This window comes from Pleurodeles waltl, chromosome 5 (genome assembly GCF_031143425.1).
Source record: "Pleurodeles waltl isolate 20211129_DDA chromosome 5, aPleWal1.hap1.20221129, whole genome shotgun sequence".
Classification (NCBI taxonomy): Eukaryota; Metazoa; Chordata; class Amphibia; order Caudata; family Salamandridae; genus Pleurodeles; species Pleurodeles waltl.
In genome coordinates, this window is record NC_090444.1 from 1301398005 (window position 1) to 1301470093 (window position 72089).

The window sequence follows — 72089 nt, forward strand, 5'->3', positions numbered from 1 at the left end:
GAAATCGTAAGGGAAAGTGACAACTCAGTGACCATACACTGGGTGAAAATGACAGACAGTAGAGAGGTAGTAGATTTAAATTAGATGTAGCAGGCATGTTTGTGTTCTTACCTGTGTCTCACTGGAAGTATTGCAGGATCACTGTATTCCTGTTGTCGATGTCCTCTTCTTCTGCTTCCTCGTCTTCACTGTCCACAGGCTCCACAGATGCCACAACACCTCCATCTGGACCATCCTCCTGCAGAAAAGGCACCTGTCGTCGCAAAGCCAAGTTGTGAAGCATACAGCAGGCCACGATGATCTGGCATACCTTCTTTGGTGAGTAGAATAGGGAACCACCTGTCATATGGAGGCACCGGAACCTGGCCTTCAGGAGGCCGAAGGTCCGCTCTATAATCCTCCTAGTTCACCCATGGGCCTCATTGTAGCGTTCCTCTGCCCTTGCCCTGAGATTCCTCACTGGGGTCAGAAGCCATGATAGGTTGGGGTAACCAGAGTCACCTGCAAATGGCGAGGGACAACTGTTAGACACACACTAGCTCATAGGGACATCCACAGACCCAGACAACTATTCCCACTGATTTGGGTCCATGTGCTCACGTAATAGCCACACCCAGTGCCTCAGGAGTTGCCCCATCTCATAAGGGATACTGCTATTCCACAGGATGTAAGCGTCATGCACTGAGCCAGGAAATTTTGCATTAACATGGGAGATGTACTGGTCTGCCAAACACACCATCTGCACATTCATGGAATGGTAACTCTTCCGGTTTCTCCACACCTGTTCACTCCTGCGGGGTGGACCAAGGCCACATGTGTCCCATCAATGGCACCTATGATGTTGGGGATATGTCCCAGGGGGCATAGAAATCAACTTTCACTTTAGGCAAATCCTCCACCTGAGGTAAAACGATGTAGCTCTGCATGTGTTTCAGCAGGGCAGACAACACTGGACAACACGTTGGAAAACATAGGCTAGGACATCCCTGATGCTATGGCCACTGTAGTTTGAAACCACCCACTTGCTAGGAAATGGAGTACTGACAGCACCTGCACTTGAGGGGGGATTCCTGTGGGATGGCGGATAGCTGACATCAGGTCTGGCTCCATCTGGGCACACAGTTCCTGGATTGTGGCACGATCAAGCCTGTAGGTGATGATCACATATCTTTCCTCCATTGTCGACGGGTCCACCTGCGGTCTGTACACCAGAGGATGCCGCCATCTCCTCACATGCCCCAGCGGACGGTGCCTATGGAGGAGAACAGCGAGCAAAGAGTCAACCAACTCTGAGGTACGTAAACACAGCTTACTCTGAAAATATTCAGAAATCAAATTTTGCCTGTAATAGTGTTGCGGCAAGGCCTAGGTATGTGTGATGCAGTCAAAAATAAAGCCATGTGGGCCCCTGAAATGGCGGCTGCCTGACCTGTAAGGTGGGACAAGGGGATATAAGGTCATTGCATTGACGTTGTACACCATCGCTGTAGGCGGTCGAAGACCGCGGCGCAATTCTGCATTGGTTAACATTGGACCCTATGGGTCCCAGGAGCCAATGACGATGTACGCCGGCGGTGACGGTACGCACCGCCGTGGACGTGACCGCTATTTTCTCTCTGTTCAATCACTCGATACCTGATCTTCGACAGGAGAGGACCTACACTGCAAGTGCTGCTATGACCTCAGTCTGGAAGAGACAATGGCTCGTGTGTCTGGGAAAAGGGCCCCTGCCTTCAGCACAGAGGAGTTGGAGAAACTTGTGGATGGGGTCCTCTCCCAGTACATGCTACTCTACAGTCCTCCAGACAAACAGGTGAGTACACTGTGAGCATGCTGTATGGGCAATGCCTGTGTGGAGTAGGGTGGATGAAAGATAGGGGGGGGGGAGAATGAGGCGTGCATGAAACGACGGTGAGTGCATGTGCGTCATGGCAAGGGTAGGGATGCGGGCCAATGACTGTGACGGTGAAGTTGGTAATTACTACTCTTTTCCCCTGTACAATTCCTGTAGGTCAGCACCCACCAGAAGAAGGACATCTGGCGTGCCATCGCCAAGGAAGTCCGGACCCTAGGGGTCTACCACAGACAGAGCACCCACTGCCGGAAAAGATGGGCGGACATTTGCCGCTGGAGCAGAAGACGGCTGAGGCCCAGCTGGGGATGGCCTCCCAACGTGGGAGGGGTGCCCGTCGCACCATGACCCCCCTGATGTTCAGGATCCTGGCGGTGGCATACCTGGAGTTGGATGGGTGCTTGAGGGCATCACAGCAGCCACAAGGGGGTGAGTACACTCTTATTCTGCTGATTCAGTTCGCATTGTAGGTGTTTGGGTGGGGGAGGTGGGCTGTGGGTTCCCTTAGACCAGGGCCTTCTTCAGGCAGGCCCTGTGGCACCCCACCCCACCCCACCTCTATACAGTGCCAACTACACCTAGTCAGGATCCTGTGACATCCATGTGTGCAGAAATCGGCCATAGCCTTGTAAGCCATGGCCGAGGGATTGAAAAGTGGACCCCAAGTGCATGGCGTAGTGCAGGGGGCTTCTGTGTCTGTTGTGTCCGCCAACGGTAGCGGTATTGCATGCACTCAACATGTCTTTCTTCTGTCTCCACCCCCCTTTTTGTGGTCTTCCTGTTCTTGTGTGCATTAGCATCATCAGATGGAGGAGCAGTGGCACCGGAGCAGGAGGGAGCTGCATCCCACATGGCCCTGGAGGGTGAGACTACGGACTCCGAATTCACCAGTGGGACGGAGGGCGAGGGGAGCTCCACGGCAGGGACAGGAGATGACACCAGCGAGACAGACTCCTCCTCTGATGGGAGCTCCCTTGCGGTGGCGGCACCATCTGTGCCCCCCGCATCTACAGGTGCAGCCGCCACCCCCCCTAACAGCACCGCCCTCCCAGCAGCCCCTCAGCTTTTGCCCCGTGCCCACTCACTAAGGAGGGTGGGCATTACCTTCGCCCCAGGCACCTCAGGCCCTGCCCCAGTCACCCATTCTGCCCTCAGTGAGGAGGGCATTGACCTCCTCAGGTCCCTCACTGTTGGTCAGTCTACCATTTTGAATGCCATCCAGGGTGTAGAAAGGCAGTTGCAACAAACCAATGCATTCCTGGAGGGCATTCACTCTGGTCAGGCAGCCCTTCAGCGAGCTTTTCAGACTCTGGCCTCAGCTCTGATGGCAGCCATTGTCCCTGTCTCTAGCCTCCCCCTCCAACTGCCTCCACCCAGACCCACACCCCTGTACCTCAGCCTATCCCAAGCACACCATCAGACCAGCATGCACACACCTCAACACACAAGGGAAGCAAACATAAGCACCACACATCACACAGGCACTCACGCAAGCATCACACACATGCAGACACACCAACATCCACTGCCTCCACTGTGTCCCCCTCCTCCTCATCTCCCTCCTCCCTCCCTGTCTCATCTCCACTCACACCTGCATACACTGCATCTTCAGCCACTACCCCCATCACCAGCACACCCACCACCACATCCCGCTCACGTGCAGTCACCAACCCCACTACCATTCACACATCCCCTGTGTCCTCTCCCAGTGTGTCTGTGAGTCCACCTCCCAAGGTACACAAACGCAGCCACACCCACCCAACAGCCATCCACCTCACGACAGCCTCCAGCCCAGGCGCCTTCACCCAAAGTCACCAAACGTACACATCCTACAACCACTACTTCTTCCTCCACTCCCAAACCCCCTCCACCTACCGGTCCCAGTGTGTCCCAAAAACTTTTCCTGTCCAACCTTGACCTCTTTCCCTCACCTCCCCCACGCCTTCAGTCTCGTAGGGCCTGACTCTCCAGGTCCCAAACTAGCACCTCAGCCACAACATCGGCGGGACAAGTGGTGCCAGTAGGCACCGGATTATGGAGTGCCCCAGGCAACAGGGCAGCCAGTGTGGCAAGGAGCCACAGCACGGACAGTCCCCCACCTATCAAGCATCAAAAGTTGGCCAGTGCCCTGCGGGAGAGTGGAAAGAAATAAGCCACCAAAGCCGCTCCCAGGGGTCCTGTTGGGAGTGTGGAGACAGCTGTGACACCATCCAAGGTGGGGAAGGGGCACAGAAAAACCTGGTCTGGGAAGATCAGCACGGTGGACAAGACTGCAGGCAGCCCCGCTGCCACAGACAGGACCTCCAGCAGCTGCCCCGCTGCCCCAGACAGGACCGCCAGCAGCAGCCCCGCTGCCCAGGAGGCGACCACCAGCAGCCACACTGCCACAGACAGGACCGCCAGCAGCAGCCCCGCTGCCCAGGAGGCGACTGCCAGCAGCCCCGCTGCCACAGACAGGACCGCCAGCAGCAGCCCCGCTGCCCAGAAGGCGACCGCCAGCAGCCACGCTGCCACAGACAGGACCACTAGCAGCAGCCCTGCAGCCCAGGAGGCGACCGCCAGCAGCCACCCTGCCCAGGAGGTGACCGCCAGCAGCCCCGCTGCCACAGATAGGACCACCAGCAGCAGCCCTGCTGCCCAGGAGGCGACCGCCAGCAGCCACACTGCCCAGGAGGCGACCATCAGAAGCCACACTGCCACAGACAGGACCGCTAGCAGCAGCCCCGCTGCCCAGGAGGCTACCACCAGCAGCCTCGCAGGCCAGGACAAGACCACCACAAGCTGAGCCGCTGCCAAGGACACCGCCGCCACAAGCACCGCTGCCAAGGACACCGCCGCCACCAGCACTGCTGAACAGGACAAGAGCGCCACAAGGTGAACCGCTGCCAAGGACACCGCCACCACCAGCACCGCTGAACAGGACAAGACCGCCACAAGCACAGCTGAACAGGACACCACCGCCACCAGCACCGCAGGCCAATGAGCGCCAAAAGCTCTGACGCTACTGAGACCGCCACGAGCAGGATGAAGCACTCTGGGCACAAAGCCCCCTCCAGAACCAGTGGAGATTTACATCCACTACCTCTGTCCTTGGCAGGATGAAGTACTCTGGGCACAAAGCCCCCTCCAGAACCAGTGGAGAATGTTATCCACTTGAGAGAGTGTGGCTTTGCACTCCCCAGGATTGAACAGTGGGCAACCCACCCACTGTAGAGACTTGTGAGACTGTGGCTTTGCACTCCCCAGGATTGAACAGTGGGCATCCCACCTACTGTAGAGACTTGTGAGACTGTGGCTTTGCACTCCCCAGGATTGAACAGTGGGCAAACCACCCACTGTAGAGACTTGTGAGACTGTGGCTTTGCACTCCCCAGGATTGAACTGTGGGCATGGAGCCCCCTCGTGGATCTGGCATCCTGCACTCAACCGGCTGAGGTGCCCCCCCTTCCCTCCCACTGAGGTGCCTGTTTTATTTCCAACTGATGCCCCTGCAGTGTTCTCTCCTATTGAGTGTGGGCCTCGCCCATGCCTTTTGGGCCCAGTGATCAACGGACTATGATGGTGGAATCCCTTGGACTTGTGTTCTTGGTGTATATAATTGTATATATGATAAATGTATATATTTGTAAATATTTTTGATGTAGGTGTTTGAATACATCACAATTATTCGACTCATTTCCTTTTGTCCTTGCATTCTTCCGGGGGGGGTTAGGGGCTGTAACTGTTATGTGTCAATATGTATTAGCGTGTGTGCTGTAGTGGGTGAGGGTGGGGGTGGGGGTGTTGCGTGCTGCGTGTGTGTGTCACTGTTTTTTCCCTCCCCCCTCCCCTGTATCGTAGGTGCAGTACTCACCGTTGTCTTCGCCGCCAGCGTTCGTGCTCCTGGTAGAGGAGCAGGAAGATAAAGGCTGGCAGAATCTGGAGCTCCGGTTCCATGGCATCCTGGTTCCTCGTGGGGTGTGTAGAGGTGAGCGTTTTCCCTTCGAAGTCTGTTTCCGCCGTGTTTTTGTTCACGGTGAATCCGCCCCGGAAAAGGTGGCGGATTGGTGGGTTGTAATGGTGAGGGTGGTACATTGTCCTCCACCTGTCTGTTGGCGGTTACCGCCGCGGTGTTTGTTTGTACCGCCGTGGCGGTTGTAGTATTAAAGTGGCTGTCTATGCTGGCGGTTTCCGCCACGGTCGTAATTCCATATTTTTTACCACCGGCCTGTTGGCGGTTTTAGCGCCGCTTTAACACCGACCGCCAGGGTTGTAATGACCCCCATAATGATTAAACATCAGAAATAAATATTAAGTATTTTCCCAATAATATATATTATGCTTAAATATAAATGTGAAATTTCTTACTACCAAGAAAAGTTAATTTGTATTTGTAAAATATAATATAAATATATAAATATATATATATATAATATTCATAAATATGTGTCTTTACAAATGCATCATAATTAATACACACTAACTAATATTTTTATTCAGAATTTAGATATTAAGCATGATTTATGCATCCATAAATTTGCTTACATTTAAAATAAAACATTTTAACACTCATTTTAATGAAAATGAGAATACAAAAAATCAGATTTCAAAACAAAAAAGCAAAATAAACATCATACATCTAGTTTTACAAAAATATAATTACTAATTTTATGTGTGCAAATAAGTCAATAATGTATACATAAATGAATTTATAATCTGAATATTTTAATTTTCCATTTCTTAAATTAAGTTAAAATTGCTAACAAATTTACACTAGTTTCTATACTTTGTAAATACATTTAAATTGATAACAAAAATATTTTTAAAAAATCACCCTATTTTAAAAATAAAAAATAAAATGTTAAAAATGTTAAATAATTAATTTGGATAATAATATCCATAAAGCTCAATTAAAATATATACATTATAAAAGCCTCCCAACCCTTATCCTCTAAAACCCCCAAATCCTGCTACTGTAACACAATAACATAAAAATTAATTATACACATGTTTAATCTTTAGAAAAATCACAATTTACATAATGTCATTATTTTGCTAAGCACACTAATTACCAAAATTATCAAACAACTAAAACCAAACAAGATATAATAAAATACATATAAAAGTATATAAATGATATTCTATACTACAATATTTAATCTAACCATATTTTTTACAATGTTAGAAATACCACTTTTATGACATTCTTGCCTTCGATTGTACTGTCCATGACATTTTTTACATCCTGATATTCTTGACATGATATTTTGGTATCACAATATTTTTTATCCAATATTTTGTGAAAACACCTCATCCTTTATCGGGCATTCCATCAACAGGACAAGTGATATTAGATTTCTACATTTCAGTATTATGTACCACTGAAAAACTTGCAATCCGCCTTTCTGGTTACCATCCCCAGAATTCACTGTATAAGATGTGCACGCTTGAGTATTTTCAGCAATTGTGTGATAGATTGGACTATGCCAAGTTGAATTCATTTCGAATGTGGCTGGATTCAATGTTCTTACCCTTTGGTGTATTATTTTCTCTAACTAATTTTGAAAAAGTGTGCCTTCTAGCTATCTGGTCTACTGGTGCAACAAGTGTCAAATGTTATCCATATACTCTCAAGGAATATGACAATACAAAAGTCTGAACATATTACATCTCAGAAAATGTAATTTCTGCAATGACATAAATATTCTTTCTTAATGGGTAAAAGTTTGGAGAAAAAGAACACATTTTCAGTTCTTCCGTCTACTACTAAACTCACTAACCGTCCTAAAATTCAACAAAGGGACCTAGTCCCTAAAAGTCTCCCTGCCATTATGGAGCATCCCAGCGATCTTGGATTAGGATGTTCTATCTCTCCATCTAGAGCAATTTATACAAAATCTTCTACTTCAGTCAAGAGACCAAAGAAGGATTCTTCCACCTCCTTTCACCCTAGAGGACATCATGGAGGAAATCAGAGCTTTGAAACCCTTCACTGTGGAAACCAACGCCTCTCTGATACGCATTGAGGAGAAATGGTCAACTCATGAACAACGCATCACTGATATTAAACAAAGGATTAGTGTTAGGAAGGATTCGATCCCAGAGGTTAGCTGCAATAAGACATTGAGATGCGACTGAAGACATGGAAAATAGAAATCAGAGAAACAACTTACAATTTTATGGAATGCTGGAAAACTCAAAAGGACCCAATATGATTCCCTTTCTGCAAAGGTTTATCCCCTCTATTGTTTGTTTAACAGATCAAAGAGCACTTAATCCCATTGGTGCGGGTGTCGCAAACTGGCCGACGCCCGCACTCCTTCCTTAGTGCGGGTCACGACCAGCGCCGACACCAGGGAGGAGTTTGAAAAATCCTCCGGTGCACTACACCAGAGGATATTTTTGTTACGTAATCCCCATCGGGAGACATGAAAGAGCTTACGTGTCTCCCCCCACAACACCCTCCCACCCCTCTGTGACATCAGCACGCCACAAGTCATCTTGACATCACAGTTTCTTTTCCCAACCAGAGCAGGAAGTGGAGGTAAGGCCGCTTTCTGCTCCAGTGGGGAACACGTTCCCGAAAGGGCCTCCCAGCCGCCAGGAATATTCTCCCCTTTCAAACGAGGTCTTCCTGAAAGTGTTTCCTGGGCATGGATCACAGCCATGCTGCGATCCATGCCCAGGAAACCCCACTAGACAACAAGAATGTCCCCCCCGGGGGCATTTAAAAATAAAAGAAAATCTGTGTTTGCCCCATGAGGGGCGGGGGAAGCATCGCCCCCCCAGGGGCTAAATTATGTATATATATATATATTTTTTTTTTAAGAAGGTTATTGACTCAGGCCTTTAGAAAATGAGAAACCCCCCCCCCCCCATCCATGAGCAGAGCTGACCCCCCTGGGTGGAATTTATTTTTTTAGAGATGTGTGGTTTCTCTGGGGGGGGCACGATCGGCCCTCAAGGCAAAATGTGTATATGTATAAATATATATATATATATATATATATATATATATATACACGTACATACATACAGAGAGAGAGAGAGACTAAAGAGGGCGAGAGATCTCTCATATATATATATTTATATATTAATATATATGTGTGTATATATATATATATATATATATATATATATATATATATATACACACACATATATAGAGATCACTTTTGTCATTGCATGTGTGGTTTCCACAGACACATATAAAAGTGATCTCTTTATATATATATATAGATGGAGAGAGATATACTCTCTCCCTATATATGTGCATGGGTTTTATATATATATATACCTGAGGAAGGCGGAAGCTGAAACGTTGTAGTAGAAATATATTTTTGTTCTTTAATGAGATCATCTGTTTGAGTCACTTCTTTCTTGGATATATATATGTATATAAATATATATGTATATATATATGTGTGTGTGTGTATCTTTTAGGTAGATAACTTCTGTGATTACGTTCCTGCTAGAGAAAAAGATCTGACTTTTGTCTAGTGGCAGTTTTGATGCCATAAAGAAGGTTTATATGCCTGCTGCAAAGAACAGTTCTGCATTTTATTTATGTGAATTGCTGAGTGGATTAGTAAAGCCAGTTGTTACCTGAGCTTTAAAACAAATGAAATGTGTGTGCGAGGGGGGCTATGGAGAGATGAAGGGCAATTTTGCTGGTTGGCAGTGAGGAAATGCAAGGAGGAGGTCATGGGTGGGGGAGTGGAAAAAAAGCTTGTTGCACTGGGCACCACCAGCGTTAAAGGCTGTGATAATGAGTATGTGGCAAGGTGAAGTAATAGTGTGTCTTTTTTGTTTTTTTTCTGTGTCCTCAGAGAACGTGCTGATGGAGGTAAGAAGCGAAGGTAAGGTGACTGACATTTACTGTCGCACATATCACACACAAACCCACTAGCAGTTTTATCACCATATCTGCTACTTACGTAGGCTAGTGTTTTAGAGGGATACACAAACTTTCTACCACCCGCCATTTCCCCACTTGTCCTGATAAAAATGCTACCCCACTAGTGTGCCTGTGCGCAGTGCCTGCGTCAGGAGTGGATCACCCCAGGGTCAACAGTAACCCTCATGAAGGACTACCATTGACTGTTGTGTGATCCATTTCTGTCACAGGCAGTAAGCCCAGGCACACCAGTGTGGTAGCGTTTTTATCGGGACAAGTTGGGGAACGCTGGGTGGTAGAAATGTTGTGGATTCCTGCATATTCCTGGAGTTTGCGTGACAGAAATTCGAGGAAAAACTGAGTTTTTATTCAATGTTTCACTTTTGCAAGGTTGTCTGTGTAAGTAATCCTTGGTGAATCCACACAAGCCACACAATGGACTGCCCCAGGTGTCTAGATTTCAGAAAGGTTTGGGTTTGATAGGTTTCCCTAGAGGGCTGGCAAGCCCAGGACCAAAAACGGAGCTGCCCCCCTTGCAAAAACAAGTAGGTTTATAATAGATAGTTTTGATGTTTCCATGTTGTGTTTTAGACCCTTCCCTGTTGCAGGCACTAGGTCTTCCCATACAAGTGAGGTACCATTTTTAGAAGGAGATGTGGGGGAATGCTGGGTGGAAGGAAGTTTGTTGCTCCTCTCAGATTCCAGAACCTTGCAGCACCGAAATATAAGGAATAGGTGTTTTTTAGCCACATTTTGAGGTTTGCAAAGGATCCTGGGTAACAGAACCCAGTGAGAGCCCCAGAAGTCACCCAATCCTGGATTCCCCTAGGTGTCTACCTTTCAAAAATGGACAGGCTTTGTAGGTTACCCTAGGTTCCGGATGAGCTAGAGGCCAAAATCCATAGCTGGGCACTTTGGAAAAAACAGGTCAGTTTTCATTAGGAAAATGTGATGTATCCACGTTTTGTTTTGGGACATTTCCTGTTGCGGGCACTAGGCCTACCCACACAAGTGAGGTACCATTTTTATTGGGAGACTCGGGGAATTCTGTGTAGAGGGAAATTTGTGGCTTCTCTCAGATTCCAGAACTTTCAATCACCGAAATGTGAGGAAAAAGTGTTTTTTTTTTCTAAATTTTGAGGTTTGCGAAGGATTCTGGGTAGCAGAACCTAGTCAGAGCACCACAAGTTACCCAATCCTGGGTTCCCCTAGGTGTCTAGTTTTAAAAAATGCACAGGTTTGGTAGGTTTTCCTAGGTGCAGGCTGAGCCAGAGGCCAAAATCCACAGGTAGGCACTTTCCAAAAAACACATCACTTTTCAATGTAAAAATGTGATGTGTCGTGTTGCGTTTTGGGGTGTTTCCTGTCGCAGGCACTAGGCCTACCAACACAAGTGAGGTACCATTTTTATCGGGAGATGTGGGGGAATGCTGAGTGGAAGGAAGTTCGTGGCTCCTCTCAGATTCCAGAGCTTTTCAGTACCGATATGTAAGGGAACAGTGTTTTTTTAGACACATTTTGAGATTTGCAAAGGATTCGGGGTAACAGAACCTGGTGAGAGTGCCACAAGTCACCCCATTCTGAATTTCCCTAGATGTCTAGTGTTAAAAAATGCATAGGTTTGCTAGGTTTCCCTGGGTGCCAGCTGAGCTAGAGGCCAAAATCCACAGCTAGGCACTTTGCAAAAAACAGGTCAGTTTTCATTAGAAAAATCTGATGTTTCCACGTTGTGTTTTGGGGAATTTCCTGTTGCGGGCACTAGGCCTACCCACACAAGTGAGGTACCATTTTTATCGGGAGACTTGGGGGGATGCTGGGTAGAAGGAAGTTTGTGTCTCCCCTCAGATTTCAAAACTTTCCATCACCAAAGTTTGAGGAAAAAGTGTTTTTTGCCAAATTGTGAGCTTTGCAAAGGATTCTGGGTAACAGAACCTGGTGAGAGCCCCAGAAGTCACCCCATCCTGGATTCCCCTAGGTGTATAGTTTTCAAAACTGCACAGGTTTGCTAGGCACAACTAGGCACTTTCCAAAAAACACGTCAGATTTCAATGTAAAACTGTGATGTGTCCATGTTGCATTTTGGAGCCTTTCCTGTCGAGAGCACTGGGCCTACCCACACATGTGAGGTAGCATTCTTATTGGGAGACTTGGGGGAACATATAATAGAAGAACAAGTGTTATTGCCCCTTGTTTTTCTCTATATGTCTTCCTTCCAAATGTAAGACAGTGTGGGAAATCTATTTGAGAAATGCCCTGTAATTCACATGCTAGCATGGGGACCCACTAATTCAGAGATGTGCAAATAACCACAGCTCCTCAAAACCTTATCTTGTGCCCATTTTGGAAATACAAGGGTTTCCTTGATACCTATTTTTCACTTTTTATATTTTACCAAACAAATTGCTGTATACCCAGTATAAGACATAACCAGAAATAACGGTATTTGCTTTAAATAATCTGCCATAGTTGGATAAAGTTACAGAAGAAAACTTGTACAAAAATGGCTGCTTTTTTCGACTCAATTTTTTTTATTTCAGCTGTTACTTTCTGGAGTAAAACCTTGAAGGGTCTACATAAATGAACACTTGCTGAATTTAGAATTTTGTCTACCTTTTAGAAATGTTTAGCTGTCCGGGATCCACCGTTGGCTTCACACCCATTTCTGTCACTAACTGTAGGGAGGCTGAAAGCACAAAGAATAGTAAAAAAGGGGTATGTCACAGCAAAATGCCAAAATTGTGTTGAAAAACGTTTTTTTCTGATTCAAGTCTGCCTGATCCTGAAAGCTGAGACAATGGTGATGTTAGCACAGTAAACCTGTTGTTGATGCCATTTTCAGGGGAAACACCACATGCATTCTTCTACAGCCCTTTTTCCCATTTTTTTATTAACAACATTTTAGCTGTATTTTTGCTAATGTCTTAGTCTCCTCCAGAGGAAACCACAAACTCTGGGTACCTCTAGAATTCCAAGGATGTTGGGAAAAAAGGACGCAAATTTGGCATGTGTAGCTTATGTGGAGAAAAAGTTATGAAGGCCGAAGCGCGAACTGCCCCAAATAGCCAAAGGAGGACTCAGCACTGAGGGGGGGAGGCCCAGCAGCTAAGGGGTTAATATCCACTGACCTCATCGTCTTTGTCCCACAACTCCAGCTTCTTCTTCATACCAGAGACCTAGCGGATTCATTATCCTCTTATTGCAGCACACTGACTTATTGCACATCCTCATTGCAGCCACAAAGCAGGTCCTCTCCAATTGCCTGGTAACAAGGTATACTTTACACAGGATAGTTCCGGCACTATGGCTGTGAGAAGAATATCAGATAGGATCTAGATCATCCATGTTTTTTTCAAGTTTACATATAAAGTGAAGTCTTATACCTTTGAAGGCCCCGCTAAATTACAAGACTATCTTTGAAAACACCATCTTGAAGACATGGAAACTGGTGCCGTAATAAAGACATGATTATTAGATTGGCCTTGTTTGTTTTATTTGTTTACTGTTCAGACTGTTCTTTTTCATTTAAGGAATGAACACTCATGTTGGTTATTATGCATAGCCTATATTTGTCTCATTGTACCTCAGCCCCAGTATATTTCTTGGCGTGTCTGTACTGCCCTTCATTGTGCCTGGTGTTCCCTCAACATCTCACCTCTTGTGGGTTATGGTAAGTCTACTTTTACACTTTTTATCCTCTCGTACTTACATATAACATTTTTTTATTGAATAGTCCCTGTATGCTTTCGTTCCTATCTCTAATAGTATTGTTGTCTTTTCTAGCATTTGAAATTTGAGTTGTCCCTCGTTATGTTTACCAGAGCCAAACTCGGTTCCAACTTATTTAGGTGTTCTGTACTCTCCTCATCCCTGGGGATGTTCATTTATTCATGTAAGATTATTTCTGCAAAGAGGTTTTTCCTTCCTGTGTTACTTTTATGTTTTCTAATTTTGAGGGTTCCCCATACCCAATTCATCTTTCCTTCCTATCTTCTTTTTATTCTATTATTTGCCTTTCCTTGTTTTTAATGTTGAAACTTCCTGCGTGTAGTACAATAGTAAAGATATTTGCTATTAATATTTAAATATGAATTCTCCATGCACATCACTTAGAATATCAAACTGTAATGTAAAAGGTTTAAAAAACCTCATCAAATGCCAATGAATGCTGTTTAATCTCTCTAGATGGCATAGTCAGCTTGAATTACTTCAAGAAATGCATATTACTGAAGCACACTTACAAAAAAGTAAAAAAAACAAGGATGAGAAAGGTTTTCTTTTCCCCCTCTACACAACATATAAATGAGGTAGCCATTTTATTACATAAGATTTTAAACATTTCTCTTGTTTTTCAAGAGAATGACAAGGACGGTTAGCGGGTACTGGTTTGACTCAATATTGATGGTATCTTTTTTACAATTCTAACGGGCATATTTACGAGAAAGTGTTGTATCGGTCCTGATGCGTCACTTTTCTTGCATCCCATTCCCCCTCCAACAACACTATGGTTGCACTGTATTTACAATACGGTGCACCATGTCGATCGTTACCACAACAGCATCAACATTTTTTACACTGTTGTGGTGCTTTGCTGCACTAGAGCCAAAACTATAGGCTCTAGTGCAGCAAAGTAAAGGGAGGCCCATAGATAATTACAGCTATGTCACTTTAACACTTGCCCTGAGCAGGCATTAAAAATGACGGAAAAAATGGTGCAGTGAAATCTTGCAAATTTCACTGCATAATTGTTTTGGTCCTCCCTGTGTGGGAATGCTCCCCTTGCATACATGGCATAATGTTGCACAAGTAGTTGCAAAGTGGCACTATATATGCATTGCGCCACTTTGTAAATACGGTGTGGGGGAATGGCCTCCTCAATGCCGCCTTAGCATCATAAAGATGGTGCTAAAGTGGCTTTAAGATGGCGCAAGTGGCTTGTAAATCTGCCCTCAAATGTTTACAGCCCTACCAAACCTGATCCCACATTTTGGAGGCACATTTCATAACTGGTCACGCAAAATTACACTCAAAACTTTATCCCGGGGGGTGATTGTAAGCAAATTATTGATCCCTTTCTAGGTTGTCAATCTTCTACAAGATTTCTCCCTCATAAATCTCACAAAGCATTCAAGTAAGGTATTAAACATAACACTCTCTTGGATTCATTAAGATCGGTTCACCCCTCTCTCATTCCTTCCATTCTGCCCCAAATAAATCTCAGACCAGAATAGATTATATTTTCCTTAGCAAAAACCATACCCAACACATAGTAAATACTGAAATAGGCTCAATTTTAATTTTAGACCACGCACCTGTCTCTACTGATCTAGATGTTCTTCGCTACCCCTCGCCCAGATCTTGTTGGATTTCAACAATCACTTACTTTCAGATGAGGACTTTGGGCATCATTAGGAGTCCAGCAGACAAGATGAGCTGTCTTCCAAACTTCTGACAGGGAGGTTGCCATCACAATGGCTACCTACCCGCCGGACCCATTAAGACTTTCCCGCTAATCTGACTGTCGGAAACTGAGGTTCATATTAAATTCCCAGTATATGCAGATGATGCCCTTCTTTGTATCTCCAAACCAGAAGGCATGTGGTACTCTACTTAGGATCAAACCAGAAACATCACTTCCCTATTTTGTCGAACAGCTAAGTGCTTATTCCAAAGTGTCAGGTTGTAAACTCAATATAGAAAAGTCCAAAATGATGACTTTGAGTAAGTTTTGTTGGATTGGGTCTTTCCTGGAACCCTGACAAGATCAAATAACTAGCAATCCTTTACCACAACAATCCAAGTGAAACTCTGAGAACTAACATGGATGTTGTTATTGCAAAAATAACTAAACTGATGCAGGGTTGGTCCCTTCTTTTTTTACATGGTGGTGTTGTGTTGACACAAATGATGCCTCTTCCAAATATTGATTTCCATCTCACGATGTTACCTATTAAAATCCTGGTTAAATACTTTAGAACTATTGATAAACTCTTGACAAATTTGTTTTGGAATGGGAAATCTCTCATCTCATTACAATCCCTTTAATTACCTAAATCATCTGGAGGGATTACTTTTCCTGACACTTCTTACGATCATAAAGCCTTTGTTATTAAACAATGTCAATGCTGCTTTATTTACCATTCAGATCCTCCTCCCAAACTATAGTTTCATCTGGAATCAGCCCTTCTACCCCATGTTCTCACACTAATATCATACATATGTCACATCTCTCCAAATATTGGTCTCCAGCATTATGTCCTAAATTGTTTCTGTTATGGGAGCAGTTATGGATCAGAATAGGAGACATAACCATAGAACATACTCCATTTTCTACTGAGTTTTTATTCTTAGGTGGATTAGGTAACATATTGCCTCATAATATATGAATGCATACATTTGTAGATCTATTGATTGCCCTCCAGGTATTTACCTCCAATTGTAAATCACAAGACAATGTCACTTTGCCACACTGGTGGAACGTAGGATGCAAAACTGCACCAAAACGTTTAGCACCTATGGCACATTAAAAAAATAACAAAAATACTTACCTATACTTACCCTACTTACCTGGGATGGGGCCCACCATCCTCTGGTGTCCCTCTGGTGTGGGTGGAGTTTTTCCTGGGGCTTGGGGTGGGCACCTGTGGACCCATTCCATGGGGTTTGACCATGGAAATGGATCCACAGGTCCCCTAACACCTGGTCTGACTCAGGCGTTAAATAATGGTGCTAAGCAAGCTTAATGCCATTATTTGGGACCGCCTCCCACCCACGCATCTTTTTAGCAATGGAGGATAAACATGGTGCTATGGGCATAGCGTCATTTTTTGGATGGGAACGCCTGCCTTGCATCTCACTAATGGAGGTGGATTCACACATCCCAAAATATTGTGCAAACTCCAATATTTTGATGCTAGACGGGTATAGCATCAAAATATAAATATAGAGATAAGTTTGTGCCAAATTTGCGCAAAAAAAGATGCAAATTCAGCACAGAGTATAACTATGCCCTTAGTTTGTCATAACCACTGTTTGGAATGACATAATTTGCATTCAAGCTCCTTGTTGGCAAAATGAGGCAAACTCTGGGAGCCCCTTACTAATTATTTGACCCAGCACGCTTTTATTTCTACTTAAATATTCAACGTATTTCAATTTTTAGACATTGGACATTGGTTTTGTTCTTCTTCTAACACTGCAATTTTGCTTGTTTATCATACAATATATTAAACATGTTTATTTGGACATTTCTTAAAAATTGTACAGTAGCCACCATTTTTTTTTCCTCTTCACTATCTCTTTCCTTTTCTATCTCTCTTTTCTCATTTCACTATTATTTAACTATCCTTCTCTCCTTTTTTCATACTTTCTTTTATCAATATTCCGACAGGCTGATGTGGGTGCATGTTGTAATCAGTCAGGGCGGTGCTGAATGATGCATCACCCTGCTGATTACAACCTTGTTCTCCACCAGCCTTTTCATGGCGCTACAACTGCCATGAAAAGGCTAGCAGAGAACATGTACAAGGGGCCAAAGGAGGGCCCCTGCACTGCCCACGCCCATGCCACTCCTTATGTGCTGGTGTAGCTCAGTTGCTCTGTTCAATGCTATTTTAAATATTTTTTATCGTTGTATTTTTTTTGTAAACGTTACAACTTCTAATAAATAATACGTTGAAGAGCTGGGTTTTAGACCAGTATATCAAAGGGGTTCTGTACACCAAATTCAATTAATTGGTAATGCTAAAAGTTATATTATTCATTATAAAGTGTTTGTAAACAGGCTGTAATGCGGCTTTTACAATTCAGGGAGCAGCCCAACGAAGATTAATATGTACTTTTAACGAATCGAAATGTCACTGGTTTTTGGTCTAAGTAATAAAATCAGACATTACATAGCATCAATAAATGCTACTAAAGCTTTATGCATTACCATAAACCACTATGAATCACTTAGTACATCATCCTCAGATGTGTAAGATGGCCGAGCCCATTTCACCAGTATTCATTTATCACACTGCATAGCCGCACAAATGGGTTGTACAACAACCAGTGATGAAAATGTACCCAAATTAACATAGCACATCAACCCATGAAGGCAAAGCAAGATTGTTCTTGGATCTTTGATTCATTACTTTACATTTAACTCGTTGCAATTATAAGTAGTTCTTGGATTGGACCTAAAGCTATTAGTAAAATAAAGCCTATAAATGTTACTGGGGAGCAACAGATTTTGAAAGGTATGCCCTACCCTGTAAAGATCTCTAAAATTGCATAAAGCAGTTAACCATAGAAAGTGATGCTCTATATTTTAGCATATAAAAGCTAACTCGAGGAAAATGTATTTTCCTGAAACGTTATGAAATGCCCAAAAATGACCCACAAATTATGTATTAGTATGTGAAATGCCTGTCCAGGACTTCACGTCCTTTATGGGCATGAAGAACCAAATGCATAACATAATGCGCTCGAGTGGCCTTTTTGAAGTATGTGGCATTCCAGGATCAACCCCGCTTATGCTCCTACACATCCTATTCCAGTTTGGTTCTCTTTCTACTCACCTGTCCTTTTTTCATTAACGGTTCACTTTTTGTCTTGTTTGTATGCATTTTCCATTTTTTTCTTGCCTGTGAGTTTCCTTTGTTTTTCTTTCCCCTTCCCATCCTCTAGTCAAGGTAAGACAGGAAGTTGGTCCCACTCCTAAAAGTGCCATGTGGGGAGACCTTTCAAAGTATTTTAGGTGTGGAGGTGGTGAAAAAACTTGTATTTACATCAGCACCACGTCTCCTTCAGATTGGCAGCAGGCCTGGAGAGGAGTAAAGCCTTGCCGAGACTATACTCTGCCGCGGGAGAGTGGGGTAAAGCATGAGACACTGCACCAAAATCAGGTACATGCAGCAGCAAGTCCTGCAACCATCAGCAACAGCTCAATAAAATGTTATGGCCATTACATGATTCGGGAACTCAGTCTCTGTGCCCAGAAAATGTTAAAAAAAAAAAAAAAGGGGGTAGGATAGGAATACCATGATACCCAGGCACTTGTGAGGAGGACCAAAAGGGAACAGACCCCAGTGTTTCTTTTTTGCACACCACGGTTATTGTGTTACTCTAATGGGACTCTGTGGAGGCCTCTCATGAGGTACTGCTGTGCTCCTGTGGGAGCTGCTGTACAAGCTTCCACTTCATTGTTCCACAGTAATGAGCAAGCCTCACTGAGGAAGGTTCCACAGCACCACTGTGCCATGGGTGGATGTTTGCAGGATAGATATTGCAAGAATACCACAGTACCTGAATAAAAAGGGAGAAGACAATGCAGGTTGTGTGTGCACTGCCAAGGGTCATGCACAGAGGAGGTTGTCAAATTGACTGAAAAAAGTAAGGGGCATATTTATGACTTCTGACGGAATACTGCATGTTGGCAGTATTGTGTCAGAAAAATCTTTGCTATGTTGTGAAATTTCTTTGCCTCATGGATGCGCCATATTTACAGTATGGTGCACCATGGCACAGGGACCAATGATTTGTTACAAATCTGGATGCGACAATGTCAGTAATGGCGCAAGTTACCGCAATGGAAGTACTCCCTACATCAAGCAAATCTGATTTGCTTATTATTAAGAACCTCTTTGTGCCGCAAATCAGTAATGCATCATGCAGGAGTCCTTTGTGTGTCTGTATCTTTGGAAAAAAGCAACACGATCAACCCAGCAATACTCCAATCCTTAGAAGCACGGAAGGAGTTTCAGAGGGCAAAAGTGTAACAGCCGTAACACAAAAGACTTGCCATCATCCCAGGGGAAGAGAAAGAGAAAGTCAAACTTCAGTGAGGAGGAGAACCAGATTTTAATAAGTGAGATGACAAAAAATGAGCATCTCCTATTCGTCACCTCAAAATTATCATTAGGGATGAAGGAGGCCATTTAGCAATCCACAGAAGACAAAATGAACTGCATAGCACAAACAAAGAGAACCATCCTGGAGTGCAAGAAGAGGTGGAACAATTAGAAATACAGGATACAAAAAAAAAAAAAAACTGTCCAGGAAATATAAGGCCAGAGGAGTACCTGATGTCCAGAAAGAGTTGGATCCATTGGTGGAGAAGGTGGCATCCCTCATTCCAACAGATTTGGTGGCTGGAGTTGAAGAGCATGACATTGCTGAAGTAGAGGACCAGGACAAACTACAGGGTGAGATAAAACAGGGGACCACATATTAGCAAACTGTCATGCAGGGCAACACTGCAACACTTTTTCCTGTGCTGTGTGTAAGGGAAGGGCATGAATGCCCCAAATGTCAACTCATCCTTTACATAACTGTCCTTTCCTTGGGCAGTACAAATTTTACCAGCCCAATTCAGCCCTGGCAAGTTTCCCAGGTCCATGCTTGAAGTGCTGCCCCAGTCAAGGTATTATTTCTCAATACTAGGACTTGTAGTGTCATTTATCCCTTCAAAAAACAGACTATAAGTCACAGAACACAAAGTGAAAACAACCTGGATTGAAACAGCATTTCAATCAGGGGCCTGTGAAATGTGGCTGGTATGCCAGTGCCAATGCAGGCCCTCTTGAACCATCATATAGTTATGCTTGTGTTGAGGCCGGCTTAGCAAAAGTGTACTGCAAGGCAAAACTAGTCAATATGTCTTTGTAGAGGGTCAATGTTTCACCAGAGATAATCTTCAGGTGCTGAGGAGATGTATGCACTGCATGTGGTATCAGTCAAGGACCCAGGTGCACAGTGCCTAGTACGAATCCATATTTGACTTAGTTGACCTGATGTGCTTGGGGAGGTTGCTGCAGGTGTGGGTTGCCATGTATGAGAACACCCTACTTCCTGGCATGATCATATGGATATTTGGGGTGTGGGCGAGTGCGAGTGCAAGTGATGCAGAGCATAGGCTCATGATTGGCTGGTGGAAGCGTAGATGGTATGTGAGGTAGGTGGGTTCCCGGTAGTATACTTTGTAGGTTTGGCTGAGCATGTTGAACTGCCAGTGTGTCTGAATGGTGGGGCAATGAGATTATCTGAGGTTCGAGTGGCGCAGGGTAGGCTGAGTAATAGTCTGGTAGTGGTGTATTGAATAGTTTGCTTCTTGTGCAGAAGGTGTGCAGAGATGCTGTAGTAGAGGTCATGTGTGTACTACAGTCAACATATGATGATGGCCTGGATGATGGTCATACAGTTGTCAGGAGGAAGCCACATGAAGAAATATCTGATGAGGAAAATAAAGTGAAAGCAGATGGAAGTGATTATGGCAATTCGAAGAGCCATGGTGAGGCAAGTGTCCAGAATGATGGACAGGTACCAGTGGTGGTTGGAGGGTGAGGGTTTAGGGCCTAGTCATGTGGGCAACCCGGATGTTTACAAGTTGCAGAATGTTATGACTTCTATCTTATCAGGTTGAGTACAAGCAACTGATGTCACATACAGGTAGCATAGCCATGTCGGTCAATGGCATAATGTAACTACTATTGGTGGTGTTGGTGTCTCCTGAGAGTTAGTGTATGATCTGGGTGTCATCAGTATATGAGATGATGTACAGTCCTGGGTCTGAATGACGATTACCAAAGGAGTCATGTATATGTCCAAAAGAGTGGGGCAAAGTGAAGTGACTTGCTGGACTATGGAGATGAAGTCCTTGGGTTCTGAGGGAATGGGGTGAGCCTGAGGTGTTGCATGCTACCAATTATGAAGGAGGGTACCTACTTCAGAGATGCTCCTTAGTTCTTAGTGTTGTGAAGTCTGGAGTTGACTGTGTGTGTGTGTGCAAGAAAACAACAGGATTCTCCAGAAAATGTTGGCACGTGCCCTTTCCCTTACATGCAGTGCAGGAAGGTGGCTTGCCATGTAGTGTTGTGTGGATGTTTGTGAAAGATGAACACTAAGGCCCACCAATGCACACATTGCATGCACGACAGTACAGCAAGGCTGCCTGTGTGTAGTGCTGTGTTAAAGGCGAAGTGCAGGATAGTGTGAGGTAGACTAATATATGACATGTCTTGGCCAGTGTTTTCTGCAAACAGAAGGCTAGAGCAAATGCAGACACCCTTGCTATATAGTGCAATGCTCTTTGCATTGGTGTTAAGAAGCCAAATTTGCAACAGTGCAGGTAGACAGCAGAAACTGAGAAAATGAGGCTTATTCTTGTACTTACTCATTTAGGCAGGGCAGCAAGCTGCTGAGCTGTGTTGCATTGTCTGAAATGTTCACAAATAGACCCCTTAGTAAATACTGAAGTTGTGTGAACAACATACATGTATTGCCATGTGAAAAGCAACAACATGGCCATATGCACTTGTAGAAACATATGTTCCACATATCTCTACTTACTTGAAAGTGAAGAAAAATACTGTACAAAAGTTGCAGAAATCATTTATGCCAGTATCAATCATAGAATCCACTTAACAAATTTCTATTTCTTTCCAGAGGGACAAACAATACACCCTAGAGATCAGCCTGTCGTGATGCCCAAACTTTAGAGGACATCATCCTGCCACCCATGGATGAAGATACTGTCCAACAGCCTCAGATACGTTTGACAATTCTGCTCTGGAACTGGCAAGGGAAGACAAGGTTGTCAACCATTGACATTGCAGCTGATGACTCTGAGGAACCCCAAGTTGCATTTCATTGGCAAGAAGTAGGAGTCTAGCAGGGGATGGCTGATGAGGTTCTTTCGGGATGGAGACAATAGAGGGTACTCTTGAAGGAGTCTTTAGGTGTCTTTACCCCATTAAGGGGTTGACAAAGCGTATCAAAGACACCTACTCTTGGTTCTATGGGATTGATGAGTCCCTAGCTGACATTGCTGGTGTCATGCTGCAGAAGAAAGACCAACACCATCCTTTACCTCTGACATCAGTGAAGTTGTCAAGCAGCTGGCGGGCATTAATAAATCCATCCAGTCCCTGGAGGCCAAGATTGACTCCTTCATAGCAATGAGTGGTCTTATTAGCAACTTTGTTGCTTTGTTGACTAACCAACAAACCCTTGCCAGGAACTACCATGCTGGCCTACTGCCACTCACAAATGGGAGTTACATCTTCTGCCTCTGATGTGTATGTGCCTGAGGCTAGTGACATCTCTCAGCTGCCTACCATTCAAACTCAACAACTTCCAGGAAAGGCACAACATGCATCAGTGGAGGAAGATGTCCAGTTCCCCAGTTTCTGATGAAACGTTGCCCAATAAAAATGTGCGAATGCCCTTCTCCAAGTTTCCTTGTTGTATCACTACTAACCTTGCTCATAGTCCTCATGGATTAGCAATGTACTTGTTCCACAGAAGGATGCTCAAGGGCAATCCAATACTGCAAATGACAGTGACCACGCCATGAAAGTGCACCTTGCCTCCCCTGTGTATACTTATAAGTGTTGAGTAGTTCAGGACAGGCCAAAATAGACACAGTATGTTACTCTGCTCCAGAGAGGCCTCACATGTATTGAGTGTGAGTGCATTCAGATATCAAATTATTTGCACAGGTATAAGGCCAGTGAACCTGTGCTAATGCTGCACCTCCCTAGGGGAGGGGTAAATGGGAGACATATGGTAAAAAAGTATTATTGTCAACTTTTTCTAAGTAAGATGCATTATGTGGCACACTAAGCAAGAAGAAAATTATGCTGGATGTTGTTGAGGCTGGTGTTACTTCTTACACAATTAAAATCCACACAACAATGCTGTCTTCCTTGCACAATTGTGCAAGGGTGTTAGCATTAGTGCTATGCAGCAGTTTAGGTCACAGTGGAGACAGGGAGAAGCATTCTGTAATAAAAAGTCAAATTAAACACTTGACATGAGGAACATTTTTAGTTCCCGGGTTGGGTACCCCTGTTTTACCTTAGTTCTACAGCTTGTGCTTTTATTCACATTTTTAATACATTTTATTCATGTTAACAATATTGCTTTTAGGTAAGGCGTTTACACATTTTATCAGTCTTCTTTATACTATGAAAGCAAGGAACACACTGCTTTTCCTCAGCCTTTGTACTACATATAAACAGTACTCTTTGCTTGCAACATGAAATGCTAACTTATGCTACCAGTCACTGAGCCAGCTTCTATCTCCAAAACACAGCATTACATCACAAATGTGGTCCCAATGTGGTGTGGGTTATTATATAAACTGTACATTGACCCAAGGAGGGTAGAGGGCATTCCGGTCATGACCATCCTGGAAGCATATTGCACAACAGGCAGTTTTGCTGGTGCTGATCTTTCAGCTCCTTGAGAGCATTGCCTTGTAGACGACAGGCTGATTCCTGATATTCTATCCTTGTATGGCACTAGGGCCAATTACTTAAATTGGGCTAGGCAGAGTGTTACAACCACTGTGCACTCAGACATAGACCAAAGATTAGATAGGAATGTCTAGAACCTGTAGAACATCTAGAATCAAATACATTATGGTGAGTGTTAGACCTGACAGCCTTAGGGTAGTCACCCCTAACTTTTTGCCAGCCTCCCTCCACTTTTTGGACACTGTTTTTGCTGGTTTATAGATTCTGCGCACTTTACCCCTGCTAACCAGGGCTAAAGTGCATATGCTCTCTCCCCTAAAACATGGTAACCTGGAATCATACCTGATTGGACTATTAATTTACTTATAAGTCCCTAGTAAGGTGCACTTTATGTGCATAGGGCTGGTGAATTAAATGCTACTAGTGGGCCCGCAGCACTGGTTGTGCCACCCACTTAAGTAGCCCCTTTTCCTTGTCTCAGGCCAGCCATTGCAAGGCCTGTGTGTGCAGTTTCCCTGCCACCTCGACTTGGCATTTAAAAGTACTTGCCAAGCCTAGAACTCCCCTTTTTCTACATATAAGTCACCCTTAATGTGTGCCCTAGGTAACCCCTAGAGCAGGGTGCTGTGTGGGTAAAAGGCAGGACATGTACCTGTGTAGTTATATGTCCTGGTAGTGTAAAACTCCTAAATTCGTTTTTACACTACTGTGAGGCCTGCTCCCTTCATAGGCTAACATTGGGGCTGCCCTCATACACTGTTGAAGTGGCAGCTGCTGATCTGACAGGAGCAGGAAGGTCATATTTAGTATGGCCAGAATGGTAATACAAAATCCTGCTGACTGGTGAAGTCGGATTTAATATTACTATTCTAGAAATGCCACTTTTAGAAAGTGAGCATTTCTTTGCACTTAAATCCTTCTGTGCCTTACAATCCACGTCTGGCTGGGCTTGGTTGACAGCTCCTTGTGCATTCACTCAGACACACCCCAAACACAGGGTACTCAGCCTCACTTGCATACATCTGCATTTTGAATGGGTCTTCCTGGGCTGGGAGGGTGGAGGGCCTGCTCTCACACAAAGGACTGCCACACCCCCTACTGTGACCCTGGCAGACAGGATTGAACTGAAAGGGGACCTGGTGCACTTCTTAGCCACTCTTTGAAGTCTCCCCCACTTCAAAGGCACATTTGGGTATAAAACAGGGCCTCTGCCCTACCTCATCAGACACTTGCTGGAGAAGAAACCTGAACCAGAAACTACATCCTGCCAAGAAGAACTGCCTGGCAGCTCAAAGGACTCACCTGCCTGCTTTCTACAAAGGACTGCTGCCTTGCTGTTGCCCTGCTGCCTTGCTGAACTCTTGTCTGGCTGTGAAAGTGCTCTCCAAGGGCTTGGATAGAGCTTGCCTCCTGTTCCTTGAAGTCTCAGGACCAAAAAGACTTCTCTCTTTTACTTGGACGCTCCGTGCGCCGAAAATTTCGACGCACAGCTTGTTTCGCAGCGAGAAAAACGCCGCACTCCGACGCTGATCGATGCGACGCTCTTGGGACGATCGAAGATCCGACGCACGGCCTCGCAAGGACAACGCCGCCCGACCTCTAGAGGAGAAATCGACGTGACGCCTGCCGTGAGATCGTAATTTCAACGCGCTGCCCCGCAGATCGAAGTCTAGAGGAGAAATCGACGCGCCGCCTGCCGTGAGATCGTAATTTCGACGCGCAGACCCGCAGACCGACGCGCAGCCGGAGAACAAGCAGGAAAATCCACGCACAGACCCGGGACATCTGGTAATCCCCGCGATCCACAGAAAGAGACTGTCCGCGCGCCGGAAAACGACACCCGACTTCCCCGCGTGGAAAATAATGACGCAAGTCCGTGTGTGCTGGGAGAAATCGACGCACACACCCTTTTTCCACGCACCTCTTCTCTTGTGGCCCTCTGAGGAGATTTTTCCACGCTAAACCAGGTACTTGTGCTTGAAAGAGACTTTGTTTATATTCTAAAGACTTAAGACACTTTGGCCCTAATTCTGAGTCTGACGGGCGGCGGAGGCCGCCCGCCAGACTTCCCCCCTCCGAAATACCGCTCCGCGGTCGAAAGACCGCGGAGGGTATTCCGAGTTTTCCCCTGGGCTGGCGGGCGGTCTTCGCAAGACCGCCCGCCAGCCCAGGGGAAAACTCCCTTCCCACGATGACGCCGGCTCGTAATAGAGCCGGCGGAGTGGGAAGGTGCGACGGGTGCAGTTGCACCCGTCGCGTATTTCAGTGTCTGCTTTGCAGACACTGAAATACTTTTAGGGGCCCTCTTACGGGGGCCCCTGCCGTGCCCATGCCATAGGCATGGGCACGGCAGGGGCCCCCAGGGGCCCCGCGACTCCCCCTCCCGCCATCCGGTTCCCGGCGGGAGAACCGCCAGGAACTGGATGGCGGGAGGGGGAGTCGGAATCCTCCATGGCTGCGGAGCGCGCTCCGCAGCCATGGAGGATTCCTACGAGCGGCGGAAAGTCAGCGGGAGACCGCTGGCTTTCCGTGTCTGACCGCGGCTAAACCGCCGCGGTCAGAATGCTCGTAGGAGCACCGCCAGCCTGTTGGCGGTGCTCCCGTGGTCGGTGGCCCTGGCGGCCACCGACCGCCAGGGTCGGAATGACCCGCTTTGTATCACTTTTCAGTGATATCTCTACAATTTCCCATTGCAACTTTATTCTTTTTGACCTACAATTATCCTGATAAATATTATATATTTTTCTAAACACTGTGTGGTGTATTTTTGTGGTGCTATATGGTGGTATTGTATGATTTATTGCACAAATACTTTACACATTGCCTTCTAAGTTAAGCCTGACTGCTCGTGCCAAGCTACCAGAGGGTGGGCACAGGATAATCTTGGATTGTGTGTGACTTACCCTGACTAGAGTGAGGGCTTTTGCTTGGACAGGGGGTAACCTGACTGCCAACCAAAAACCCCATTTCTAACAGTGAGGTTGTTTATTCCCTTTACCTTGATCGTAACGCTGGTTACCTTGTTTTGTTTCATATGCCTAATTATCGAAGCACGTATTTTATACTAGACTGTAATTGTTTTAATAAATGTATTGAAAACCTATCTTGCATCTTGTGTCTCACCTTGGTGTGTGTGAATAACTGAGAGAAAGGGGTACAATCTCTTTCCGTAGCTACCAAGGGGACTCAGAGTAGGATGCAGACGTTACTGTAATCAATACTTACCCCCTATGAATTCAGATGTTTGGGTGAGGCACTGTGAGCTATGCAAGATTTAGGCCGACAGCTACTATTGGTGTGAGTTGCACTCAGTCTCCCACACTTTGCAGTGCTGCCGTCCTAAACATGCAGTCCTATTAACAAAGTAGGAACCGCATAACACACTTACCTACCCACTCACTTTCACACAAGGTGCTACAGTAGGAGACCACCTTTGTTTTGCTGTGTGTAATATCAAGTATTGAACCCTACTTATAGTGTCTAAAGGTTGGAAATGGTTCCATACATAAATGAAATGTGGGGAAGACTTACAGTCGTCCAGAGGCCTCTGACAATGCAACATATGCCTACAATGATCTCAGGACAATTTGTACATCATGTACTCACCTAACACAATAGTACCAACGCATGACAAATAAATAATATCTAACTAGAGAACAATACATTTATAAATTCAGAAAAAGTATTATCTACAAAAGCTAACTAACCCTACCTATCCTAGACTAAATATCCTTAACAGTAGGCTATACTAACTTAGCAAAAACTTAAATTATCGTAACCACTGTTGACCCATGAAAACTTAAATATCACCCCACCCCCTTACTACACCCATTACAAAGATAAACTGCATCCTACACATATACTAACTACAAATAGAAGCCTAAACAAATATCTATTCTTTTTTTAAAAAATTTTTACCTACGCACTTAACATTACCCCTCCCACCTATAAGCCTACAATAATAACTCAATACAAAACTACCACATAAAAACCTCTTAATTATCCAACATTTCTCTAAACTAAACCTATACCTATGCTAAACCCTAGCTCTCACTACACCTACTAAAAAAACATTATCAACTAAAACAGTGAAGAGAATGTTCTGAGGAAGATATGGGTGGCAATCCACTCCACTGCCTCCTGGCATGCCAATAAAATTTCTCCTATTTTAGCCTGCTCTTTCTCTTTGTGAGCGATCCTCCTATTCATTCGCTGTTGGACCAGAAAAATGTTAAAAGTTGAGGTTGCAGCGTGTCTGGCCCTCTTTTTCCCTCTGCCTGCCAGCTTCATTCCACTTGAGGGTCCAGGAATGGGCTGTCTGCTGTCCTGCTGCTGTTTGCTACCCTGAGATTCTGATGCCTCAGGGGTCTTTTGTGACCCGTACCTGGTTCCTGATCCCCATATGTCACTAGACTTCACCTTCTCGCAGACATGGCCCATTTTTCTCTAGCGATGGGCAATCCTTCAAATGTGACCATAGGGCCTGTCGTAGCTCTCTACTGTCCTGTTACCTAGGGAGTAAATGTAAACACATATTATTTCAAGTTGCAAATGTACAGGACATATACCAAATTTTGTCTGACATTTTGTGGGTGGAACCAGCACATTTTCGACATTTGTGTTGATTTTTGTGGCTCATTGCTACACAAATGTACATTGCGTGATGTACTGCGCAGTTGAACTTATGCAGCTATGCTAAGGTCCACACACTGGCGACGATGTACCGGTTGCGACCGGCACAGCAGAGGCCTGACTCCAGATCTACAGAAGAAGAGTGGCCTCTGCTGCAGCAAACACCTTAGACCCTCTTCCATGAGACTGAGGACTGGGGTGGTATCACTTGGCAGGGCAGAATGAGAAATGGCAGAATTCAGGTGCTGAAGCAGGGTGGTTTTAAGTTGTTATTGTCCCTGAGACATCATAACAGGAGGCCAGGCAGATTGCCCTTGGAGTCACTCTGGGTTCAAGGGATGCATGTGCTGTCCTTATCACCCCGCCAGGGGAACATCAGGCAGCAGGACAGCACAGCAAGACTGGGCTCCAATGCTGGTTGTTCCCACATCAATATTCATTTGAGTTACCAGGGTACACACCAGTATTGAAGCCGCAGTCATATGTGCATTAAAGGTTGATCCCGAGCCCTCTGCCCCACTCTTGTTGATTTGCTATTCAACCCAATCTCTCTCTTTCTGAGATGTGTCCAGTCCTCTTCATTGTGATGTATCACTGGTTCAACACATACATAGAGAAGCACAGAGACAGTCTGGATCTCCCATACTCTTCTGTATGTCCCAACCAGCTTGCATCTTTGCTGTACTATCAAACTCCGCCTGGTGGGATTCCCCTACTCCTCATCTTTTCCCGATGCAGCCAAGACCTTAACTACAAGGGAACCCAAGGTCCTTCATGTTATGTAGAGGTGCAGGTACTTTTGCACTTTGTGTACAGTCAGCACATTCAGTGACTAACACTGTACTCCACATGTATCATACTACCACCAGCATACTGACATGCAGCACACCCACTCAGTTTGCGCACAATGTTCAGTACTACAGTCCCTTTGAACTGTATGAGAGTGTGTCACTTTGAACACACACACTACCAGCATAGAGATATTAACCATGTGCACACTGTTCCACATTTCAACATATGTGTTGTGTGTGTCTTGCACAGGCAGATGAATCCACACATAATTTGTTCATGCACATGCTTCCAGATCAACCTGATGTTGGGGAGGGGTGAGTGAAACACACATCAGCAGAACTTTAGAAGAGGTGAGTGAGCCAGTAGGACTCATTCCAGTGACCGAGAGTGGAATGGTCATGTTCCCTTCTATTGACCATTTCACAGTATGCTGCCATCTCCACATTTGCTCTTTTTTACTCCTGGAGAAGGCAGTAGTGTACAACAACTATGAGGATAGTTATTTTGGTTCTTTTGGTCCAACAAGACCGCAATCCATGACACAGACCTATGTCACAGAAGACACTCATATTCCATGTTCCCCTATAGGAATATACCAGTATTAGTGATCCAAACAACAATACGGTTGGGCACTCAAGTCAGGTGTACACAACTGTTACCATGTAGGGGAAATTTCCTACCCAACACCATCACTGGACCATATTAATTAAAATTGTGTACATCCACAACCATTTAAGCTTGCATTATACCATACATGCTTAACACATTGCCCATTTCTGTCTTCCTGAAGGGATGCAATGGTTGGCCAATGTCTCCCTTGTCTTACTTGTCTGTCAAATGCAACACATTGCTACTTCAGCAGTTTATTACGTTTTGATACAGGCCTTTGAGCCTCCTTGCATCGCTCTGCAAAACATGGTAAATGTATATTTATATCATATATGGCCAAACGTATACCTCACATCAAGCAGTCCTGGAAAGGTGTTAGATGTGTGCTGTTGTGTGGATCCCCACACATGCATGAATGCAATCTTGCAAACTCCATTTAGACAGCTACACCTGAGACTAGCCTTTGCCCATGCCAGATGTCTCCCATTATCTGTGTTGATATCTGCTAAAACATAAGTACTAGCAGTGTGTTACCACTCTGCATGCTAGTCCATATGTGAAACACATGTCAATTTGAAGATTGCCTCAGGGACTGACTTATTGGGAGATGTGTGATCCATTATACATTGAGTGCCACACGTAACATAATTTGATGCAGCAGGACACAGTAAGACAGCTTGATGTGCTGCACTGCACTGATTAAGATCGGGAGAACAGGAATGCCCCCTATCAGGATATGGGGCAACTCTGCCCTCTCCTTTTTTTACAGTGCTCTAGATCATATTGGCTTGCAATGTTGATTTGTTCTGAGTTAAGGATATGGTATACTGTTATTTAGGCATAAGTAAATATGTGTGTTATGTATGAAAGCAAACTCACACACATTTCTTTAACTTTTAACAGATATGTCTTAGGTATTGTTGACCATTGCTTTACACATGTATGTTCAACTTATATGCGTCATTGCACATGTTGTCCATGGTGTGAAACATACAACACATAGGCAAAAGATTAATATATGATGGATGCACACACACACACCTACATTACTCATTGGGTGATAGTGTCTAGCATCTGTCACCTTTGTGATAACAACTACAGTACACAGCTGATTGTTGGATATCCCAGTCTGAGTGACACTACATTTGGTATAGGTGTCAAAAGTTTGAAAGTGTACATGGGAACGTATTTTTGCACACTTGTCACCCTATTCTGAAGTTTCAGACATTACACAGTCACTTACCATTGTGAAGTTCAATGAGGCAAATGGTACTTGTATGTTGCAGCATTGTAAGCTGAAACAACATGGTGATGTGATGGAATTATATTGGATGTGAGCCATACATTGAGAGTGATGTTTTATATTTTTTGCTTATATATGGACGTTCTCACAAATATTTGAGTACTGTGTATCTGTTGTCTCACATACCAACTTCAGCACTTACAGATGTTGGTTGTACAAGATAATCTAGCATAGCACAAGTCTATCAGATATGTTGCCACTTATTATGGACAAGTGTCACAGTGATTGGCTAAACACTTGTAAAGTGGAATCAAATGAAACAAACAAGACAACTATTTGTGGTGTCAATGATGATTTATTTGTGAAAGTAACAACGTATATTAGTGTACATTATTTCTCTCTATTTTAAGTAAAAACATGTTGTAAAATTCCATCATGTCTCGGACGAATGGTCATAGTGTGGAAAATAGCTCCCTCAGAGTCTTCATCCTCTTTCTGGTCATGTGGGATTGCCACTTCATGGTACTATGGGACATTTGTCCTTACACAGATGCTATGCAATATTGCACTGACTAATGTGATTTTTGCAGACCATTCCAGGTGAATACAATAGCCTGCCACCTGACTTGTCCAGCCACCTGAAGCAGGACTTTAGTTCCCAAAACATAAGTTCCACCTCATTGTGGGTTTTGGACAGCGCTGCATTGTATTTCTTCTGTCCATCAGTCAGGAGATATATGAATGGGGTAACCAGCTATGGCTGCAAATCATATACCTGGTCACATGAAAATAAACAGCATCACAAGTCAAAGGCTCTATTCTTTGTGACTTCAACATAACTACCTATGTATTATTTGTATGCAGGAATTATTAAACACATTTCATTTAAATTGACACTGCTATGTCTTCGTTATTGTTAAACATTAATTAGGACATGTGTGTTACTAAATTTTGGATTATTTGTACATATTGTACAGCATAAAAGGGATACAACACATCAACAGGAGGGTAAACATGTTTAACAAGAAGATTGGCAAGATAAGCAAGTTTATCTATTTGTATGAGCTAAATGCAAATTGGGGACTATGACGGGGTCCTGGCCACACAGACGGCCTGATGGCAGTACGAGTTTGGCGAGCGGCATCCGCCGCCCGCCAAACTCGTGATGAGGGCCTATGTGTCTATGATATCTCCAACTTAGATGAGATTCCCTTCCAAGCATATTGGGATTTATGGGTTGGAATAGTGTCAGAGTTTGACAATCACCAATACATTTGACTTATTTTCAGCTATAATGTGCTTGGTTGCCTACATGGTGTCAGGACAAAGGCAGGGCAGAGTGATTCCAGAGATAATGCTTAGCAAAGAGACTAGCCAAGGTAATACCAGGCTACTCAAGGTATAACTGATGCCACTAAACAGCATAGGACAGGAAATAGACAAGAATAAAGTATGATCAAAGTAAGGGGTGTACTGGTACATGAAGAAGTGCTCTCTTGGTAGCTTAGAGAAAGCCATTTGGACTGACCCCATGTACTGCCATTTGTTAAATTTTGTTTTGACCAATGACTTTGTGTTTCACCACTGCGCATATTAGTTGCTCAATGTTCACCAGTAGCACATGGTGGCCCATATTTATACTTTTTGACGCTAAACTGCGCTAACGCAGTTTAGCGTCAAAAAGTTTTGCGCCGGCTAACGCCATTCTGAAGCGCCATGCGGGCGCCGTATTTATTGAATGGCGTTAGCCGGCGCAAGCAGACCGGCGCTGCCTGGTGTGCGCGAGAAAAACCACGTACACCAGGCAGCGCCGGCGTAGGGGGAAAATGGCGCATGGGCGTCTTAAAATGGGGCAAGTCAGGTTACGTCGAAAAAATCGTCGTAACCCGACTTGCGCCATTTTTTTTCGACGCCCATCCCCCATCAACATGACTCCTATCATTGTAAAGATAGGAGTCATGCCCCCTTGCCCAATGGCCATGCCCAGGGGACTTCTGTCCCCTGGGCATGGTCATTGGGCATAGTGGCATGTAGGGGGGCACAAATCAGGCCCCCCTATGCCACAAAAAAACAAAAAAAAAATACTTACCTGAACTTACCTTAATGTCCATGGGGTGGGTCCCTCCAGCCTTGGGTGTCCTCCTGGGGTGGGCAAGGGTGGCAGGGGGGGTCCCTGGGGGCAGGGGAGGGCACTCTGGGCTCATTTTGAGCCCACTTGTCCCTTAACGCCATGCCTGACCCAGGCGTTAAAAAGCGGCGCAAATGCGCCGTTTTTAGCCACGCCCACTCCCGGGCGTCTCTTTTGCCCGGGAGTATAAATACCACGTAAAGGCCTGGGAGTCATTTTTTAGACGGGAACGCCTCCCTTGCATATCATTAACGCAAGGAAGGGGTTCACGCTAAAAAATGACGCACATTCCGGGAACTTTGGCGCTATACGCCTCTAACGCCATAGTATAAATATGGCGTTAGTTGGCGTTAGTTTAGCGTCGAATTTGCGTCGAAAAAAACGACGCAAATTCGGCGCAAACGGAGTATAAATACGGCCCGGTATGTTTTGTTCAGTTGAGCCGCCTATGGGCTTTGACATGGCATTAGCCATTACTTTCTGTATTCAGTTTAGCCGCCTATGGGCTTTGACATTGCATTAGCCATTACATTCTGTATTCTGCCTATTGGCTTTGACATGCTGTATCCAGTCTAGCCGCCTATTGGCTTTGACATTGCATTCCTATTGGCTTTGACATGATGTATTCAATTTAGCTGCCTATTGACTTTGACATGCTATTAGATATTCTGCCTATGGGCTTTGACATGATATTATATATTGCATTTTGTATTCAGCTTAACTGCCTATTGGCTTTGACATGATATTATACATTGTATTTTATATTCAGCTTAACTGCCTATTGGCTTTGACATGATATTATACATTGCATTTTGTATTCAGCTCAGCTGCCTATTGGCTTTGACATGATATTATACATTGCATTTTGTATTCAGCTCAGCTGCCTATGGGCTTTGACATGATATAAGACATTACATTTTGTATTCAGCTTAGATGCTTATTGGCTTTGACATGACACTAGACATTGCATTTGATATTTAGGTTAGCTGCCTAATGCCTTTAACATGACATTGCATTTGATATTTAGGTTAACTGCCTATTGCCTTTAACGTGGAGTTAGACATTGCAGTTGAGAATCCAAGCTGTATTTTTCCAAGCTGTGTTTTTGCACAAGAGAACCAAGATGTTTTTCTCACAGTAGACTAGACATGATAAGAGAGAGTACATGGGTGTTGTTTTTCTTCGCTAGAGCTTGGGAACAGGAGTAGTCTTGGAGACCTGGCCAGTCTCCAAAAGGCTTGCTCAGTTTCCCAGGTCTGAGAGGAGGGGGCACACCTTTGTAACGAATGTAACAGGCTGCAGAGAGTCAGATTCGAATCTGCCGGACCTCGTGCTGGAGCTTGGCGCCAGCTGCCAGCAATCCCGTGTGGGTAGATGAATCTCTTTCTCGCGGCTGACAGGGGTCATCAGCTTGCAGAACTTAGAAAGATGAAGCTGTAAATAGTTTCCCACACGGTGAAGTATTTGTTTTGCTTTGCATTCAATATCTTATAAATATAACCTGCTGTGTATATTGCAAACTGATATATTTTGTTTGATTAACGCAGGCTTGAAAGCTACTAATTCGTCATACATAAAAATTGGGGTTGGGGAAGAATTAACAACAATAAAAGTCTTCTTTGACCTCAGAAGTGCATTTCTGGTGTGTTATGTTAGTGCTTAGAAACCAGCTAAGAGAAAAGCACTACAATTGGTACCAGAAGTGGGGTCGGTCATTAAGAGGTGATTAAGAGGGTGTTGACGAGTTGGTAGATTTCTAAGTGCACACTTTAAAAGTGTAATTGTTTTTGTTGTTTGGAGAATTACAGAAATTGGTTTTTTTTTGGAGAATCACAGTAGCACGGCAGACCATGTCTGAGAATGCATGTGTTGGTAAACTGCCCGATGGTGCTAAGAAAAACTGTGAATTGTTTTCTGTTTGGAGAATTACAGAAGCACAGCAGACCATTTTTGAAAATGCATGTGTAGCTAAAATGCCTGATAGTGTTTTGAGAAATAATTTCTGTTGTACATATGTAGAAAAAGTGTCTTTTGGAAGTAATGATGACAGAAAGGTCTGGATACCTTTATCTGCTTACAGAGAAATGCAGGAGAAATGTAGGCAGTTGGAACATGAAAATAGGAATTTACGTGAGCAAATTAGCCAGGATACAATAATTCAAAATAATGCTGAAAGTTATAAAAATGTTGGTTCTTTCTTTTCCCATTCCAGTAATGAGGGGGTTAAGACAGCTCCGAGCTGCACTGAGTTTTCGTGTGAGCCAGGGTTTTTGGCAGACAAAATGCATTCCTTAACTGATAACACGGACGAGAGAGACCAGAATGTGATTTACGAGTTACCGTTGCAAAATGCACAAGTAAAACGAAGGATTTTAGAGCAAGACACCCCGAGTTTCATTAGCTTGTTTGATTTTTGGAAAAAGAATATCCCTCATTTGAGTGAAATCCTAACACTTTTGTATATGGTCACTGTGAAAAATTATATGCAGTTGCGCGCTTGTGATTTGGCAAATGAAATAATGCAGACTTTAGGTTTCTGCGCAGTGCAAGAAGGAAATACTTATGTACATGTAATTCAAGAACAAGGAAAGAAAACAGTGCCCCTAGCTAGAATCATACAATGGATCTGGTACTTGCAAGACAGGGCTAGAGTACCACAGGTAAAAGAGTTATCAATGAAGTTGTGTGCACCATTTGAATTCGTGTCTACTGAAGATAAAAAGCATGTTTGTTTTACTAATGATTCATTGACTGAAATGTTGTTTTCTGGCACAGGAGAAGGAATGGAGTTGTATAATGTGTGTCAGATTTCAAAGCAAGAGCTACGTGAGATGTGTCATTTTTACGCTGATTTTTGGTTCATTGCTAATGTTTTAGCACCTAACTGGTTCAATTACCTTGCAGATGTTAATGAGAAAAATTCAGAGAGAGAAGTGTTCACCCAGAATTCTGCCTTAGTGGGGATGGCTAAGTGGGTGCCCCAGAAATGTGAACAGCTGAGAGAAAAAGCCACTTACAGGTGGGCAGAGATGAGAGAGATGCCCATTCCCCTAGATTTGATAAAAACTGTGCAGCACGCACAAAAGCAATCTGTCATGCAAGCAGTCACAGAGCAGTTGGGGAGAGGAAAGTTACCAGAACAGAAATGGCAAATTGATCAGGTTTTAGGGAGAGTGATTGCTGCAAATTACCAAGGAAAAATCGAAATTATGCTGATACCTAGAAAAGAATCTGATTCATTCATACAAATTGGAGACAGAATGGCCCAACTTGACAAAAATGCAGTGAATGGAGGTTTGGTAAAGAAGGAGTCTGCCCCAGCCCTTCTGACAGTGCAAGAAAAGGGAAGCTGTGGCGCAGCAGATAAAAACCTCAGTGCTGATGTGTGGGCTGAAGCCCCAAGTGATCCTCCAGAACCTGCAGTGAATGTAACAAAGGGCCCCAAAAACGTCCTGCTGATTATAAAACAGGGAAAGAAAGAGGAAGGGTGCAGTTTAAATGAAAAATGTTATTTGCAAGAAAAGTCATACTTGTTTCTTTTGCAGATCCTACCACGTTTCGCTACTGTCCCTGAGTGTGCTGTGTGGTCCCCCTTCCGGTGTGTGCATGTGGGGTCGGGGAAGGGACCGAATCCCCAACCTGAACCTGGCTGAGTAAAGTGCCAGCACCATGGATCCATTTTGCGCAAACTGCGCCTTCAGTTCAAGTTCAACTTGTTTGATTGCATTCTTCCACTGGAACTAAGCTGTGTTTTTTTTTTTTTTTCTCTCTCGTATGGAACTCTGACTTTTGCTTATCTTCCAGCAAACCTTTCAGGTGGACCGTGCACCTTTACATGAGCAGAACTCATGCCACATCAAATTGCTAACACTGTTGAATTAGAGACTCACTCAGAGTATAAAAATTGCCCAGTCTTTTCTATGTAGATGTATCTGATGTGAAAGGTTATGAAATCAATGTGTTAATTCACTTCTATTGCTTTACAGGGATTGCTTTGATCATTCAAATCTGACTTGCTGATAATGTTTTTTTTTTGTTTGTGCTGATGTTTTTTTGTTTTTGTTTGAAACAAGAGATATGTGAAACAAAAATTAATTGGTCAAAGGGCGGAATGTACTGCCATTTGTTAAATTTTGTTTTGACCAATGACTTTGTGTTTCACCACTGCGCATATTAGTTGCTCAGTGTTCACCAGTAGCACATGGTATGTTTTGTTCAGTTGAGCCGCCTATGGGCTTTGACATGGCATTAGCCATTACGTTCTGTATTCAGTTTAGGCGCCTATGGGCTTTGACATTGCATTAGCCATTACATTCTGTATTCTGCCTATTGGCTTTGACATGCTGTATCCAGTCTAGCCGCCTATTGGCTTTGACATTGCATTCCTATTGGCTTTGACATGATGTATTCAATTTAGCTGCCTATTGACTTTGACATGCTATTAGATATTCTGCCTATGGGCTTTGACATGATATTATATATTGCATTTTGTATTCAGCTTAACTGCCTATTGGCTTTGACATGATATTATACATTGTATTTTATATTCAGCTTAACTGCCTATTGGCTTTGACATGATATTATACATTGCATTTTGTATTCAGCTCAGCTGCCTATTGGCTTTGACATGATATTATACATTGCATTTTGTATTCAGCTCAGCTGCCTATGGGCTTTGACATGATATAAGACATTGCATTTTGTATTCAGCTTAGATGCTTATTGGCTTTGACATGACACTAGACATTGCATTTGATATTTAGGTTAGCTGCCTATTGCCTTTAACATGACATTGCATTTGATATTTAGGTTAACTGCCTATTGCCTTTAACGTGGAGTTAGACATTGCAGTTGAGAATCCAAGCTGTATTTTTCCAAGCTGTGTTTTTGCACAAGAGAACCAAGATGTTTTTCTCACAGTAGACTAGACATGATAAGAGAGAGTACATGGGTGTTGTTTTTCTTCGCTAGAGCTTGGGAACAGGAGTAGTCTTGGAGACCTGGCCAGTCTCCAAAAGGCTTGCTCAGTTTCCCAGGTCTGAGAGGAGGGGGCACACCTTTGTAACGAATGTAACAGGCTGCAGAGAGTCAGATTCGAATCTGCCGGACCTCGTGCTGGAGCTTGGCGCCAGCTGCCAGCAATCCCGTGTGGGTAGATGAATCTCTATCTCGCGGCTGACAGGGGTCATCAGCTTGCAGACCTTAGAAAGATGAAGCTGTAAATAGTTTCCCACACGGTGAAGTATTTGTTTTGCTTTGCATTCAATATCTTATAAATATAACCTGCTGTGTATATTGCAAACTGATATATTTTGTTTGATTAACGCGGGCTTGAAAGCTACTAATTTGTCATACATAAAAATTGGGGTTGGAGAAGAATTAACAACAATAAAAGTCTTCTTTGACCTCAGAAGTGCATTTCTGGTGTGTTATGTTAGTGCTTAGAAACCAGCTAAGAGAAAAGCACTACACCCCATCAAATTACTCACTGCAAGGTGCACAGAGAGTGACAACAGCACTGATACGGGTAAGACTCCAAAGGACCTGGGCTCAAAAACTGAAGCCTTTCCCTTATCTTAACACAGACCAAGCCAGAGGTCAAACTATAAATGGATAGGGTCTGCAAGAGACAGTCTACCGATTTAGGAATAGATCAGAAAACCAGAGTGGAAGAATAACCAGAAATACAGGACAGACAAGACAAAAATCAGACAAGCAGAACAACATGAAAAGGAGTTCTGAACAGGGATTCAGAAATAAAGACCCAGAATACAGGAATCAAGGGCAGACTATACCCAACAGGCACTGAAACAAGAAATGCCTTGTTAGTACAGGGACACTGTAACTGGTATTTAGAGCAAGGAACTTAAGGATGCACTCAACAGGCACTGGACAAGTTCTGCCCTGCTGGTTCGAGAGAAGAACACAGGAATTGAGAATAAGAACAGAACAGACATTCAGAACATGGAAATAAAGGGAACTGCTGCCAAATCAACGAATGTGTGGTAAACACCCAACAGGTAAACAGTGGAATGAGGATATCAGGATAGAAAGTAAGGTAAGACTGAGAAACAAAGAAAACACATAAACACAATACTGCTCAGGGAAGCCACAGGGTAACAGGATACTACAAAAAGCAGCAGCAAAAATCTGAAACTCTTCAATGTTTCAAGGATTCAGGAGTGCAGACAACTGGATGGAAAATCAGGGGTATCCAGCAATAGAAGTTGAAGCACAAGTTCTGAAAGCACAAACAGGCTTAAATCCCTCCTCCCAGCTCACAGCTACACAGTGAGCAGAGTGCAGCATAGTGCAGGTGACAGCAGTCAAAGTCCCTCCTCCAGCTCCTTACCTAAAGGAGTGCACAGAGGCTCTAGGAAGCAACCAGTGGGCAGAACAAAAATCCAGAGTGGAACATGGACCAGATCTAAATTCGTAATATGACAGGGATTCATGCAAGGGAGCACATGGGAATTCTGAAAGTGGCAAGCTAATATTCCAAGTATAATAAGATTTACCCAAGACTCCTCTGTAACTTGGAATGGATCTGATTTCTGAGAGATTTTGAATATTGAACTTCAGCAAAGGTTCCAAACTAGTATTTATGATAGCGGCAGATGCGCAGGAGGTCCCCACACAGTGCTACCCAATAGCAGGGTCACAGGATCTTCACAACATGGTATGCCACGGCCTTACATAGTTAGATGTGAATTTGCATGTCTAGTTGTTTTTCAAAGTTTCCATTGCTTGACATCTAACAGGGATATTTCACTTTGATTAATCATCCTTCAGGTATTGTTTTGCCATAGCAAGATGTCTGAATTAATTTAAACTGACAGACAGGAATATAAATGGGTCCCTTTTCTGTATGAGACCTAATTATGTTTGAAAGACTGACTTGGTCCAACAGACCTGAACAGTCAAGTTTCCATCAGAAAATGCATCTATGTGAAATTCCAATGTTAGTGAATCAGAACTTACAGGCCTTGATTCTTACAACATTTCCTGATGATAAGTATGTAGGTTTATTTGAGGTAATTATCCTGTGATACCTTTCCTTTATCACTATGTGACCTAGGTTTGTTCCTCGTGTATGACTTCTGTACTCTTTAAACATTGTGTGACAATTACTTTGATTAAGTAAGATGCAGCAAATATAGGCAACTTGCAGCATGTATGTTATAATCCATTACATTGAATGTCAATGTGCTTTACTATGAATGTATATTATTTGACCTTGAATATTGTAATGGCTGGTGTATACCTGCTATTCACTCTTTTAGTGTGACTTATGTACCTAAAATACATATTTGATACATTATTTGATCCAACATGGAAAAATGTGATGTCTCCATGTTGCATTTTGGTCCCTTTCCTGTTGCGGGCACTAGGCCTGCCCATACAAGTGAAGTACCATTTTTATCGGAAGACTTAGGGGAATGCTGGGTTAAAGGACATTTGTGGTTCCCTACAGATTCCAGAACTTTCCATCACTGAAATGTGAGGAAAATGTGTTTTTAGTCAAAGTTTGAGGCTTGCAAGGGATTCTTGGAAACGCATCCTGGTGAAAGCCACGCAAACCACCCCATATTGGATTCACCTAGGTATCTAAGTTTCAAAAGTGTACAGGTTTTCTTGTTTTCCTTAGGTGCCGGCTGAGCTAGGGTCCAAAATCCACAGCTAGGCACATTGCAAAAAAGGGTCAGTTTTCAGTGGAAAAATCGGATATCTCCATGTTGTGTTTTGGGCTATTTTCTGTCAGAGATACTAAGACTACCCACACAAGTGAGGTAGCATTTTTATCAGAAGGCTCGAGGGGATGCTGGGTAGAAAGTAGTTTGTGGCTCCCTGCATATTCCAGAAGTTTCCATCACGGAAATATGTGGAAAATATGATTTTTAGTCAGAGTTTGAGGATTTGCAAGGGACTCTGGGTAACACAAGCTTGTCAGAGCCACACAAAGTCACCCATCCCTGGATTCATCTAGGTATCTCATTTTCAAAAATTTACAGGTTTGCTAGATTTCCTTAGGGGCCAGCTTAGCTAGGGCCCAAAATCCATTGCTACTCACATTGCAAAAAAAGGGTCAGTTTTAGTGGAAATATGTGGTATGTCCATGATGAGTTTGGGCCATTTCCTGTCATGGGCACTAGGCCTACCCACACAAGTGAGGGGCCATTTTTATCAGGGGACTTAGGGGAACACGGAATAGTAGAAAATGTGTTATCACCAACTGTATTTGTTTGCATTTGCACCTTCTCTATGTAAGATAGTGTTTAATAAAGAAGTAATTTAGAGAAATGCCATCATATTCAGATGCTAGTACTGGTACCCACAAATTCAGAGATGTGCACATAACCACTGCTTCTAAACTCCATATCTTGCACCCATTTCGGAAACACATAAGTTTCCTTGAGACCTAGTTTTCACTATTTATATTTTACCGTATGAATTGCTCTATACCTGGAAGACATTTCAAATCCATTGCAAGGTGCAGCTCATCTATTGGCTCTGGCTACCTCAAGTTCTTGGAAACCCAAAAGTCCCATATATCTCTACAAAAAGAGGTGTTTAGAAATGTAATGGTATATTACCATCGTGATGAGAAGTTACAGCTGTCACAAATGCCTGGTTTTCCTACTGTTTTTCAATATATTTTATTTGAACACTTAGGGCTTGATTTATATATTGGCAAATGGGTTACTCTGTCACAACGGTGGTGGACATCACGTCAGCAGAAATCTAAGTCCCATTATATCCGAAGGGATTTAGATGTCGGCTGACGGGATATCTGTCACCATAGTGACGGAGTAACCCCTCCGCCAATATCTAAATTAGGCCCTTGGTTTCTTTGGGAAAACCTTGAAGGAGCTACACAAATTACCCCTTCCTGAATTCAGAATGTGTCTAGTTTTCCGAAATGTATAGCTTTATGGGATCCACAATGGGTTTGACATCCCCTTCCACCACAAACTGGAAGGAGGTGGAAAGCATAAAAAATAGGAAAAATTGGCTATCTCCCAGTGAAAATCCAAAACTGTAGTAAAAAATGTGTTTTACTGAATAAAGTCTGCCTGTTACTGATAGCTGGGAAGATGGTGATTTTAGCACTGCAAAACTTTCATTGATGTCATTTTCAGGGAAAAAAGACACTTTCTTCTGCAGAACGTTTTTTCCATGTTTCCCAAAAAAACTAAAAGTAGCTATATTTTGGCCAATTTCTCAGTTCTACCCAGGGGAACCCATAAACCCTTGATACTTTTTGTTAAACCTTACACCTTAAGGGTGGTCATCTCCCAACTTTTTGCCTGCCTCTCTCCATTTTTATGACTTTTTTTTTGCTAGTTTTAGGACTCTGCACACTTTATCACTGCTTTCCAGTGCTAAAGTACATATGTTTTTTCCCCTAAACATGGCATTATTGGTTCTTGCTCAATTGGCATATTTAATTTACCTGCAAGTCCCTAGTAAAGTACACTTTATGTGCCTTGGGCCTGGAAATTAAATGCTACTAATGGGCCTGTAGCACTGATTGTGCCACCCACTTAAGTATCCCCTTAACTATGTCCCAGGCCTGCCATTGCAACGCCTGTGTGTGCAGTGTCACTGCCACTGCCACTTCGGCTTGGCATTTAAAACTACTTGCCAAGACTTAAACTCCCCTTTTTCTACATATAGGTAATCTCTAAGGTTGGCCCTAGGTAACCCACAGGGCAGGGTGCTATGTAGGTAAAATGCAGGACATGTACGTATGTGTTTGACTTGTCCTGGTAGTGAAAACCTAATACATTCGTTTTCCACAACTGCGAGGCCTGCTCCTCTCATAGACAAGCTTTAGAACTGCCCTCATATACTTTCAAGTAGTAGATTCTGATCGGGAAGAAGTAGCCCTGTCATATTTAGTATTGCCAGAATGGTAATAGAAAATCCTGCTTACAGGTGAAGGTTGATTTTATATTACTAATTTAGAAATGCCACTTTTAGAAAGTTGGCATTTCTCTGAGCTTACTGCCATCTGTGCCTTACCACCCTGTCTCCAATCCACGTCTGGTCTGTGCTGGTTGACAGCTCCCCTTGTGCATTCTACCCAGACAGCCATAAACACAGGACATTCAGTCACATCTGCATTCATCTGCATACTGAATGGGTCTCTCTGGGCAGGAATGGTGAAGGAGCTCTCTCTTACATTTCAAAGGCCAGTGGCCTGCCTTCACACAAAGGACTGATGGCCCCTCCACAGGGATACTGGCAGACAGGACTGGGCTGTAAGGGGAACTTAGGCACTTCAAAACCACTCTTTCAAGTTTACCCCACTTCAAAGGCATTTTTGGGTAGATAAACTGAGTCTCTGACCCCACCAAATCAGACACTTCTGGATCTAACGTGAACTCTGTCAGAGGAACTGCCTTGCTGCCCAAAGGACTCATCTGGACTGCTTTGTTGAGAAGGACTGCTGCCCTGCGTGTTGCCGTCCTGCCCTGCTGGCCTCTGACTTTGCTGGAAGGACTCTGCCTTCCCCAAAAGTGCTCTCCAAGGGCTTGGATTGAGCTTGCCTCCTGTTCTGAAGTCTCAGGGCCAACAAACACTTCACCTACTAGCCTCTAGCTAGCTTTCCGACTTCAGCACCGACTTCAGTGACACCAGCAACGCTGCTGCTGCACGGCACAGCACTGCGACATTGCACCGCTGCCTGCTCTGGCTCCATGGTCCTCGCTGCATGCAATGTTTGCGACCCGCAATGGAAGTCTGACGTTGCCCTGACACCACCGACACAACTCAATGTGATCGCGACACTGCCAAGTCCACTCATCACGTCTTGACCGACTGGATTCATCGACCCTGCCAGGCCACCCAAAACTGGCAACTTGCCACTGACAACACACCAGCTCCCTCTGCAACCATACAGAGGTGTAGATGGCTCTTACCACTGGTGGGGTTGGGGTGCCACATAGCCTGCCTCACAAAGCGACTTTGCCTACAAAGCTCGCCCTGGCCTGGGGGAACCGACTGCCACCTCCCTACCCAGACACCTCGTAATGCGTGCAGAGTCAGATGGATGTGACAGTACTCACCCCCTTGTGGCTGCTGTGATGCCCTCAAGCACCCATCCAACTCCGGATACGCCACCGCCAGGATCCGGAACATCAGGGGGGTCATGGTGCGACGGGCACCCCTCCCACGTTGGAAGGCCATCCCCAGCTAGGCCTCCGCTGTCTTCTTGCTCCAGCGGCGAATGTCCTCCCATCTTTTCCAGCAGTGGGTGCTCTGTCTGTGGTGGACCCCCAGGGTCCGGACGACCTTGGCGATGGAACGCCAAATATCCTTCTTCTGGTGGGCGCTGACCTAAGAGGAATAGTACAGGGGAAAAGGTAAAACTTTAACCGTCCGGACCGTCACAGTCATTGGCCCACGTTCCCACCCTTGCCCTGACGCACATACACTCACCGTCCGCTCATGCAGGGCTCAGTCCACCCCATGTATCTTCCATCCACAACACTCCAAACAGGCATTGCCCATGCAGCATGCTAACATTGTACTCACCTGTTTGTCTGGAGGCAGCTGTGGAGCCTGTGGACAGTGAAGAAGAGGAGCCAGAAGAAGAGGATATCGACAACAGAAACAACGTAATCCAACAATACTTCCAGTGTGACACAGGCAAGAAGATGTCAGTGCCTCACCCATCTCATACTATTGTTTGACCTAGCATAAGTCTGTCACTTTCACCCACTGTACAGACCCTGACATGTCACTTTGTCTTTCCATTTCACAGATGTGGGTCCCACTGTTTGACTTCTGCTATATTACCTCATGGACTAGAGCTGTGTTACATCGGTATGTTGACAATACAATTGACATTGCTATATTCCATAGTTATTGCAAATACACATTTGTGAAAGCACAGACTGACTCCAGAATGTTTTGTGATTCAAGGGTGTTTATTTCAGTGCTAATTAGCGGAGGGGGTTGTAAAATGGGCAGGGGTGATGGTGGAGGAATGTCCGTGGCAGAGTCCAGTCTATTTGTTTCACAGGTGCATTGTCCAAAGGGGCCTAGGAAGTGGAGCTAGGGCAGTTAATGGATGGACAGGGTGACAAAGTGGGACACAAGCATGACATTCAGGGGATCTCATTTCCTGGTGGGGTCTTGGCATTGTTCTCTGTCTTCGTCCTGGATCTCAAGTACTGTTTGCGGGGTGGTTCTCCATCTGCAGGGGGTGGGGTGCTGGTGTCATGGTCCTGTGGCGGTGTCTCCTGTCCACTAGCGCCGGCAGAGGTGGTGGGCTGTTCATCATCCAGGCTAGTGTCAGGGGCCCCTTGTTGTGCCACAGTGTCCCTCCTGGTGTTCACAAGGTCCTTCAGCACCCCTACAATGGTGACCAGGGTGGTGTTGATGGACTTAAGTTCCTCCCTGATCCCCAGATAGTGTTCCTCCTGCAGCCTTTAAGTCTCCTGAAAGTTGGCCAGTACCGTTGCCATTGTCTCCTGGGAATGATGGTACGCTCCCATGATGTTGGAGAGGGCCTTGTGGAGAGTGGGTTCCCTGGGCCTGTCCTCCCCCTGTCGCACAGCAGTCCTCCCAGTTCCCATGTTTTCCTGTGCCTCCGTCCCCTGAACTGTATGCCCACTGCCACTGCACCCAGGTCCCTGATTTTCTTGGGGTGGTGGGTTTCCTGGGTTCCCTATGGTGGTGGACACACTGCTGCTTGATGTGTCCTGGGGACAGAGGGATGGGCCCGCTGGGTGGGTGCTGTGCTGGTATTTCATGAGGGCGGAGGCTCTGTGGTGGCATGAGCCAGTGTCAGGGGACCCCAGATGGGCCTGGCTGGTCATCTTGATCCAGTTGGACAGAGCTGCTGTCATCACTGTGGGCCTCTTCTGTGGGGGGAGTGGACATGTCTGGAACCTCCTGTACGGTGACGTTGGGTAGGAGTCCTGCAGGGGTGTAAAGGCATGATTATTGCATCTGTGTGTGCCATCATGTGCAATGGGTGAGTGACCCTGTACTCCAGTGCTTGCATTCTTGTCTAGGTCCTTGTGTGATATTTGGTTTGAGATCTGTGTGAGTATCTGTTGTGGACATGCTTTGGTGATGGGTGTCCATACTTTGGTGTTGCATGCAGGGCTTGGTGTTGGTATGTGTGGGTTGTGATAGTGGGACATATGTGAGGAGTTGAAGTGATTGGGGTGAGGGTGAGGGTGAGGGTATGTGATGGCATGCAGGTAGGGTGGGGGATATTATAGTTAAGAGTTTCCTTACCAGAGTCCATTCCTCCTGCTACTCCTACAAGACCTTCAGGATGCAGTCTTGCCAAGACTTGCTCCTCCCATGTTGTTAGTTGTGGGGGAGGAGGTAGGGGTCCACCGCCAGTCCTCTGTACTGCAATCTGGTGTCTTGAGACCACAGAACGCACCTTCCCCCGTAGGTCATTCCACCTCTTCCTGATATCATCCTGTGTTCTTGGATGCTGTCCACTGCATTGAACCTGTCGAAGATTCTGCGCCATTGCTCCATCTTCCTAGCAATAGAGGTGTGCTGCGCCTGTGATCCGAATAGCTGTGGCTCTACCCGGACGATTTCCTCCACCATGACCCTGATCTCCTCCTCAGAGAACCTGGGGTGTCGTTGAGGTGCCATGATGTGGTGTGGGTGATGTGTGAGGTGGTGTCGGTTGTGATGTGTGAGGGGATGTGTTTGTGTGTGTTGTCTGAAGTGCGTGGATGTTGTGTGAGTGATGATGTTGTGTGCCTGTGGATGCTAGTGTTGTTTCAGGTGGTGTCTCTCTCTGGCCTTCAAATCGTCAACGCACAGCTCACCCGGTACCTTGAAGACAACAACATCCTCGCCCCCTCCCAGTCCGGCTTCAGACAAAACCACAGCACCGAGACCGCCCTCCTCACCGCCACAGATGACATCGGAAGTCATCCGGACAATGGAGAAACATCAGCCCTCATCCTCCTAGACCTGTCGGCCGCCTTCGACACTGTCTGCCACCACACTCTGAAAATCCGCCTCCGCGAAGCAGTGATCCAAGACCAGGCCCTCGACTGGACCACATCCTTCCTCTCCCGCAGGACCCAGAGAGTCCGCCTCCCCGTTCCAATCCAAAGCTACCAACATCATCTGCGGCGTACCCCAGGGCTCATCCCTCAGCCCGACACTGTTCAACATCTACAAGGCCCCCCTCGCACAAGTGGCCCGTCAATACAACCTCAACATCATCTCCTACGCCGACGACATCCAACTCATCCTCTCCCTCACCAAGGACCCACACAACGCCAAAACCAACCTCCACGAGGGCTTGAAAGCCGTCGCCGACTGGATGAGAAACAACCGGCTGAAACTAAACTCAGACAAAACAGAGGTTCTCATCCTTGGGCCCACCCCATCCGCTTGGGACGACTCATGGTGGCCAGCCTCGCTGGGCACCCCACCGACACCAACCGACCATGCACGAAACCTCGGCTTCATCCTCGACTCATCCATCTCCATGTCAAAACAAGTCAACGCCGTCTCCTCTTCCTGCTAAAACACCCTCTGCATGCTTCGTAGAATCTACAAATGGATCCCAACCGAAACAAGAAAAACAGTAACTCAGGCCCTCGTCAGCAGCAGACTCTACTACAGCAACGTACTCTACGCAGGCATCCCGTCCAAACACCTGCAACGCCTCCAACGCATCCAAAACGCCTCCGCCCGACTCATCTTCAACATCCCTCGCCACAGCCACATCACGCCCCACCTAAGAGACCTCCACTGGCTCCCCGTCGACAAGAGGATCACCTTCAAGCTCCTCACCCACGCACACAAAGCACTTCACAACACCGGACCAACCTACCTGAACAGCAGACTCAGCTTCTACACCCCCACCCAGCAACTCCGCTCCGCCGCCCTCGCCTCCATCCCCAGCATCCGGCGCAGATCCTCCAGCGGCAGATCTTTCTCTTACCTCACCGCCAAGACGTGGAACTCCCTCCCATCTGACCTTAGACAGACCCAGGACCTGCTCACCTTCAGAAGACACCTCAAGACCTGGCTCTTCGAGTAGTAGCAGGATCCCCTCCCCCACCACCCAGCGCCTTGAAACCCTCACGGGTAAGTAGTGCTCTTTAGAAATAGACTGATTGATTGATTGATTGATTGGCCTTCTATCGCAATTCTGGTCGTAAGGGTTTGTGGGTGATGTGGGTGTGTGTTTTATATTGGATGGGGTGTGTGGGAGTGGTGTGTGTATGTGTATCAGGTGTGTGTATTTGGAATTGTACAATGTGGTTGTGTTTTGTAAATGTGTGTGTATTTTTTAGCGCAGTGGTGTGTACCACCAATGGTTTACTGCGGTTGGAAGACCGCCACGTGGATTCGTGGGTCATGATAGTGTGGGCGTATTCCTGTTGGCGTAGCGCTGTCGGTTTTATTATCGCCAGTTTATCACTGACCTTTGGTGTGGCAGACTTGTGTGGGTGTCTGGATTTTGGCGGATTCCAGGCTGTGGGTTGTAATAGCTGTAGCTGAATTCCGCTGCCGCAGCGGTGTGTTGGCGGTCTTCTGCACGGCGGAAAGTGGGATTTACCACCAATGTTGTAATGAGGGCCTATATCTTTGAAAATTTGAGACCCAATTTCTAACATTGATGATCAGTGTTGAGGATAGGACTTGTGTTTGTGCAGTGCTATAAAATAGCTACTTTACACTGCCTACCCACAGTCAATTTAATTGGTTTTCTTTTTCTGCAAACTTTCCCTGACATTTTTCAATCAATCCTATGCATCATGTCTCTGGCTGGGTTCACAAGTGGAGCTGGAGAGTTTGACCTGGCTAAGATGGAGGATTTCACAGTCCCCCAGCTGAAGGGTTTTTGCAAAGCTATAGGGGTGCCTGCTAGTGGAGCTTCCAAGAAGGGAGAATTTCAAAAGGACTTAGGGCCTGGGCAGTGTCCCGCACACAAAAGAATGATGATTTGGGGGAGCAAGAGAAAGGCTCTCCCGAGGACCTGCCAACAGCGGTGGGGGATGACACCCCTGGACTTGTGCTCCCTGTGAGACCAGGGAACAGTGTCTCAAGGCACTGCCTGACCGCAGAGGAAAGGAGAGAGAAGAGAGAATTCAGGCCACAGTTGACAAGATTAAAAATGGAGACAGAGGAGAGGAGGGTGGAGAGAGAGGCTGAGAGAGCCTTGGCAGAAAAGAAAATACTTCTGGGTCTTGAACTGAGTCGGAAAGAGCTGGAGCTCAAGGCTAGGCAGTCTGAGTTCAGCAGTGATGGTGGCAGCATGTAATGGAGAGAAGAAGGTTGTAAACCCAAGGATTTGGTGCCCAGTTACATGGTGGGTGATGACACTTACAAGTGGTTTTCTGGTTGCGAAGTTGCACTCACGGCCTATGGGGTTCCTGAAGAGCACTTGGGGTGGGTCTGTGGAAACACATGCCTACACTTGGGAGGGACACATTTCTGACAGTAGAGGTTGGGGACCAAAACAAGTACACTCCTATGAAAACCATTTTAATTGCCAAATTTGGACTGACCTCTGTTACGTATGGCCAAAAAATCTGGGACCGTAACAAGCTTCCGAATCAGTCCTGGGTAGACTTCATTGATTTTTCCAGTCAGGCAGTGAATGGATGGGAGCGGGGCAGCAAAGTCATTGATTATGTTGGGTTGTACAATTTAATCCAGAGAGAGCACATGCTCAGTATTTGTTTTGTGGAGTTGCGCCAGCACCTAGTTGACAGTAAGTTGACTGATCACAGGGAGCTTGCTGAGGAGGCGGACCTCTAGGCTAGCACCAGAGTGGCCAAAAAGGCATCTGGGGGGGACACCCACAAAGGTGGTCAGGTTTCCCAACAGAAGAAAGAGGGGAGATAAAAACTTAAAAATAAGGAATTCTCTAAAGGCCACCAAATAATTCCCAAGGGAATAGTGGTAACTAGTCCCAGACTGATCCTAAGAAGAAAGGATTCTTTGATCATAAGACAGTGAGGTTTGTACCCCAATGTGCAGACAGCCCCAAGTATGGTAACTCTAAGGGCGAATCCAAATGTCCAAAGAGGGCACAACCCCCCACTGGTGGGCAGACACCTGGATTGGCTAGTGTAGCACTCGGGAGGAGGTAGTCCCAGATAGCTCTGGGGAACAGACAGAGTTAACCCTAGAGTCCGTGGGGGATGCAGATATGAAGCCAAAAGCCAACATGACTGCCAATACTTCTAAGTATAGGCAGTGGGTCACCATTAATGGGCAACAGGAGAAGGCTCTGCGTGACACAGGAGCCAGCATGACTACTGTCAAGGGTCAGCTGGTATCAGCAGAGCAGGTACTACCGCACACATTCATAGTCACTGACAATCGCAAAAGCCATCTACCAGTGGCCCTGGTTCTCTTTGCGTGGGGGGGGTCTCTGGTACTCTGAAAGTAGCTGTGAGTCCTGACATGTTGGACAAAGTAAGATCAGAGCACAACATTGGCAGCATGAATTAAAAAGGTAGAGTTTGCGTGCCCTTCATGATAATATATTAATGCGGTCTTGTATCTTCGGGCTTGCTAGGTTCCCTTGCAAAAGCAGATGCGGCCAGTTTCAAGTAGGTTTCCGTCCAACAGACTAAAGGTAACTAATGTTGCTTTATTCGGAGTGGTTGCTCCTTATGTGAGCAATGCATGCCCTCTAACAACATAGAGCATGTTAGCTCTTGTAGACTCTTGGCACAGACTTTCGTAATCCAACACTTGTAATCCTAGAAATTGGTATCACCCTCTCCACACAGTGGTGTAAGTGGGGTGTGATGGATGACGGGACACGCATGCTACTGGTGACACTGGCTCACACTCTGATGGTAGACTTAGGGCCATATTTATACTTTTTTATGCACAACTGCGCCAACGCAGTTGTGCGTCAAAAATTTTAACGCCATTCCAAAGCGCCATGCGGGCGCCTTATTTATTGAATGACGTTAGCCGGCGCAGCTGACTGGTGTGCGTCAAAAAAAATGACTCACACCAGGCAGCACCGGCGTAGGGGAAAATGGAGCTTGGGCATCAAAAAATGGGTCAAGTCAGGTCTGAGGCAAAATTTTGGCCTCAACCCGATTAGCGCCATTTTTTTTTACGCCCAACCCCCATTGAAATGACTCCTGTCTTAGCACAGACAGGAGTCATGCCCCCTTGCCCAATGGCCATGCCCAGGGGACTTATGTCCCCTGGGCATGGTCATTGGGCATAGTGGAATGTAGGGGGGCACAAATCAGGCCCCCCTATGCCACAAAAAAAAAAAATAAATACTTACCTGAACTTACCTTAAGTTCCCTGGGATGGGTCCCTCCATCCTTGGGCGTCCTCCTGGGGTGGGCAAGGGTGGCAGGGGGTGTCCCTGGGGGCATGGGAGGGCACCTCTGGGCTCCTTCCGAGCCCACAGGTCCCTTAACGCCTGCCCTGACCAGGCGTTAAAAAATGACGCAAAAGCGGCTGGACGTCATTTTTTAAGGCCCGTCCACTCCCATGCGTCATTTTTGCACGGGAGTTTAAATAAGGCGCACATGCCTTAGAGTCATTTTTTAGAAGGGAACGCCTACCTTGCATATCATTAACGCAAGGTAGGTGTCCACGCAAAAAAATGACGCAAACTCCAAGATCTTTGGCGCTAGACGGGTCTAACGCCAAAGTATAAATATGGAGTTAGCTTTGCGTTGGATTTGCGTAAAAAAAAACGACGCAAATCCGGCGCAAACAGAGTATAAATATGCCCCTTACTGTTTTGAGACCGTATGGAATGGTGCAAATTCATGTTTCTTGTTGATTTTTATAGAGACAGTATTGCCCTTCTCCAGTCCTGATGAGGCCCTGACTGTAGAGGCCGAAACGCGTCAACACATTTTCTGCAAGATTGCGGGCTTGTAAATTAATGTACTATAATTAAGAAACTTGATATGCACGACATAATACCTTTGTAAATAAATATATAGGTATTAGACAGCTGGGTGCAGCAAAGGCCCACAACCATTGCATTTTCCACAATGTAAAGAAAATATGTGGGGCATAACCCTCCTTTGTTTACACCGCCAATATTCAGGGATTTGATTATTTGTCATAATTGTTGTGATGTCATGTTTATATTTATGTTATGTATATATATATTTTTGTTATAGAATGTTCACCGAATAACCACTGCTGACCTTTTTGTAGAGTAATTGAAATAAACAAGGGAAAGAAATTGACCCAAGAGACCAGAATTGAGCACTGTTCTCTTAAAGTAATAAGTGTATTTGTCCCTACCTGCCGATATTTTGTGTTTATGATTATTGGTTAACCCAGGGCAGGATAGGGCGATATGGCTACAGGGTTCCCTCTTTTCAAGTATATGCCAATGACCTACAGCACACAACCTGAAGGTAAGTAGAGCTCAGGTCTCACTTGGAGTTGATGGAATTGCCTGAGTGGGTCTGTATGACCACAAGGTCCATGGCTACCCAGAAAGGGAGTCAAGGGTGTCTGGGGCCTGGATAAATGGCACAGACAGCTGCCAAGGGGAGGGGTAAAGGGCATGGGAAACCAGCCCCAGAAGTTCCCACAGTGGAGGTTGATGGGTCTCTGAGGAGGAGGCCCCTAAGTCAACCGGGAAGGACGTTGCCACCCTGGGTGACCTACCGGAGCTTGCTGGCTGGCAAGTGGAGAGAGGGGCAAAGCACAGAAAGAATGTCCCACTGTTAGAAATGGGGTCTTTAGTTGGCAGTCAAGCAAGGACTCTCACTCTAGTCAGGATGAAAGAGAATCACCCTCAGTTAACCCCTGCTTGCCCCCTTGTTAGGTTTAGGCCTGGCAAGTGGGTACACTTGCCAAGTCGAATTTACAGTTAAAACTGCACACACAGACACTGCAGTGGCATGTCTGTGACTTGATTACAGAACTACTTATGTGGGTGGCACAACCAGTGCTGCAGGCCCACTATTAGCATTTGATTTACAGGCCCTGGGCACCTCTAGTGCACTGTACTAGGGACTTACTAATAAATCAAATATGCCAATCATGGATAAGCCAATTACATACACATTTTGGAAAGGAGCACTTGTACTTTAACACTGGTTAGTAGTGGTAAAGTGCCCAGAGTAACAAAAACAGCAAAATCAGAGTCCAGCATACATCAACAACCTGGGAAACAGAGGCAAAAAGTTAGGGGAGACCATGCCTAGGATGAAAAGTCTAACACCCACTCTAGAGGGCTGAGGCAATAGGCCTCAGATCATGCAACAGGTGAAACCCCATGGGGATCACCTGATTAACTTGGAGAATGATCTCCTATATAGTGAGCCTAAGGCTCAGGGTACTTGGGCAGCACAGTGTTACCGGGCCTTCCTACTGGGTTTGGCTCATGACATAACCCTGGGAGGACATTTAGGGCAAGACAAGACCTTTGCCAGGCTTGTCACCTACTTCTGTTGGCCCAGATCTAGGCAGCCTCATATACATTCTGCAGGTCCTGTCCCACCTTCCTGGCCAGTGGGAAGTCAAGGAAAAAGCTGAAGGCTCCCCTGATCCCACATCCCTTGTTGGCACCCCCTTTGAAAGGGTGGGCATCAATGTAATTGGTCCATTGGACCCCAAGACAGCCCTAGGCAAGATGTCCATCCTGGTCTTGGTGGACCATGCCACAAGCTACCCAGAGGCAATTCCTCTGAGGACGGTGACTGCACCAGTGGTGACCAGAACCTTGATGGGAATCTTTACCCGTGTGCGATTCCCCAAAGAGATAGTGTCTGACAGAGACACAAACTTCATGTCTGTGTACATGAAGTCCATGTGGGATGCATGCAGTGTAACTTACAAGTTCACCACACCCTATCTCCCTCAATCCAATGGTCTAGTTGAGAGATTCAACAAGACCTTGAAGGGTAGGATCACAGTACTACTTAAGGCCATGAGTCGTATGTTGGACTTCCTCTTGCCATGTCTTCTCTTTGTTTACAGAGAGGTGCCCCAGAAAGGGGTAGGGTTCAGTTCCTATGAGCTTCTCTGTGGCTACCTTGTCAGGGGGCCCTTGGGCACTGTAAAGGAGGGGTGGGAGAAAGCTCCCATGAAACCCCCCCATGACGTGGTCAGCTACATATTAGCCCTCCAGAACCAGATGCACCGCTTCTGAAAAAAGGCCAAAAGCAACCTTGAGGCCAGTCAAGAGGGAATGAAACTCTGGTTCGGCCAGAAGGCCACTCTAGTGGAGTTTCAACCAGGTTGCAAACTATGGGTCATAGAACCAGTAGATCCCAGAGCTCTCCAGGGCCACTGGACTGTCCCATATGAAGTAAAGGAGTGTAAAGGGGAGGCCACTTACTTAGTGGACCTCCAGACACATAGGAACCCTCGAAGGGTGTTCCGTATAAACAGACTAAAGCCTCACTGTGAGAGGTCAGAAGTCAGCATGCTTCTGGTGACAGATGAGGGTGTGGTGGAGGAGAGTGAACCTCTCCCTGACCTCTTCTCTTCACAAGAAAGTGGTGGGTCAGTGGAGCGTGTCAACCTCTCTGACTCCCTGACCCTAGACCAGTGAGGTGACTATTTTCCTCCCTGTTTTCCCTCACCCCTGAACTCACACGTCTGTGTGTCTATGACATTGACATGGGAGACAGTCACCCTGTAAAGAACAAAATTTACAGGTTGTCAGACAGGATGACGGCCAGCATCAAGGAGGAAGTTGCCAAGATGCTGGCTATAAGGGTAATTGAAACCTCTAACAGTCCCTAGTCCAGCTCAGTGGTGCAGGTACCACAGGCTGCCCCACCAGGTGCCAAATTAGAACTTCGGTTCTGTGTGGCCTACAGAGGTCTCAATTCCGTGACCAAGACGGATGCACACCCTATACCCAGAGCTGATGAGCTCATTGATAGGGTAGGCACTGCCAAATTCCTCAGTACCTTTGATCTGACATCAGGGTACTGGCAGATCGCCTTGACTGAGGGGGGCAAAAGAGAGGTCAGCATTCTCAACCCGTGAGGGACATTACCAGATCCAGGTGATGCCCTTTGGCTTGAAGAATGCCCCTGCTACCTTCCAACTGTTGGCTAACAGGGTCCTAGCTGGAAAAGAGGCATTCTGTGCTGCCTACTTAGACGACATTGCCTTCTACAGTGCCCGCTGGGAGGAACACCTGCTCCACTTTCAAGAGGTGCTCCAGACCCTGCAAAAGCCAGGACTGGCAATCAAGACCTTTAAGTGCCAGATTGGGCAGGGTTCCATGGTGTATTTGGGACACCAGGTAGATGGTGGCAAGGTGCAACCCCTCCAGGACAAGATTGAAACAATCATGGCTTGGCAACCACCTAGAACCCAAACTGAAGTGAGAGCCTTCCTAGACCTCACTGGCTACTGCAGGAGATTTGTTAAGGGATATGGCACCATGGTTGCCCCGTTAACTGAGCTGGCTTCTAAAAAGCAGCCCAGGTTGATGAAGTGGACAGAGGCTTGCCAGAAAGACTTTGATTCCCTCAAGGAAGCCATGTGCACAGCACCTTTACTCAGGGCCCATGATTAATCCAAGGAATTCATAGTGCACAATAACGTTATAGAGCATGGGGTAGTGGCATTCTTAACAGAGCTGAATGAGGAGGCCCTAGACCAACCAGTAGCCTTCCTTAGCAGGACTTCATTACTTCCACGGGAACAGAAGTGGGGTGCCATTGAAAGAGAAGTATTTGCTGTGGTCTGGGCACTGAAGAAGCTGAGGCCATGCCTGTTTAGGACTCACTTCCGGGTTCAGACAGACCACAGACCCCTTAGATGGCTCATGCAAATGAGGGATGAAAATCCTAAACTCTTGAGGTGATCTATCTCTCTACAGGGTATGGACTTTACGGTGGAGCATCGCCTGTGGACTAAATATGAAATGCTGATAGTCTCTCATGATTCTTCAGCCTTAGTGATAAGAGCTTGTACGGGGTTTGGTAGCTCTCCCCACTTTCAGCTGTGAGGGACACATGTTCGACCTCACAGCCTTAGTGTGGTTATTGCCTAACTGTCAGGAATAAGGCCAGGTGCAGTCCAGGTCTCGCCCGAAACTCCGCTGCGCGACTCTGCGGCGCTTCATGCGCACCACTTGTCATCCCCTCTTGTTCCAAAGGTGACCATCAGCGTCGTCTGCCCTGTGGCAAAGCTCATAGAGCTGCAGGTTCAGGACATTGGTGGACAAGATGCACTTATCAGTGTTATTCTATGAAGGGACTACAATTCCCATGTTTTTAGAGGCAGCAGCCATCTTGGGGTGTGGCAGGCCTATAAAGCCCAGCCACACCCAAGCACGTTGCTCACTATTTTGAAGACTTCGATGCAGCCAGACCTCGTGGGGGTTTCTCTGGGGAATAACAGAGTTCCTTAATGGCAGAGTGTCGTTCAACCAAAGTATCCTTGTTTCCATGGTGCATTAAAAACGAGTAGGTCGTACTCGTAGCGGCAAGGCCTTGCTGAATCCAAGTTTGGAGGAAGTCATTACTTCCAAAAGGTAAAGCGCCCCTTAGCATAACGAGCAGAGCGTTTCCAGTTTCTAGAGGCATTTCAGTTCACAGATGTAAATTGCTTTTGTACACAGCAATTCAAAGCGTTTCCGTTCACAGACAGTAAGCGATCTTTTGCACAACAATTCAAAGCGTTTCTGTTCCCAGATGTAAAGCGCTTTTGTGCACAGCAATTCAAAGCGTTTCCGTTCACAGATGTAAAGCGCTCTTTTGCACAACAATTTAAAGCATTTTGTTCACAGATGTAAAGCGCTCTTGGCACGACAATTCAAGCGCTTCAGTTCATAGATGTAAAGCACTCTTGGCACAGCAATTGAAGCGCTTCAGTTCACAGAGGTAAAGCTTTCTTGGCACGACAATTCAGGCGCTTCAGTTCATAGAGGTAAAGCGCTCTTGGCACAACAATTCATATGCTTCAGTTCACAGATGTAAAGCGCTCTTGGCATAGCAATTCAAGCGCTTCAGTCCTCAGGTTCAAAATGCTCTTGGCACGACAATCAAAGCGCTTCGATTCACAGGAGTAAAAGGTTCTTGGCACAACAATCTAAGTGATTCAGGCTACTTGAGTAAAAGCGCTTCGTGGTATTATTAAGTAAAGCGCTTCAAGTTCAATGAGTAAAATGTTTTGCCATTTATTGTTGTGAATGTGAAAGCATTTCTGGAGCTAAGCAAATCATAGTTTTCATTGTTCTTTGAAAAGATTAAGATGTGGAAAGCATATTTAATTCTTTGAAATTTTCTAGGTCATGATCAACGTTTTATCAGTCGTGCAGATCTAGAGGAAAGGCAATTGTGACACTACCTTTTTGCCCGCCTCCCTCCATTTTTCTGACCCTGTTTTTGCTGGTTTCAGGACTCTGTACACTTTACTACTCCTGTCCAGTGCTACAGTGCATATTCTCTCTCTGCTAAACATGGTAACATTGGTTTCACTGAATTGACATATTTAATTTACCAGTAGGTCCCTAGTAAAGTACACAACATGTGCCCAGGGCCTATAAATTAAATGCTACTAGTGGGCCAGCAGCACTGATTGTGCCACCCACATAGTTAGCCCCTTAACCATGCCTGCCATTGCAAGGCCTGTGTGTGCAGTGTCAATGCTACTTGGACTTGGCATTTAAAACTACTTGCCAAGCAATAACCCCCCCTTTTTCTACATATGTCACCCCTTAGGTATGCCCTAGGTAACCCCTAGGGCAGGGTGCTATGTAAGTAAAAGGCAGGACATGTACTTATGTGTTTTGCATGTCCTGGTAGTGAAAAACTCATAAATTCGTTTTCCACTACTGTGAGGCCTGCTCCTCTCATAGACTAGCATGACAACTGCCCTCATATACTTTTAAGTGGTAGATTCTGATCTGGAAGAAGTAGCCCTGTCATAGGTGGATTTAATATTACTATTTTAGAAATGCCATTTTTAGAAAGTGGTATTTGTTCTGCACTTACTGCCATCTGAGCCACACAGCCCTGTCTCCAGTCCACGTCCTGTCTGTGCTGGTAGACAGCTCCCCTTGTGCATTCACCCAGACACCCATAAACACAGGACACTCAGGTGGTCATTACGGGTTTGGAGGTCTCCGGACCGCCAATCCAGCTGTAGTGGTCACACCACCACGAGGGCGGCGGAGTAGATGGCCATATCATGACCATGATGGTGATCCGAACGGAAAACAGCCAATACACTGCCAGTGCGGAGGGACCGCTGCTGCTAGCAGTAGGCAGTAGGCATCTCTAGGCTGGCAGAGACCATGTTTCCACTGGGCATATTACGAGGTTGCACACTTCCAGGATTTCTAGGGTGGTCGCACCACAACAAAAAGCCTGGCAGAAACGAACAAATTAAAAGGAGACACTCAGCTTCAGGAACAAAGACACATCCGCAGCCGCCATGGAGCCTGAACTTGAAGCCTTCCCACTTCTCCGGCTGGCCATCCAACTCCAGAACCAGTGAAGGCAATGAAGATAACAACCGTAAGTACACCCGGCTAGCAGACACTGGAGGGAAGGCTATTAGTAGACACCCACACACAACACAAATACCTGGCACGGCTAGCATTGGCCACACACACTTGCAAACAAACACCTGTACCAACACACACACACACCTACATACACACACACACAAACAACACACACCATGGCCAACATACACGTGCCATACACACGCCACATCGGACACACACACTACCGCCACTGACAAACACATTCATACACAACACCACTGAGGCAGCAACATGTAACAACCGTACACAGCCAATCCAAATGAAAACACTGCCAAACAACCTGTCAGATCACATGCCACGTCCACCTAACTCACAAAGCACATCATAGATGCATCACTACACACACGGCCACACACACACCTCTACCACACAATGCCATACAACATCATCATAACAAATCACAACAAAACCATAGCACAAGTCACCTACACAATTCATGCTGCTACAAAAACACATCACATAAACAGAACTCAAGCACCAAATCATACAAATACAACGCATACATGTGGAAGGAAAGGTAGGACAAGTTTGTTACCCTAGACACCAACAGTACTGTGGTGCAGATATACTGATATAAGTATGTCATAGAAAAAATAAACTATAGACAACATAGGCCTACTGGCCAGTCCAAATGTTTTTACTGCCCCAGGCACACTGGGATAAGTGTCTGGCCGCAACTTGACTCCTGACTGCAAAGTAGCCTCCACATGGCAGGGGCATCAATGGGGCAGACAGCCACCTCAGTGGTCAGGGTGGTGGAGATGGGGGCTTGGGTTTGGGAGGGGGTCCTTATGCTTGGGTTTAGGTTTGGTGGAGGCTTTAGGGTTAGTTTTAGGCTTTGGGGGAGGGCCCTTGGCCTTGGGTTTTTGAGGGCTGACCTTCGGTTTGGTGGCAGGGTGTTTTTAGCAGGGGAGGGACATGGACAGTACCGGGGGGATGGGAGTACTGGGAGGTGGAAGGACTGGGTTTCGAGAGGGTAACGGGCGCTTGGGAGAGCAACAGGCTGGGACAGTGGGAGGGAACAGGGAAAACTCATAAAGGAATCTTTTCTTAGGGACACAAGGGCGGTCATGGGAAAAACATTTGGGAGGGAAGGGAGAGGGAGTGCTTTTGAGGTATGTACATGTAGGTGCCTTGGGTACAGATGCATGGGAGGAAGCCATGTTTGTGCTGGGTGTCTGTTGGGTGGGTGAGTGTGGGTTTTTAGGTGTCTTGGGAAGAGGGGAAGGAGATGCAGGGAGATGCCAGGGTGGAAGTGTGAGTGTCTGTTGGGGTGGTGCCTGCTGGTAAAGTGGATGTGCTGCATGTGGGGGTGTTGGTGGTCGTGGTGAGTGTGCATGTGGTGTATGGGGTGGATGCATATGGGTCTGCTATTGCGGTGACGGTGGGTATGAGGGGACTTGTGGCTGGATCTGGGAGTGTTGATGTGGTGATAGCAGGTGTGAATGGTGTAGTGCCTGTGAGGGAAGAGGTAGTGGGGCAGTCTGTGTAGGGAGTGGATGTTGTTGTGTCTGTATGTGTGTGCTGTTTGTGTGTATGGCGGTGGTGGGTTTTATGGTGGCTGTGTTTGTCTTTGCAAACCGTGTCTGTTGAGGTGGATAAATGGTGGTCTGACTGTGTGTTCTGGATTGGTGTGGGGAGAGGGGTGTGGGATTGGGCACAGGTAGCTGGGAGGGAGACAGAAGATAAAGGGACACCGGCTGCCATCAAAGAGGAGGACTGAGCCTGAAAGGATCTCTGCAGGGCAGTCAGGGCACCGTGACTTTCCTTACAGGTAGGCATTGTCCTGCTGCATCTGTGATGTCAGCCCCTGGAGGGCATTCGCAATGGTTGACTGTCTCACAGGGATGGACCTCAGGAAGTCAATAGCCTCCTCACTGAGGGCAGCAGGGCTGACAGGAGCAGGGGCAGAGGTGCCTACGGTGAAGGAGACGCCCACCCTCCTGGGTGAGCGGGCACAGGCAACTAAGAGGGGAGCTACAGGGAGGGCAGTGCTAGTGAGGGAGGTGGGGGACAAGGGTGGTGCTTGTCCCAAATGTGTCTGCCACTGCCAGGGAGCATCCATCAGAGGAGGTATCTGAAGAGGATGTTGAAGATCCGGTCTCCCCTGTGGCACTCTCCTCGCCCCCATCCGAATAGTCCCCTCGGCTCTGCTGGTGTCAGCCTCCTGGGTCCCATGGGTTGTAGCTTCCTCACTCACTGGTGCCCCTTCTCCTTTGCCTGATGATACTGATGCACATAACGACAGAGGAGGCGAGGGAGTGAGGGTGGGAGAGAAAGAAAGGATGGAATGGGTCAATACCTACCCATCATTCACACAGACTAACAACTTATTTTCTGCTGGTATGCCATGGCAGGGCATGCCTTTTCGTTGACATGCATAACTGTGGGAAATCATAGGGGGAAACAAAAGCTATGTTGAAAAAAACTACTAATGTGAGAACATTGGCACTCATTGACTTGGTTAAGGGGCTACCAATGCACAGTTGCATAGTACTTGCCACATTCCCATGGCCGTTTAATTTGACATATCCTGTACTTTTTACAGAATCCTGCATAGTAAGGTAGCATGCCCACAAATCCATGTACAATGTGGTCAGTAATTTCTTGGCCCCCTGCAGCCATCTACACATTTAGTAAAAGGCAACTGATTGAGAACTCACAAATTACCTCAGTATTAAAGGCCCAGCGTCTCAAGTCCTCCCACCGCTTTCTGCAGTGGGTGCTCCGCCAGCTATGGACCCCCAGGGTCCGCACTTGCTTGGTGTGGCACACCAAATTCCTTTATTCTGATGGGCACTGTCCTGCATGGGTGACACAGAAAGAAGGAGAAAGTCATGTAGAGTGGCATAACAGCAACAGCAGTGAACTTCACACATTAGACACATCTCATGCCCAAAAATGTGTCTTAACGGCACAAAATCACCAACTCCATTGCCATCTGCATGCATCCACTCCATGTGTTTCATCACAACACCCTTCTGCCTCACATACACCACTATCAGAAGGACAGTACCATTGGGCTTACCTGCTGCTATGGTGCCCCATACAACTGTCCATTCAGGGGTAGGACTCCATCCACTAGCTTCTCCAACTCCTCCTGGGTGAAGATAGGGGTCCTATGTCCTGCAGGATGTGCCATTATGACTCCCAGGGACAGTACACAGCAGATCACACAGTGGAGGTCTTGCTTGCACGAGCGTCAGGAGTCAAGTGAGCTATGCAACAGAAAATGGTGGTCACAGCCACCTTGTACGTGAATTTCACTGCCGGTGGCGATCATCATTGGCCCCAGTCTCCCATAAGCAACACTGTTATTGAATGAGGAGTTGCACAGCAGTTGTGACCGCCTACCGCTATTATGACTAACACTGGCGAAATGAGGTCACTTCCATCTGTCCTGTGCATACACAACAAGCGACTGCCACTTTACATGTCGTCAGTGTATTGTAGGTGATTAATAAGTGCATCATGGATGAATTGTAGTGACAAGTGCATAGATTGACTATGCTCACACATCCAAGCTGGGTTTACACATGTGACAATCGTGGACAGTATAGTTAGATGGGCTGATGACAATGACAGGGCATGTGCAGTCACTTGCTGCCTCATAGACGGCCTAACCATATGAGTATGTTGAGAATTTACGTACACCTTATTACCTGGAGGAATAGGGTGTTGTTAAATGGAAGTGTCAAATGTTTCATGTGTGGCAAGCTGTTTGTCTCGGGCTTCAACAATAATCTAGGATGGCATACACATTCAGTCTACATTACCAAATGGTTTGTGTATACTTCAGCATTATGTCCACATTACTGTTGTGCGCTACAAGTATAGTGTTAGGTGGCATGTGAACTGTCGAAATCAACTTGTGGCTTTTCCTCTCTCCTATTCATAGATACCGTGCAATGGTGAGATTGAGACATGCACCGGTGTACCAGACCCTACCCCGGAAGAGAGAACGTATCCAGAAGATACGTATCCAGGCGTATCGTCTGAACCGTCAGACCATCATGGAACTGTGTACCCAATTGGAGCCGGTTCTCTTGCCTGCCATACATAATCCCTATGCCAACTCTCCAACAGTACAGGTCTTAGGAGTGCTACACTTCTTTGCCTCAGACTTGTACCAGATTCCAGTGGGCTTGGCAGCAGGGATGCCACAGCAGATGTTCAGTCTTGTGTTGAAGTATGTACTGTGTGCTTTACTCAAACACTTACACCACATCAGGTTCCCCCAACGTGCGGATTTGCCCAATATTGAAGCTGACTTCTATGATATGGCGCATGTCCCTCATGTGATAGGGGACATATTTTTATTTAATGCGTTTTTATATAGCGCGGACTTTACCCGAAGGTGTCAGAGCGCTTCACAATAGGCAAAGTAAAGATACAGGAGGAGAAGAATTACAAGTGAGCCTGTTACAAAAGCAAACGTTACATTACATGAGGCAATAGTGATAATTGTGCAAGTATCAAAAAATACACGAGGTAGCAAACGATACGTTACGAAAGGAAAAAGTGACGTGTGCAGGTTACAAGAGCAAATAAAGAGTAGAGGAAAAAATTAAAAAATAAATAAAGTGGTAGACACTCAAAACACTAAAACAATAGTTACGTTACATGCGGCAGTGGTGGCCGTTGTGCATGTATCAAAAGCAAACAAGATATAAGAGGTAGCCGTTGTGCATGTATCAAAAGCAAACAAGATATAAGAGGTAGCAAATGATACGTTGTAAAAGGAAAGGTGCCGTGTGCATGATACAAAAGAGTACAAAATACAGGAAGAGGTATAATACTGCACTAAATGGCAGACACTCAAAACACAAAAACACCCTGGGAAGGCACTTCTATAGGCATGGAGAACAGAATTTCCTATAATGGAAGGACTTCCTTCAGAAAACAGAGGGCTTGAATTAAATTTGGAAGTGTCTTTGAAGGAGGAGAGCTTTGAGGTCAGTTTTGAAGGCCTGGGAAGAGGTGGTGGTCCGAAGCTGAGGCGGAAGTGAGTTCTAGATTCTCACCGCGTTGCCTGAAAAGGATTGGGCCATCGATCTTTCCTTCTTGAAAATGGGAGGTTCAAGCAATAACTTTTCTGCATTACGTGATGGTCTGGAGCCCCCAGAGAGTTTCAGTTTATTCACCAGGTAGCGAGGGGAGGAGGAGTGCAAGGCTTTGTGGGTGATACAAGCAGTTTTGTACATAGATCTTGCCTCTATGGGAAGCCAACGGAGGGTGGATAAAATGGGTGTAATGTGGTCGCTTCTTTTGGCCCTATATATGAAACGAGCTGCTGAATGGAGAATAGACTTCAGGGGGGAAAGGTGGGATTTGGGAGGCCAGTAAGAAGAGAGTTGCAGTAGTCCAATCTGGAGAGAACCAGCGATTGGACCAGGGTTTTAAGGTCGTGCTCCGGGAAGAAGCGACAAATCCCCCAAAGAAGGCGCAGTTGGAGTTGAGCAGACTTTGCAATGGAGTCGATGTGGGAGAGTAGATTGAGTTTTTTGTCGAGTATGACACCAAGGGATTTTGCGCTCTCGACAATGATGGGCTTATTGTTCATTAGATTGATCTGATCCATCCATGATTGCACTGGGGGATGAGAAAGTGAGGAGGAGAGGAGGAGGAATTCTGTTTTGGAGGGATTCAGGATCAGTTGATGAGTTAACATCCAGTTTTGAATGGAGTCGAGAGTAGAGCTAAGGAAGGAGAGATCGTGATTGGAGGCCACCTTAAGGTAAATCTGAGTGTCATCCGCATATAGATGATAGTGGATCCCGGATTTACTCAGGAGATTTCCCAACGGTTCTAAATAGAGATTGAACAGTGTGGGTGCAAGTATGGAGCCTTGAGAAACACCTTGACTGACCGCTAAAGGAGCTGAAAGACTGTTCGCTATTTTGATCATTTGGGATCTATCAGAGAGGAAGGAGGCAAACCATTTGAGCACAGTGCCATCCATGCCCATTCTCTGTTGAAGAGTGTTAAGGAGAGTGTTGTGATTGACAGTGTCAAAGGCTGCAGAAAGGTCAAGAAGAATTAGAAGACAAGACTCCCCTGAATCGAGTATCCGCAGCGCTTCATCAATCACTAGCAGCAGGGCTGTTTCAGTGCTGCAGTTTTGAATGAAGCCGGACTGGAAATTGTCAAGAAGATCATTTTCCTTGATATGGCGAGAGAGTTGTTTCGCTACACATTTTTCTGTGATTTTCGCAAGAAAGGGTAGGTTAGTGATGGGACGGTAGTTGTTGAGGTCGTTTGCATCAGCGGTGGGTTTTTTAAGCAGAGGGGTGACCTGCCCAGTTTTGAAGGAAACAGGAAGGGAGCCTTGACTGAGGGAGAGGTTGATCAGAGTGGTCCAATAGGAAAGAGAGTTAGTATAGAAGTCAATGGCAATGGCACTAGGGATGGGGTCAAGAGAATGGTTAGAGGGCTTTGTATCGAGGATGCCTTTAAGGAGAGCATCGTCAGAGATGGGGTCAAAGTTTTGCCAAATGGTTAAGGATTTGCGCTCCTCTGTAGGGGTAGGATGAATGACCTGATCTACAAGTGATTTTACCTTTTCGTCAAAGAATACAGCGAATTCCGCTGCTTTCTTTGTGGAATCTTCCAATTTGGAGGTTGGGGGAGAGCTGTTTGGGTTCTTGATGAGATCGAATAGTTTTTTGGGTCTATTTTTGGCTGAGTCAAGGAGGGATTTGTAGTGTGACGCTTTTCCAAGGAAGATGAGCTTGTGGTACTTGGATCTTGCTGAACGAAGTGTGGCCAAATTTTCAGTGGAGGGCGCTTGTCTCCATTGTTTCTCAAGGGCTCTTAGGAACTTCCTTTCTTCATAGAGGGATTTGTTGAACCAAGGTGCTGTGGGAGTGGGCCTTTTCTTTTTGCTTTGGAGAGGAGCGACATTATTGATTTTGACTGCAAGGACTGTGAGGCATTGGGAGGTGAGTTCGTTAACATCTAGGTCCGGGTCTAGCCTTGGAAGTGATAGCAAAGCAGAATCACAGAGGGTACTGAGGTCAATATTTTTAGTGTCACGGAACCAGGAAGTAGCCCTCTTAGGCTGGCCAAGAGTTATAGAGTGTGATAGGTGAAGAGAGAATGGGATGAGGAGGTGGTCCGACCAGTCTACATGAATAGGGGTAGCGATAGTCAGCAAGCCTGCTTTAAAAATAACAAGGTCCAGGATTGAGCCTTTAGAGTGTGTTGTTTCTGTGCAGTGTTGGATAAGATCGTTTGCAGAGAGGAAGGTGGCCAGAAAATTCGCATAGGTGTCTTGAGGCGAGCCCCAGTGGACATTGAAGTCACCCACGAAGATCTGATTGTCACTTTGCGTGTATTGGTCGCTGATGCAGTCCGTGAGTTCCTCCATAAACGAAGGGCTGCTACCAGGCGGGTGGTAAATAGCATGGAATCTGAGAGGTGAGCGGTGGTGCAATTGAAACTCAAGAGATAGGCATTCAAAAGTGTGGAACACCTCCCCCAACTTTGTCAATTCTGTCATTTCTAAGTATAGAATAGCCTGTGGGTACAAGGAGATCAAACATAGAGTGAGAGGTATCGTTGAACCAGGTCTCTGTGAGGAAGAGCATGTCAATGTTGTGCAAGTTGATGGTATCAGAGATTTCAAGTTTGTGTTTTATTGCAGATCTGCAGTTGTGGAGCAAACAGCGCAGCTCTGAAGCAACTGTTTTGGTGATGGGGGCACTTGGGCTATGAGGGGTGATAGGGATATTGTACTTATATGAGGGTGCTCGGGAGGGTTTAGGTGGGCGAGTGGTTCTGACAGAGGAGATGGTCGGAATAGTGTAGATAACAGGGTTACTGGGAAGTGGAAGTGAAGGAAGGGTGGCGTTCAAGTGCTTGTGTGGAATTGCAGACGACAGGCTATGCTTAACTATAATGGGGTGTGGGGGTGAGGTGCATCTCGTGGAAGGGTGAGTGTTTGCCAAAGGAACTGAGGTGTGTGGAAAAGTCGAGATCTTGGAGCTTAAAACTAAAATGGTAGCTTCAAGTTGGGAGATGGCGGAGATTAGACAGCCTAGCTTATTTTCCAGAGAGAGTAAGGAAGAGCACAGCATGTTGGGTGGCTCGATGGAAACAGGAGGGGGAGCACTAGGCAGTGTACGGCAGGGAGAGGTGGGGGAACGGGAGGGGAGTAGGGGTATAGGGTTCAGAGGTGGGGAAAGGTTTTGGATGAGAGCAGGAGATGGTGCGCCAGGGGTGAGAGGAGAGTTGTCGTTGTTGGCGTTGCAAGAAGGATAGGAATTAAGGGCAAAATTAGGGGGCGATAGGAGAGGAGTGGGGCGGTGGGGCGGTAGGAGAGAGGAGGAGAGTGAGGAGTCATAGGGATTAGGGAGGTTTGGAAGGAAGGGAGGGGAGGGGGTTGGATAGGTCCTGATAGCTAAGTGAGGTGGCTGTGAGGGAGCGGGTATCAGGCAGAGTGGGGGGGATTGGGAGAAAGGGAAGTTGAAGAAAGGAAGTGATTCTGCTCGGTCCGAGGGAGGGAAGGGGTTACCAGGGGAGGAAAGGGGGTAGCACAGCATTGCTGGAGGAGAGTGGGGAGGGAGAGAGATGGAATGTATTTGTGGGGAAATCGGGGTACATAGTGAGGGGAGGAGTGGGCGGAAAAGCAGAGAGGAGGAGGGAACAAGGGGAACGTAGGGAACATAGACAGGTGGAGAGGGCTGGAGGAGAGGTGGTCTAAGGAGGGGGGTGGCCGGAAGGGATAGGAGGGAGGAGATGAGAATGGAGTGCCGGGACGGTGCAGAATGGACGAGGAGCGTGTTAGCTAGAGGTAAGGCTGAAGTGAAGAGCGGAGGGGCATACTGTGAGGGGGGAAGAATGGGAGGGGAGGTCCGAGGGGAGAGAAGAGGGTCGACCTGTGCCTCCCCATGGTGCAGCCTATTGGAGAGTAGGGGGGTCAAGGGAGGAGAAAGGGAGTAATTGGTGGAGCTAGATGGAGAGTCAAGGGATAGCCCGGTCGCAGGGGAGGGGAGTAGGGAAGGGAAGAGGCGGTCAAAGAGAGAGAGACAGGTGTCTTTGGCTTGGATCATAACAGTACCGTTGTTATAGAGTGAGATAGTGAGGGAGCCGTTAAAACCCGCAGAGGGGGAAATTTTTAGCTGTTTCCCATGAGGGATAGAGGAGGAGGAGGTGACGTTAAAGGAATTGTAAAAGCTGGTAGACCAAGAGGGTATGTCGTGCGTGAAAAAAATTAGATCGTTTTTGAGCCCCCCATACCGACCATAGTAAAACTGATCGACAAAAAGGGAATCGGGGAAACATTCAATGGTGTTATGCTTGAAACGTTTTGCTGCAGCTTTAGTCAGGTTAGAAGGGTAGATGATTTTGTAGCAATTATTTCCAGACTCAATTCGAGCGGTGGCCATGTTGGAAATTGTGGAGGGGGAGGGTGGTGGGGATAAGGGAAGGGTGTTACTAGGACGGTGGTGGTGGGGAGAAGTATGAGGGCGAGAAGGGGGCACGTAATCCAGACGTCGGGTGAAGGAACCTGGGTTATTGTGGAGACAGGAAAGTGAGGCGATTAGGGATAGGTTGTTACTTCAGAACAGGGCTGATTCAACAAGATAGGACTGAAGATGGAGTGGTGTAAGAGGAAAATCACTGTACTTATCATCCTGAGATATAAACTATATAAAGCACAGCATCACAATAGGTATCAAACGCATTGTACGCCCAAAATCTCAACAGTCTAATATTAGACACTTACCTCCTAAGTATCACCAACATTATGGGCAAAAAGCACAGGGTGGAACATAATTTCACTAGCATAACCCAAAGTATGCAAGACAACCTCAAAATCATACAACACAATTTAGAGGTAGCCAGAACAGGCTCTGAAAATCAAACTACAAGAAATACATTTCCTAGCACCACAAATACCCAATGGGGCCTGGCGCCCTACAAACCACCAGGACCCCCTGGTCAACTGGCCAACTCAAAGGGGCTCAAATGCCCTGTTTCCAGAATGTCGGGGCTGCTGCCAATGCAACGAAAGACCAGCGTGCGTACTTGCGCAAATCTAAACGTTGCAACTGGCACTAAGTGCTGCACAGCTGTGAAGCAATGGTGCAAGGAGTGCATCTCACTCCTAACTCAGACAGAACTACCTCCAAATGCCCTAAGAGTCTAGAGGAGGATAACTTTCGTCAGTTCACCCGTTGGGAGAGGATTTATCTGCTCTTATTGTGCCGCTGTTCCCACCATTGTCTCCAGCTTAAATTATATAAAGAGCAGCGGACTAGAACAAAAAGAACTTATTCAGTCTTTTAACATTTCTTATAGACCTTTATCTTCAATTTCTACTGGTGTTGCATAAAAAGCAACCAGCGTGGTCCGTGCAGTACCGTATATAGTCCAGACAACTTCTTCAGGGAAGTATAGAAGAATGATGTGACCTTGATGTCTCAGGCAAGAGAAAAATAATTGATGACTTTAGTCCCTCAAAATAGAAGTCATTTCCGGTATTGGAAATATAAATGATGTTGAGGCTGAGTACTTTGCTGTATGAATTATTCCTTTTGTGCATTACATTCAGAGGGATATGTCTGCCTCAGTCAAGTGATGTAACTCGAGACTTTGAAGTGCACACAACCCACTGAATAAATGTTCGAAAAACGTGACTCTAAAAGGTAATATTAAGTTTCCAGTCCTGGGCTTTACATCACCAGAAAGGAGAGACAGGCAGCCTCTGTTTTCAGCGCGTCTCTATGCTGAAAGGAAGAAACTGTTACCCAAGGATCAGAGGGTCTGACAAAGCTAAAATTAAAAGACAGGCAGCCTCATATATATTGTGATAGCACAATCGCGCATATCTCGAAGCGCCTGTGCAGCAAAGTAGGCATCTGCGGCCTGCGCAACTCCTGGCTCCAATATCCAGCACGATATCCCCGCTCGCACCATCAACCCACATTCACGCTGATCCGTACACCACCTACACTGTCGGCGTGTTCAGGAGCCCCCAACCCGGAGTCCGTCTCCGTCGTTCCGCCGCCATTTTGGGGTCAGGCACCATGGTCCCCGTGTTGTGTTCACTCAGTAACATAGTAACGTGAATGATTGTGCATCTGTTTGGCGGCAGGAATCAGTGCTTGGTACGGGTCTGGCGCACGAGCACGGCTGACGGTAGACGGTTGAAATAGACCAACATGGAAGTGTTAAAACCCTCGATGCACTTCGTTTCTTTGTTTTTGTTCACTGTCCTTTCCCCCCTCTGTCCTGTGACTTTCTCCGCTACCCCAAGACCTCCAGAACCACATGTACCATAACCCCCATCCTCTACGGTGCCTGTGTAGCCTTTCAGTGGTTCTTACTTGTCCTTCTCGGTACCTATGATGGACGCAAGATACTCCGCCATCTTCCAGTTTGGGGGGGGGGGCAGGAGGGCGCGAGACTCAACCCGGGAGGCCGCCACGGCGGCGCGCGCTCACACACCAAGGGCAGGCCCGGCGGCGGGAGACCCCCTCAGCCCCAGCCCGGGGTCCCTCTACCTGTGCGTCTGAAGCATCCGGTGCCGCCGCTGGTGGCCGCCTCTGCCCTCGCCGGTCACTGCCGCCTCCCGCCACCGGCCGCCATCTTAGCACTTTGGCCGAGTAAAAGTTGTGTTTCAGAGGGGTAAATTCCAAATCATACCCCGTGCTCATGTACAGCCTCCAATACATGTGCGTCGAGTTTGCGCTTCATGAAAACTAAAGGCCACCCCGGGGGGAATATTTACCCCTCGTAACGGTGCAGACGCCGGGTGATATCATCTCTGCTCTCTTGCTCCGGTGACCAGCTGCCGATTCCTGCAGCCACGGAGTTCCTCCGGCCGCCTGCTGCTGCGGCGGTGCTGCGGTCCCCGCACGGCGGTCGGAGCCCGTGGGTACCAAGCCGCCCCCTTCCCCGCTAGCTCGCTGGCTCCGGTGACCGCCCCCGCTCCTCGCGCCGTTGATCGCTCCCCGCAGCCCGAGCCCCGCACCGCGTCCAGCAGACAATCAATATACATAGATGGCACCCACCTTGTGTTGGTTCCTCCCAGGGTCAATGAACAAGTGTAAAGGGACAGGAAAAACATTTACTCCATAAATATCTAGGTGGCGTGTCTCACTGACAAGTATATCTCCCAAGTGACAGGCAAGTTTCCTGGAATTGTGCATGACTCCTACATTCAGAGGAACAGCAATGTCCCACATGTGATGGCTCAGCTACAGATAGAGAGGGCCTGGCTCATTGGTATGTATCCAATGGTATGTGTGCAATTGTAATGTCATCTCTCTTCACATTCCACTGTGTGTCCCTATCCGCATTGTGATGGGTCCAACCTTTGTGCACACAGGTGACTCTGGCTATCCTAACTTTCCGTGGCTGCTGACACCAGTAAGATACCCAACAACAGTGGGGAAAACCATTTCAATGAGGCCCACGGCTGGATGAGGCGTGTCATCAAAAGGACCTTTGGGCTAGGCCGGATTCCAGAGTCTATACCTCCCAGGAGGTACCCTGCTCTACAGACCACTAAAGGTCTGTTGCCTGCTGCATGCTACACAATCTGGCCCAGAGACGTCACATACCATTACTGGATGTTGAGGCGGTGGCAGCTGGACCAGTTACTGATGATGGTGGTGGCATAAAAAGTGATGAGGAGACAGATAATGAGGATATAGTTGACTATAGAACAGAGTTGATCCAACAATACTTCCAATTAAATTCAGGTATGTATTAACTGTATTCTATGTGAACTGTACTCCTGCCTGCCTTGTGACATTGCTCCTACTGGTTTGTGCCATCAGGAGAGCTGTTACTGTTCAAATATCAGAGCTATGTTTACTATGCTGTTGGCTAGCATCACATCTGCAAAGGATTGGCTATGTTGTATGTTCCCAGTAATGCTATGTCAACTGCAAAAGGACTGCCAACCAATGTAGTGTTATCAGTTTAGCTACTTATCCTCACTGTACACAATGGATGAATATGGAACCGAACTCATACTGACAGTGGAACTTGGCTTTAGTTGTGTAATGTCAGCTGTGAGGGATGGCCCATTGGGAATGCATGTTTAGAAAATGTTGCTCTGCCATGGATATTTGTGGTAAGATTCTACTTGCCAATTCCCACTAGGAAGGATGACAATTTACTGCATGTGTGTTGAGTGGGCAACATTGACTCCTATCATGATGGGTGTCCCTGTCTAGGTATATTTTCAGGTCACTTAGGGGGTGCTACTCTGGTT